Genomic DNA, 72,089 nt, shown 5'->3' on the forward strand with positions numbered 1-72,089 from the left:
GTAACCGATAGGATTCCGAATATAGTATATTCGGCAGTTTGACTTATTTAATAACCTCCGATTATTGTATAATAATTTGTTGCTTTCATATGAAGGCCGGTGAAGAGTTCGTTGATGATTTCTATTTGAGGCCTGACACTTCCCTATACTATGCAAACGATTTGGTATACTCATTACTACTTTTCTTTTTCTTTTTTAAAAATTTATATGTTAAATGGTTATGCTTATTAGATTTGTTTTGTTTTATGCACGTTTAGACATTTGGAAGTAAGAAAGAGGCAAAGGAATGGCTTATGAACAAGGCAAAAGATAACATGTGCGTGGTAGTTCAAAATAATCATGTTAGTGACACTCGATTTGAAATGATTTGTGAGCGAGGTGGGACGCGAAAGAGTCACGAGGGAAAGAATAGTAAGTACGTACGGAAGACGAATAGAAAATACCGAAGCAATACCAAGAAGATAGGATGCCCATTTAAGATTGTCTTCTATAATCCCGATGGTATTAAAGGTAAAGAGTATAAAATGTATAAAGTTGATAACGGTTGTCACAACCATGATGATCCGTTGGATTTAATTGGACATGTAATGGTTGCCAAGTTAAAACCACATCAAATGCAGACGGTGAGGTCTATGCGGATCCAAAAAGCGAGTGCGATCTTAAGTAAAATAAAGGCGGACGACCCCGACAACTTGTCTTCTTTGTCTACAATTAAGTCGGCCCTAGCTACGATCAAAAGGACTGAATGGGATGGTAGAACGGTCATGCAACAATCGAAGTGGTTAGCGGAGTTACACGGCTACACCTTGAGAAGGGAAGAAAAGGATGGTATAGTGGTTCGTATTTTCTTGGCACATCCCGAAATGATCCAATTGGCTCAATGCTTTCATCAAATTTTGTTGATAGATGCTACTTATAAGACAAACAAGTATAACATGCCGTTGTTGAACATTGCTTGCCATACTTCAGACAAAAACACGTTTGCGATTTCACGGGGTTTAATGGATCATGAGAACAATGTGAGTTTCATTTGGATGTTGGAGACGTTGAGGTCCATTTATAACGGTGATAATTTTCCAAGGGTTACTGTAACGGATAACGATCAATCCTTAATACATGCAATAGCGGTAGTGTTTCCGGAAGCCCAAAACTTGCAATGTACGTGGCACATTCAATGCAATCTCAAAACCAATTGCCATCATCATTTCCAAGCTAAAAGACCAAGGAAGGGTACCAAGAGGTCAAAGGAAGAGGATGAGCGCATTAGTAAATTAACCATGGAAGAACATAAGGAAGAGGATAGGTTATTTGAAGAAAAGTGGAAGGAGGATGGAATTATTTGGAAAATGTTCATGAAAGCATGGGAAAAAATCGTTTGGTCGATGACCGAGGAAATTTACGAATGTAACTTGAAGAAATTTGAGGATGAATACGGCACGGACTACCCAAAACCGGTTGAGTATTGTAAAAAACAATGGTTAACGATTAAGGAGAGGTTTGTGTTTGCATGGACATATGAATATCGTAACTTCAAGAACGAGGCGACAAGCATTGTGGAGGGGTCTCATGGTCGACTAAAGAAAATACTAATTGGTAGTCAAAATGGAGTTGTGTCGATCCAAGAAGCAATCCATGAATTCACCAATCGTGATCTCGTAAAGATTAGGAAATGTATGCAATTTAGTGTACACCGATTCCCGGTGGAACATATTAAGGAAAAATTGCTTCTAAGGAGAGTTGTTCATAAATTTTCAAGATGGGCAATAAATCGCATGATGAAACAATTGAAGTTATATAAAACTTATGATGACGAGAATACGGTTTGTGTTTGCAAGGATATGATAGGTATTGGACTCCCGTGTCGTCATAAGTTGGGTAGGTATGTTTAAGTGATTGACATCAATGATATTCATCCATTTTGGAAGCAATTAAATTTCACTCCGAACACCCCGGTAGTTGATGGTCCGTCTTTCTTGGAGTCGGAATTGTGTGCATGAATAGCCGAGCGTTACGCTACATCAAACGACACCAAAAAGCAAATATTGATGCATAATTTGGAGGAAGCCCTTCACCCTTGTTTAAGGGAGGTTGATGAACCTATTAAGCAAAAGAACACCGGTAGGCCGAACACCAAAGTGTCGAGGACCATCCAAAGAAAAGAGTTGAAGGAGTATTTGTATAATAAAAGAATATTGTCTAGGCACGAGCGTTCGGAAGCCTAATTTGAAGATGAGCCGGAACCTAAGAAAAGAGGTCGTCCAAGAAATGATCAAAGTGGACCAACCACCCGACAAGTAAGGCCAAAGATCTCTACAGAGCCTTCTCAAGTAAGTCAACCCAATGTTGTCGAAGAAGTTGTTGAGCAAATGAACGCCTCGCAACAAACCCAACCAATGGAAATTCTTACTATAAAAGAGGACAAAGGTACTCTTCGTTGCCCTAGAGATCTTAATCGAAGACCAAATCGATCCACATATACAATATACAAAGATTATTTCGAACAACTCCCTCCACTTATCATTCCATTTGTTTTGTCGACCGACGAGGTTGATGGGGATGGAAATTTTGGGTTTCACGTTGCTACGGAACAAATGGGTTACTTTAGAGAGGTGGATATCGAAGATGTCACCCAATGCCAATATTTAAGAAATAAGATGGCGGTACAACTAGTGAAGGACAAGGGTTTTTATATGGAGATGATGAGGCGAGGAGATAGATACGACAAAGAACAAGAGTTCAAAGACTTAGTTGCGCGTGTGAAGTGCCGAAAGGGATTGAAGACAATCGGATCCAAGTATTGGATGACAATGCCTAAATTTGGATATCTCCTAGCGGACGTTTTGAATTGCGTGGTAGGCGTCGATCCGGTTGCCAGAAGTATTGGGGAATATGACACATCCCAATACACAAAGGAGATATGCGCTGGCAGCGTGGTTCACTTGCTCATCAGTTAACGTTCCATTCTTTTCCTTCTCCAAGGTGCCTCGGAACATATTCATCAAAGCTGTAATGTTGATCTGTCTTGTTCTGTAACTTGCATGCCTCCTAAACTCTTCTGTTGTTGTCTCTTCATCCCAACCTAAGCACTTTTTAGTTAGAGCATAAAGTTGTGCCCAACTTAACTGCTTTGTGTAGTTAAACTTCACAGTTGTCCCTTGGTCGGGAAGGTTAAGAATCTGCACAACATCATCCGGAGTAATCGTCATCTCCCCAAACGACATATGGAAAGTATCGGTCTCAGGATACATTCTCTCCATGAACGCCGATATGGCCACACGATCATGTTCCAACAATGAATTCTCGGCGGCATTAGCTAACCCCGAGTTGGCAACAATTGACTTGAACCTTTCACATTCACCGGATAAAGGCCACGCAAGCATTTTTGTTGGTGCGGCGGTAGGTTTGAGTAAACGGACTGCATCTTGATGATCCTATTAAAGTACATAAAAAAATCCTTAATACAAATATTACGATATAACACATAGAAAATACATTAATAAAAAATAGTAATTTTATTACCTCGGTTTCGTATATTTCTCTGGCCCATGAGTCTTTGTATCCAAATAGCAATTTCCTCCATCCGCCGGTAGCCCAAGGATTGTACCTGCTGGAATACCCTTCTTCTTCAAGTGCTGAGGGAAAAGATGTGATGCTTTCTTAGCAATATCCTTCTTTACACCATCTTTTCCTTTTTTGGCTTTTTGGGTACCACTTGGTTGTCCTTCTTCTTCTACTCTTGGCACTGGATCAACTTGTTCAATTTCATGGTGGGGTGTAACTTGTGGATCAGTTGGTTCTGCACTTTGTTGAGCGGCTTGTTCAACACTTGGTTGCACCCCTTGTTCACTGCCTTGTTGTTCTACACTTTGTTCAGCACTTGGTTGCACTCCTTGTTGACTGCTTTGTTCTTGTAAGCTTTGTTGAGCACTTGAATTATCTTTGGCACTCCTTTCCCTCCTAGCAATAGATGTCACTTTCTTCCTCCTTTCTCGACTTTGTCTAAACAACAAAGAAAGGAACAATATTTACAAACTATATAATCGGAAGACAAAGTATGGAAATATAACCCGAATGTACACATTCGGACGTAAAAAGACACATACTGTTCCCGAATACAAAACAATCGAAAGCTAACTAAACATATTTACAACCGAATATGCATCAATTGGAGTTCAGAAGCTCTAAATTTTTCATCCTATACAATCGGAAGAAAAAGTACAAAACTATAACCCGAATAAAAAAATTCGGAAGTAAGAAGACACATATTTTTTCCGAATAAAAAACAATCAGAATATAACTAAACATGTTTACAACCGAATATTCATCAACTGGAGTTCAGAAACTCTAAAATTTTATCCTACACAATCGGAGGTATAAAACATTATATTGTCTTCCGAATAAATACTGGCCCCAAAATGGGATTTTTCCTATATCAGAAATTTTGAGATTTTTTCAATATATATATATATATATATATATATATATATATTCGGTAGTGAGTGTACTTCCGAATACTGTGTGTATCCAGGAAGATATGGCCAACAATATTCGGCCGATAACCATCAAATATTTCTCCCGAATACTGTCGATGTTCTTGAGAAATGAAGAACACGACTACATTCGGAAGTAAATAAGCATGAATATCGCCCGAATCTGGATAAATAACCGAAAACCCTTGAATTTTTTTTTTCTCGATTCGTCGAATTAAAGCGAAATAAACTCCAAAAATGATAGATTCTTACCTAATTGGGGCCATTTGAAGTTGACGAAGTGTTTGACTATCGGAATTGCAACCACCGACTACATCGACGGGTACTTCTTCTTCGCGTTCTTCGCGTTCTTCTTCATTTGCAGCAACAATTTCTTTATTTCTTGCTAAAATCCCAATCTTTGGATCGATACCCCGAGCAACGTTTTTGGTTCTAGGTCTGTGAGTTTCATTTCCCTTATCCATTGTTTTATAAACGAATCGACGATGTTTTGATTTTACGATTCGCGGCGATGTTTCGGTTGAACACAAGAACGAGGGAAATTTTTTTTTTCTTCCACAATCGGAAGATAATATGAAACTGGAAGAATAAGAGTTGAAATGAGTAAAATTTTTTTTGATTTGGTTTTTATACAGTTTTACCAGAAGGGCATTTATGTAACTTCAATATCATAAAGGGTACCCCTTAACTAGAGTCTTTGGCTGGGTATAAATTGATGGCCCCTAAATCCTTTCGGGTGGCCCCTAAAAACGCGAGGTAATTTTAGAATGTCTCCTGAAAGCGCAAAAGTATAACATTTTTATAAAGCAAGGTTACAAGGATTTGGGTGGATCAAAGTCACCTTGAACTGGTGGGTGGAAAGGGAATAGGGAATCGGATTCATTTCTCTGCCCAACACAAGAGGAGTCACTTACTCCATCAGATGAGAGACAAAAAGAGGGGCAAATTAAGAGAGATATGACGAAGGACGATATGATTCGAGCTACCGTCGAAGCAATACACGCGAGTCCCACTCAAGCTGTTCTCTATATCTCTGGCGGAGCTTCTCAGGTTACTTCTTCTTCTTCTTCTCTCTGCAGTTGGACCCTTTTTTCAGATTAAACTCAATTGGAAATTGATGACACAAACAGGCCCTTGGATGGTTGATTTCTGTTCCTGGTGCTTCAAACACAGTGCTTGAGGCTGTGGTTCCTTATTCAAAAATTTCCATGGCTCAATTACTCAACAAGGTCCCTTTTATTCTCTCCAAATTTCATTTCTATACATGTGAAATGCTGATCCACTGTGCTGAATTACTTATATTTATTTATTTGTGTAGTCTATTCATGTCTTCTTGCATTTGAAAGCTCGTTTCTTATCAAATATCCTCAAAACTACTGAAATGATTATGAATTTCAGTAAGGCAAATACCTTTGATCTGTTAATTACAAATTTCAGTAAGGCATTCAATAAGGAATTCGTTTGATCTGTTATGCAGATGCCCACATCTTTTGCTAGTCAGCAAACTGCTGAGGATATGGCATTGTCTGCTTATAATCGTGCCCTAAAACTCTCCAGACCAGGTTCTTTGCTCTCTTTATTTTTTTGGTGTGTGTGCTTCAGTTTAGAATATACTGCATTACGTGGTAGGTTGGTTAAACCCATTCCGTTAAGCTGCCTTGTGAATCTTCCATTATAAAAATGAAAATTAAAACAGCTTGTTTTCTTTAGTGTGATCTAAGATAGTAATTCATATTTTATAAGTCATCGTACTGTGGGTTGCCGTTAGTTGGAGTTCGGCTAATGATACTACAACTTATTTCCTTCAGTCCATTTGCCAATTTTTTTCTTATATATATATATATATATATATATATATATTTACATGTTTAGTTATTCCTCCTTGTTGCACGTAATGTATAAGCTTAAGGTCCCCAAAATTCTATCTTGCCCTGTCTGAATGTCTCAAGACAATTGAATATGGGATGTGATAAAAAAAAGGTTAAGTCTGTCTATCTAGAGAGCAAAATTTTGTTGTCACGGCATGGCCTTTATCTGACTAGATCAACCATCTGATAGTATAACGAATAAGGGTTACTCATTATGCCTTCTTCTGTATAACTTAATTAATGTTTCAGGATAGAATGGACATCATCACGATAAAGTGTTATTTTTCACAAATAATTGATTTGCCATACTGAATCATATATTTTGAGCATGCGCAGAGCACAATCATATAGCATTTGAATAGCTTAGAAAAATATTACATTCACCGTCTGTTTTATTTAATAGGTTTCCCAGTTGTTGGTGTGGGATTCACTGGATCTTTGGCTAGTTCACGTCCAAAACATGGGGATCACAGGTATTCGTTCTTTATGGAAGATTTCGTGTTTTTTTTGCCAAGCAGTTATTTGATGAGGTTTTTCAGCCATTTCACATGTTGTTTTTAAGATAACCGACTTCTAGTGGATAGTTGTGTTTTCATTTCTCGACTTAACTCTCTACTCCGGAAAAAAATTAATAGGGTTTTCCTGTCAACACGAACATCTGATCGACTCTGGGTATCTAAAGTGACCTTGTCAAAGGTATTGCATTTTGCTCAGTTTCTGACTTCAGATTCCCTGTTCAGAAAATTGAGATATTTAATTCTTCTTGCCAGGGACTCCGAACTCGTCAGCTAGAAGACAAGGTTTCTAGTCAGCTTTTACTCAAGGTGCGTGGTGAAAATGGAGATAAATAAACTTCCATTTGATTCTTTTAAAATTGTTAAACTATTTGAAGCAAGAGTTATACTGATTTAGTTTCAGACTTTTTGTTGTTTTACTAGCTAAATGTTTTGCACATAAAATCAAAGTCATAGCAAATAGGATTTGTTCGAGTTTAATGTTTGATACGATATGAACTCTGTAAGAAAGTGTTTGCTGCGGGATTGCTGCTGTACTTATGCCTGTAACCTCAAACACGCTAGGATTCATATTGTTAGGAAGGTGAGTGATGTTGTACAATAATGTTATATTTTGGATTCCTCCCGAGTTAGGATAATACGGTACTTTTCTTTTCCTTTCTTTTGTAATTATTTTTCATTGCGAAAAAAAAGGAGGTAGCGCATGTAAATAAGACAAAATTGTCATCTATGAGATTCACCACCCGAAATAAGAGCACTAGGTTGGAGAATCCATGCAAGTAAAGGAGGATTTACTTGCACGGCTTCCAAAGATCCATAATATCTATTTAGTATTTATTCACCTCTTCAGTTATTTAGCTTGTGGTTTATCATTTAGAATAAATTTGAATGATAAATGTCACAAACCAAAGACTTGGAAATATTATAGGACTCTGAGAGAGAATGAAAATACAAACAAGCAACTACACTAACACTGCACAGTGATGGAAAATGGTGCTCTGAGTTTTTTCAGCGCAAACATATCAACCAGTGCGTAAGCAGTGTCTCATAATCAATGATTCTAATTATACCCAGTGCTTCTTCAATAGAAGAACCTGTAGTCTTCCTTGGATTTTAGATCTTTTGGAAGATGGATCTGTCTCACCAGCGAAAGCTGAAAAGTCTCCAGTTGGATTCTCTGGCAGCCAATTCATTTGTAGGAACAAGATATTATGCTAGGCAGATGTTTAGTGCCCCACTTTTCTTTGACCTTTACCTGCCACTGTGAGTTTGGATCAGTATTTTGTTTTATTACAAATTGAATTTGGATAATCTAAACATAGAACCAAAGGTCAGCACTGGAATGGAAGTTTAATCTATTGGTAACATGCTTCATTTCAGAATGTGTCTTACCTTTTCTGCAACCTGAGGTCGTTAGCAGACTGATATTGAAGAAAAGATATGTAAATCTCATTGGGCTTAGTTGTTTAACAACCCCGTCAGGGATAAGTTGTTTAACAACCCCGTCAGGGATTAGTTGTTTAACAACCCCGTCACACGTTAGACCAGCCAGTGAGTTCATGTCTGCAATTGACAACTTGTAGTTCTGCGTCACTTTGTCTGACTTGCCTATTAAAAAGTTTTTTCTATGTGGGTGTGTCTGTGTTCTAAATCAAGGGATCCCATATTACCACTTTGTTTCTCTTGGAGATCTCATCCAGTGAGACACAACCCAGTTTATGTAATACACATGAAGCTAAACTTATCCACATATTTGCCATCATAGTAAGCATGTTTTTGTGTATTTTTCTCCAAACTTCATATGAAGTGGGCATGCGGTCACTACTCAAATACTCGATGAATGTGCATTAAAAGCTTTCACTAGTGTGTATGTTTCATGGCATTATGTTTGTTTCTATGCTTTTCAACAAATTCCTGTCCTAAAAACTAGGGAGCTACAATGTTTGCTGGTTGAGGCTAGGTTTCCTTCATTTAAAGTGCTGTATGACAGTTTTCATTAGCAGTCCTATATGCCAAATTTGATAAAATTGGTCTTCGTTTTGGTTAGTTTTATGGGATTCTCATATTTTGATCACTCAGGATTGCCCTTTGTTAGGCCCTTGCAGATGCATGCAGAGTTTCATCATTATTTGTTTCAGAACTGAGCGACTCTGAACTACCTGATGATTATGAAAAGCTTTTCGTTGAGGACCAAGAGTTGCAGCAACTTATAGATGGGGAAATATGCATGAAAATCTATCCATTTTCAAGTGGTATGATGCAGCCCTTGGCTTGTTGTTAAAGATACAATACTATTTTTAAGTTGAAGTTGTCTATGCTTATAGTTGTGAACTTAAATTGCAGAAAAATATACTCCCAATTCAGAGAGAAAGATAATATTACCTGGATCCTTCAATCCTTTGCACGATGGACACCTCAAACTCTTGGAAGTTGCTAGAAGGTAGCAAAACATTTTAAGTTATCAACTTTGTCTTAAAAAATTCTGTGTTACATATTCTAAACAAATGCTTTGGACTGAAATTTCCTACAAGAATAAGGCTCCTATAAGCTCTTAGGAACTCCACTCCCCTTCCATAGTTGCTCCTTGAATCATGTACATACTTCCTTTGCAAAATAAGCATATCCTCATATCTTTAGATCCATCTAAAATACCTTTGTGGGAAACTGTTTTTTCAAATTGGAAAAAGGAAAAAGATAAAGTGGTCTCCTATTGCCTCAGTCCTACTCAACTTGGATACAGATATAATTTATAGTGTTAGAACCTTACTATTGGAAGTTTGTATAGCTTTGATTCAAAGAAAGAAAACTTCTTTCCACATGTAAACACTCGTTAACTTTCAATTTTTGAGTGGAATGTCGTTTAGTATTTTGTGTTGTAGGCATAGCATTGACATGTCATTTTTGTCATATACTCATATCTCCACTAGGGGGTGTACTAAATAACCAATAACATCTTTTGCGTATTTTTGTAGCATTTGCGGTGATGGGTTTCCATGCTTTGAGATCTCTGCAATCAATGCAGACAAGCCTCCATTGACAGTCTCTCAAATCAAAGACCGAGTCAAGCAATTTGAAAAAGTTGGTGAGTACATTGACTTTTGCATGTGCAACTTTTAACTGAGCAGTGGTGGAAATAATCCAAAATTCTTGGCTAAGTCCCTCCGTCCTTCAAGTGGTTATGCCTACACTTTTATTTTGTTATCCCCAAAAAGGAAATACTTCGCAAAAATAAGGAGTATTTTTCTAAATTCCTTTCATTTTCTTAGTTTTTCTTTAGTATCACTCGTTAAAGGAGGAGAAATTACTAGTATATTTTATTTTCATTGATGCTTGCTGGTGTCATAATGTTATCCTGTGATTGTTAGTTCGTGAAGGACTAATAGTCCTCCATGGGCTATCAGCCAAACAAGCAAATTTCATTGTTAGTTCGTGACAGATGAATCTGTGCATAGATTAGTGTACTCGCGGAAACAACTAATGGCTGAATTGCTGGTGCATCTTATAATTACCTCTTGTTTCCTACAGTGTTTGGTTAAATTGACTGAACTGCATGCTCTCTTGAGAGTGGAGTCTCACTCTACATTTATAGCATTTTTAGGTTTTCAAAAGAGTACAGATGTACCACTTTCCAAATTTTATGGTACATATTGCAAGGATCCCTTACGCTAATGTAGAACATATTGAAACTGCAAGATAGAAATTTCTTGTGGAATTCTTTGGGAACATGTTCTCTCTCCTGTTGTTAATCATGTGCTAAACCTTACGACAGTACAGTTTCAGTTGGATCCTCTAAACGTTCAGATGAATGCCCTAACTTCCCTTGGTTTATTAAGTTACAGTATGAAAGGATGTTTCTAATATTTCTTTATCAACACAGAGCAAGCTAGTACTCACCATGGTAGTTTTTCAGATTAGCGATTTGTAGATGAAGTTTCCAGTTATTGTCCTTTGCAATTCTACACATGTTTTATTCTGTACACCTTATGCATTCTACCATGAGGAATCAATGAAATTCTTTTTAAATTGTTTTCCTATGAAGTTGTTGGTCCACGCGCATATTATGGAGAGGATTCATTTTTTTCCCTATGCAAACTTTTTTCTTCGATATGCCTTGCTCTTTATGTAATCACCAAGAAGTCAGTTATTTTGTTCTGCAGCACTATTCATATTTAATGCTATTTACTTTTTGATGCCAGGAGAGACAGTAATTATTTCTAATCAGCCTTTCTTTTACAAGAAAGCCCAACTTTTTCCTGGCAGTGCTTTCGTAATTGGTGCAGACACTGTAGAAAGGCTTGTAAATGTATGAATTCTCTGTCTTCTTGAAAATAAATTACTATAGATATACAAAGTCTTGAACAAATTGAAATATCTGAGAGAATTACCAAAGCGAAACATGGAATAATATTATGTTGATCTTACACCAAAAGAAGTTCTTTTTAACGCCTTCATATATCAGGTGAAGTATTATGGAGGAGACTATGATAAGATGTTGGAGGTGTTGTTAGGATGTAAAATAACTGGATGCACCTTTCTGGTAGGTGGTCGAAATGTTGGCGGTGTTTTCAAGGTGAATACATTTCTTAGTTTGTATCTTGTTACTTTTGATTCCCTCCAAGAAATAATCATTAGTTTTCGACACTTTCCAGGTTCTCGAAGATTTTGATATTCCAAATGAGTTAAAGGATATGTTTGTCTCGATACCGGAAGAAAAGTTCCGTATGGACAATTCATCAACCGAGATTAGAAGAAGAAGTGGAATTTAATTATTCAATGCAAAAAATAAAAATCATGTTTCCTTTTTTTTTTTAATAGAAAAAGCTTAGGCCTATAAGGCACTAAGAAGCAAACATGACAGTTGGGATGGCATTGGTAGCAGAAATGCTACTTAACCTGCCATCATAGTTTTACATAATAAAGCTAAATTGAAAGCATCGGTATTTTGTTGTCTGGTAATAATACCAAGGTTGAGCAAAACAAAAGATACACGGTGATGTCCCATATTTCTGCTACTTTCTACTTCTTCTAGTTGACAATTTCCTCTAGTTTGATAGCTAAGATGAAATCTTTCTGTGACTGCTTCATGATAGAGGAATTTGAACTGAACTAGTGTCTCCATTGCCTCAGCTGATATAGTGACATTGGTGTGCTACAGTTCTTTGGCCCACTTGAAAGCTAGTTCTGCTCCTGCTGTTGTTCCCTTTGCTCCATAGTATCCTGAATGTCCTCTGGTTCCAGTAATGTTTCCTGCAAAATCTGTCATTATTAGAGCAGTATAAAAGATAGAGGTTTCAGGATCTTGTAGAGTGCAAATTTTGATGTTATTCCCAAACTCAGCAGTGAAGGCCTGAGTGTAAGGAGTAATATCATGTTGTATCTATTTCCTCTGGCAAGAGAGTAAAATTGTTTAAAATGTGTCCTTGCATATGATGTATTCCATTGTGAGTACACAAATGATGTTTAATCCTGTGAGTGGTGGTTCCCACATTTGGCTGGATTTGTTTGAAAATGAGATCACATCTCGCTTTCCACATATACCAGCAGGTTGTGGCATAGATGTTGCAGTTGGTGCTATTGGGTTAACCATTCAATAAAGATGGTGTTACTATCAAAATGTGAGTTAATGGAGCCCAAAACCTCATGCCAAACCAGAATAGCAGCTGGACAATTTAAGAACATGTGAGACATGGTTTCTGCTTCACCACTGTTGCAGACAGTGCAGGAAGGGTTGATGTAGTGGAGAATGCTAGCTGTTTTAGCATTTGTGGGAAGTATTCCATGAGCGCATTTCCAGATGAAGATTCTAATGACTGGTGCCACTTCCATGTTCCAGATGGCTGCCCAGTTCCCTGTGGGGATGTTATTACTGTAGAGGTCTTCAATCTTAGCCTTGTAAATCTCTTTGACAGAGAATACACCTTTATCATTTAGGTCCCAAATTATTCTATCTTCTTCATTAGGATGTGTCTGCAGATTGACAATAACTGCTGCCTTGTCATTGCTAAAGAGAGTTATAATTTGAGTTGCATCCCAGCTGCTATCTGGAAGAAGAACTGACTCTAACTTTTCCACATTGAGGGGGCAGTTCTGTGGTTTTTGCAATTTCTGAGTAGTGTTTGGGATCCAGATATCTTCCCAAATCTTTATCTTTTTCCCATTACCAATTCGCCAGTAACAATGGTGTTGTATGTTGTTGATACCTTCTAGAATTCCCTTCCAAACCCATGAATCTTCATCTTTAGCTTTTGTATCCATGTTGAGAACATTCCTTCCTAGTAGGTACTTGGCATCCATAAGCTTGTACCACAGGGATTTTTGGTCTTGCTCAAGCCTCCACCCAATTTTTGTAATCAAAGAACTGTTGAAGAGTTCCATATTCATAAAACCTAGACCCCCCAGCTCTTTGGGTTTGCACACTGATGTCCAAGCTTTAGGATAGTATCCAATGGAATTTTCAATATTTTTTCCCCAGAAAAAGTCTCTTGGAAGGTTGTTGATGTCTTTGCAAATTTTCTTTGGTACCTTGAAGCAGATCATCTGATATATGCATGCAGAAGAAGTGACAGACTTTATGAGAATTTCCTTTCCAGCAGGGTTTAGTGGGGTGTTCTTCCAACTTGTGAGTCTCACCTTCAACTTTTCCACTCCAGGCTTGAAAGAATTTATTTTGCTTCTATGTGTGAAGAGATGTGACCTTAGATATTTATCATCCAGTTGCAATATTTGAACTCCCATGGAACTGCTAATTTGGGGGATGAGGTCTGGATTTGTGTTTTTGTTGATGAAAACTCATGACTTGTTGAAGTCGATTAACTGCCCAGAGGTGCTTCCAAAGATTTGTAGAATCTTCATAATGTTTTGTGCTTCAGTAAGGTTGGCTTGGCAGAATATCACGCAGTCATCAGCAAATAGGAGGTGAATGATAGGGAGTGCAGCGTTGCATATCTTCAGCCCAGTAATGATGCCCAGTTCCTTAGCATGGAGGAGAGTTCTTGACAGTGCTTCCATGCAAAAAAGAAACAGATAGGGAGAAAGGGGTCTCCTTGGCTTAGCCCTCTGGAGGGTTTAAAGAACTTATCAGGAGACCCATTAATGGGACATAGGTATCTTAATCAGGAAACTAGATGAGGGTATGCAGTACATGTTCATTTTCTTGGCTTGTTGCAGATTCCTTTTACTTGTGATAGCTCTATTTGGTTTCGATTACCCACAATTATTTAGGCTATTGCTATATGATTCGAGGTGATTAAACCTTTCTTAGTCTGGCTGAAGACTATAAACTTAGCACTTCTTGGGAGGTAACCCAATCTCATGCAACCCGGTAATATCCTTCCTTCACTCTTTTGCTTCAAATAGTAACTGTCTCTCCTTGTTCATGCTTTTAATTTCATCTTTAGAACATTGAGGACAATGTTAATTTTAAGTTTGGGGGTATGGGAGAAACTTTTTAGTTGCAATAAATAAACTCCAGAGCCTAGAAATTGACGCCTATTAAGGATAGCACTAACCAATCTAAGTGGATGAAAACATTTTTGTTTTAGGAGTTGAGGAACCAATCTGACTAGATGGAAACATCTATAGAGTCTATTCATAAAAGCACAGAGCTCAGGTGTTAGAATTAACATGATAGTTTCGCCATATCTCGTCGAGTCCTTTTCACTTTCTATTTTTAGTTTTCTTTTATTTCAAGTGATTTGGTGGGGAACACGATTCAAGTTGTTACCTTTGCTAGGGTGAAATAGAGTGACTGAGTTACCTTTTCAAAAAAAAAAAAAAAAAATTTAGACCAGACCAGTAAACCAATCGGAACAAATACTAACACTTGGATAGCAATATGTGTGTGTTCTCCCTGTATCCGTCGCCTAAACAAGTGTGGAATGCAGGATCCACGGGAATCACCATGTAATCTGCTGACAAGAAACATGCGCTTCGGTCCACAAGCTCCAATCATGTTGTTAGTTCTTAAATAATTGTGTGTTTAATAAATTCGACATTGGTACCCTTGTATACGCCAGTTGTATTAACCTAGAGTTAGGATTATTAACCACTGGTTCCCTTGTATATGCCAGTGTGTTAATATTATTCAGACCGGTATCTCAGTCATTTAGGTTAGGTTCATCTTGGCAGAGGCCTTCAGACAGATATGGGAAACACCGTTCGCTTTTCAACCATCTACATTTTTCTTTTTCCATCTTCTTAATCTTTTCATGTGATTAGTCTGACTCCGAGTATGATGTCCATCGTGAAACTATCTTAGTAGAGTTCTGTCACTTATATGAATTTTAGTATGCTTGAGTGCAAACTCGTGTACAACAATTGGAATTTCGCATCAGGGTTCTTCCTCTTAGAGTCAATAATTGTATGCCAACCAAGGAGGTTCTTTAGTGCTTTCCAAGGTTTTGCGTAGATAGCTAGGGTATGGAGTAAAGGTTTTGTGGGTACACCTCTGGTAAACCCTCCGGAGACAACACTCCGCCACTAGGGCCACCTAGGGGTTCAAATGATTTTCCTTTCTACAATAAATTTGCTCGAGGACTAGCAAATAATAAGTTTGGGGGTGTTGATAGACGCATTTATGTGTCTAATATGTCTCTATTGTATGTATTGTTAGTGCTCGATTTTGTATTTATTGTGTTCTTTTATGTCTTTGTAGGAATTTTTAGAGAAATAAGCCCTTGCGGCGAAATGGGCTCAAAAAGCAGTGTTTTACACCCCGTAGAAATGTATCGTAGGCACCCCAGAAATGCACCGGAAGCATCCCAGAAATGTCCCGGAGGAACCCATAAAAATTACTATTTCCACCCAATTGCTATTCGCACCTAAGCTCTGGTTAAGGGGCATCCATCTTCTCTTTAAATTCAAAAACAGCTTTTTGGCGGGAAAAATATATTCAAAACTGGCAAATTTGTGAACGAGAAAATGAAGGTGTTTTAGTGCGATTCAATCGCTGAAATTTGGTGCGAAGTTGTTATATGGGATAGGGAACACATTGTGGGCATCGGATTCGATCGGAATTGGCTGGAAATCCTGGTTTGAGTCACGAGCTCAAAACAGAGCAACGTGTCCTGTAACACGAGTTCGATTGTGTGTTTTCCATGCATGGAGTGTTTTGGAGGAGTTCGATGACTTCGGAGGCGTGGGGAAGGTTAAATAGAGCGTGCAGGATCAAAGTTTACGTGTGTAGAAGCCAAAAATGGAAATTATTGTTAAATATGGGCAGCGAGCAATGACGGGATTAATGGGAGATTATACGGTGTTATGGTCGGATATTTTTGTTCTAAAACACTATAAATACAAGGCTAAAGATTTTAGAAGAGTTGGAAAGTCTTTGGGAGAGTTTAGGAGCCGAGAAGAATCGAAAGAAAGTCACGCAGGAGAAAAGCTTGTTGCTGGTGCAAGAAAGAACACGAAGAACATAATACCCTCAGGGACAGTCGTTGATTAGTGTTGCTTAATTGCGACAGTACTCAATTCCTTTCCCCGACTTCGGAACAACAGCACCTCTGTTGTATCGTTCTTTTTGAACGCTCTATATGTGTCGCAAACACTGTTGTAAACCGTTTTTCTCCATTTTCTCTTGATTGTAAACAACTTTTGAGTATCAATGAATCAATTTGAGAGGTTTTTCATCATGAGTAGCTAAACCCAATCCCAGGGGTGACGGAGGAAGCCATTCTTCCAAAAGTTATGTGGTAAAATTTATTTAAATTTATTTGTGCAACTCTTTTATGATTAATTGCACCGAATAAAAATGGAGTAAATGATTTTTATTAATCAATTGTGTTTTCTCTTGATGGAGTATGCTTAGTAAATTGCTTTTGATACTTCATGCTCGCGATTAACAGTGGATGTTTTCAAAATCTAATTTAGGCAATGATTAGAATCACAATTTCCTTTGATTGGAGTTATATTGTCTAGAATTGCATGATAAGAATTGTTATTGAATCACATAAATTTTGGTGAATGGTGGAATCCTGATCCCCGGTAAAAATTCTCTCCCATATTTTGTTAATATTATGCATATAAAATTATTTATTTATTTTTATTAAGTCTAAAAAAAATTATCCTTCACAAATCCGAGAGTTTGAACCTTCACTACTACAACCCCAGAAAAAACAATAATCATCCCACCAGCCGGCCGGTCGGTCGTGCCATAGCCATGGTCGGTCCATGCCTCTCCCATTATTTTCCTTATTTTTTGTTATTTCGTGAACTCACAAAAACTCTTTGGTTTTAGCAACTATCCTTGTTTTTGCAAAACTCGTGAATTCTCCATAACTTGGTGGATTCACGAAATAATATTATAAAATAAGGAGAGGTGTGCGGGACCGGGCAACCTAACCGGCCGGCCATGCCTAAGCCGTGTCCGGTCCCACACCTCACAATCCTTAGATTTTATAATTATTATTCCCTAATCTCACGAAACTCCTCCGTTTCAAAAAAAAACCCGTAAATTCTCCATAACTTCGTGGATTCACGAAATAATATTATAAAATAAGGAGAGGTGTGCGGGACTGGGCAACCTAGCCGGCCGACCATGCCTAAGTCGTGGCCGGTCCCACACCTCACAATCCTTAGATTTTTATAATTATTATTTCCTAATCTCACGAAACTCCTCCGTTTCAACAAAAAACTCAAGGATTCTCCATAACTTCAAGGATTCATGAAAAATAATAAAATAGGGAAAGGTGTGCGGGACCGGGAAACCTAGCCGGCCGGCCATGCCCTAGCCATGGTCGGTCCCACACCTTGCAATCCCTAATCTTACATAATTATTATTTTCCTCAATTCATGAAACTCCTGGGTTTGAGCAAAATTCATGATTTCTCCATATTTTTTCAAATATTGCTCAAATCACGAAAAACCAAAAGCCAACATAGTCACACGACCGGCTAGCCTCTCACCGCAAATTTAAATATTAAAACACTTTTATTTTAATATTTTCAAAATATTGATGAATTGAGCATACATGCTCATTCCAACAAAAATCGAGAATTCTCAGTCAAGATGAAACTCTTCTGAAAATTCACGATATTGCTCGAACGTGCATCAGAAAATACTGAAACCCTCAGTATGGAAACACGGATACCACGGAAACACGTGCACGCCTTCATGACCGACCAAGGTCATTCCTAGGGCTTGCACAAGGCCGGTCCCACGCGTTTTCATAATTCTGACCTAATTTGCTCAATTTCTCATACTGGGCCCGAACTCTCTCCAACCAACTGGGGGATTCTCCAAATGACCAACAACTGGTCCCTGGCCACCAAGAGCCGGTCCCATGCTCTCTTGGTCAGTCCTCATGTCTCATACCTAAGTTTTTTCACCTAATGCTGAATCCATCAATATTTCAATAAATGATGAAACCTGCATTTAATCATCTTTCTTTCACCAACTCTCAAACTGAGAACCCTGGTGCGTGCTTACTTGAGCACTGGGCATCACATGGACGCTCATCATCCCATGTGGTCAGTCCCTCTTCACTCATGACCAATTTTTAGCAATTCACCAATTGTTGAAGGAATGATTAAAAATTAGGGTTTCGAACAAACGCTCCACGAATCACCATTCTAAGCAAGTTCAAACACAAAATTATGTTGATTCAGCAATCAACATCCAAATTAATAATATTCGGTAATTCACCAATATTTTTGATTAATATTTTATTGGGTCACCACACCAGTAAATATTTTCTTTGAATTGAGCAATACTTGCTCAGTTGCTCGAATATTGATCCAACCATCAATATTCAGTAATTCATCTGTAGTTTGTCGAATTGAGCAACACTTGCTCAATTGCACGTCAAATTACCAATATTCAGTATTTTGTTGAATTGAGCAACACTTGCTCAGTTGCATACCAAAATTATTAAATTCGTCGAATTGAGCAATACTTGGTCAGTTGCTCGACAAACTCTCGATATTCGGCAATTCGTCGAATTGAGCAATACTTTCTCAGTTGCTCGACAAACTCTCAATATCCGGAAATTTGTCGAGTTGACCAATACTTGCTCAGTCGCTCTAGTCAGTAATTCATTGACATCTCAGAGAACTACATGTTCAATCCATGAATCGTTGAGCATTCACCACTTATGCTCGATTCAACAAAACTAGACTCACAGTCTAAATCAGTCAATAACAGACCAACTAATACACGTATGACTTGCAGACTCCATGATTCGTGAAATATCAATCATGTCAAAAATGGGGGATATCACTTAGGGTTTTGGTTTGGCGGTCCACGACACATGGATTCATCCACAACGAGAAATGTGCGTAAATCATGTAAACGGTTGAAGGAGTTAGAAAAGTAGTGGGTGCACGATCAGTCAAGTCTCCACACGACGTGGAACTGACTTTACCACGATCTCCCACTTTCCCACTCTTTCACTCAAGAAACCGTCACACTTACAGGGATCAATGGTGCATCATTCTTGCAATATAAATAAGTCTAAATCGAGGACAATATAAGGATAAAATATCATCAATCATCGATTATCATCATTATCTGTCAACAACTCGATATAAACTTATTCACAGAACTCAACTTCAGCAGTTCAACAATATTGCAGAAACCTTCAACACACCCACAATCCTTGATCATCACCGATCCCACACAACTCCCAGGTTCCCTCCTACAGATAAACCCATCTCTCTTTTTGCGACCGAATTGACTCTGGAACGTCCATTGTCTTGGTTTAGGCCGGAGTCATACAGATTGATTTCCCGAATCTAAGCGCCCCCTTTGCAGCGGTGCATCTGTGTGAGGATTAACATTTTTCCCGGCTGAGGAGCCTCGACAGAACGCTCGACTCTTCACTTTCCAAAAAAAACGGCGGCTCATTTTTTCCCATCTACAGATTGGCGACCACAGTGGGAGATTAATCTCTCGGTTGCAATCTCACATTTTCGCAAAATGGTTGATTTTAGGTCAGGTTCAGTTACAAATCCTAACGCAAACATCGCTAGCACTAGCAACAACGGTGGTATTCCAGAAACCATTCCTGCTTCCAACAATGGTGGTGACACTACTCCTCCTCGAACCAATGTGGAAAACCATCCTCTCTTCGTCCGGTCTCCCGAGGAAATCAAAGAAAATCCGCTTACCATAGGTGATCTTATGAAGGTGCAGGAGACTCTTGCCAAAAATCAGATTGACATGGCTGCAACACAGAAAGAGCTATGCAATTATCTCAAAACGGTTACTGACAAGATGTCATAAAAAACTCAAGAGAAAGGAAAAGACAAGGAAACATCCCCAACCGCTGATCCCGAAGTTATTCCAGTCCCTGACGATGATGAAACCCGCAAAGCTGCAGAACCTGATCCTGCCAGTTTCATCACCTGTGAAGACCTGGAACGTTTTATGGAGAATTGGGGAAAAGTCCATGCACCGTCACCAATCTCCATATCCCGCTGCTACACAAAATATTTCTCTCCCAAAAGGTTACACTTCTCCAACGTTCACACTTTACAACGGAACGGGGAATGCACGAGAACACGTCTCTCGATTCTTGGAAGCATTAGGAGAGCATGAACACAACCATGTTGTCCGCTTGAAAGAGTTTTCAAAATACCTGACGGGTCGAGCGTATACTTGGTACAACAACATTGCACTAGGGAGCATAGATAATTGGGGAGAAATGATCAATGCTTTCTACCGGAAGTACTTCTTTGTCTCTGAGCAAATTACTTTTTCTGACTTGGGAAGGATGGCTCAGAAGGCTGCCGAAAATCCGAATGATTATGTGAAGAGGTTCAGGATTCAAGCTTTGGACTGTCATGATCCAAACGTGAACAACAACTGGTGGACTTTTGCATCAATGGAATGATCCCAGTTTACAGGGCTTTGCTGGAGAATCTTCGCTTTCAGACCTTTTCAGAACTTCATGAAGCAGCCAAGCGATCAGCGACTACTGCTCCCGCATTGCTAGAAAGAACGAAAATTGTCAAAGTAGAGGAATCGAAAGATAATCGAAACAGCAATGCCCGACGTCTGATCAACAACAGTACAATGTTGAAGCCTCCATAAATGTTGCTGAAGGGATCAAGAGAAAATCCGAGGCACGACAACATAAGAATGCTTCTTCAACGTCTCACCCTCCGAAAGCTCCAAGGAAGGACAACCAGACTAGAAACGCACAACCACTGAATCAACAGGATGATCAGGAAGTACCTGACTCCCTTTTCCCATTGAAGAGGTGATCGAACTACTAGAAGTCTGGGTCCAAGATGGTGCAATCAAACTACCTCCTGTCAAGAAGGAACCAACTGCATAACAAATGGAAAACGCACATTACTGCCATTTCCATTGGTACGTCAGTCATCCAACAAGTGATTGTAGAAATTTGAAACGCATATTCAAAGAGAAAGTCGACTCAGGAGAACTGAGGACTGAACGAGTGTACAGAAATCCTCTCCCAATCAGAACATTCGCACCCTCTGAGAAGCCGGTCAAGGAAGCGGTTCAATATTTAATTGAGCACGTATGCGAGTTGTTGTAACTGTCAAATGCCCAGAGAGATGATATGTTTGATGCGCTGAACCATATTGTGTCTGGAAAGCGGCTAGCAATCCAGCAGACGCTCTCTGAACCTCCAGTAACAGACAACGAGATGTACGACTGGGGACTTCTTACTATGGTGCATCTCAAGGAAAATGAATTCAAACGAGCATTAGTTGACGTTGGCACTGCTGTTAACATCATCCCTTTGAAAACCCTCAGAGATGATGGAATCACTCGACAAGAAGTGACTCATGCTCCTATTTCAGTCAGAGACCACGAAGAAATCTCCATGGAGGCTTACGGTTACATCATTCTCAACATAAGAAACGATTCAACCTGGACAGAAACTAAATTCTTCATAATTAAGGAGGATCCGGGATATGACATGATTCTTGGGAGAGCATGGATTCATGATGGAAGAATTGCTACGGTATCTTCATCCTCAGTTGCACAATTCTCCGTCGAAGAAAGTTCTGACTCGGAATATGATCAACATTTCGAGCATTTGGAGAAGGTCCAAACCTTAACAGGACTCACACAAAAGCCCGAGGAAAGCGCACATGAATTTATCAGGAGATTCCGCATGCAGGCAAGTTTTATTCCCCCTCATAATTCCATATTAGCAACTTTCAAATATGCTACCTTTATCCGGGGACTCAATCATACTCATGACCAACCTATCATCAAATGCTATGAGTGGGTAGTCTCGCCTCAGCAGTACTACACTAAATGGTTGGAATCTCTCCGAACTGAGGACCCCATTATAAGGTTCATCGCTGAAGATCTGGCTCGGTTCCACAAGCATTATCCAACATACTCTCTTCTACGTGAATGTCCACATGTGCCGTAAAATTGGAAAGCTCCACCAACATGGAATCCACGAGGAATTCCAAACCAGCAGAAGATATTCAAAGCACGTACAACCAAGACTAACAAATTTCATGAAGGAGATTTGGTTCTTAAGGCAACCATACGCAATTTGCACTCCACAAAGAGTTCTAACTGGGAAGGACCTTTTATGATTGGTAAGTCAGTTGCTGGAGGATACTACAAATTGGCTGACATCAAAGGCAAGACAAGTGTACTAGTGATTCATGAGAATTGGTTCAAGACTTTAGACACATGAAGCATTCAACATTGGATGTCTTATATCCAAAGAAAATGCTCAAAGCATCTGGTGTTCACACCTTAGGATTTTACTTTACTTGTATTTTTCAATTCCTCCAAAATGTGTGCATACTTGCACTCAGTATTTGAAAATTCAGCAATTTATCAAAGTTCCTTATTTAAGAAAAATCTCTATCAAATCCAAAATCCAAAAGAAAATCCTCAGTCACTCAAAACCTGTCGAAAAATCAAAACCCAAATAAAACCTCACATATCTCGGAAGTTCAATGTTCATGAGATTATGGAAAGGAAATTAAAGGAAGCCATCGAAGTATGATTTCTGCTTCTCAGCATTCTCCAAGACTTGCAAAGCTGCTCTCTCCAACTCCATCTTTTTGGTCAGCTCAGCAATCTTGGTCATTTTATCCATCACATCATTACTAGTAAAAGGGATGTTCTTCACTACTGCATCCTTGATAATATTGATCTTCTGAGGAAGCCACTTCAAGTTAAAGCCAAGTCTCTCATAATTCTCCAAGTTGTACTCTCAATCAAAGAGTACATCTCGAGTAACAGTACTTCTGGACCTGGTTCGTATGTCATCTATAACATGCAATATGTTTCCCAATTGCATTGCCAAGAAGTATCTACGATCAGGATCCCTGGCAACAACAATATGACCACACATTTTCCACAGCTTCTCATACATGTTGGCATACCCAGTAGGAACGCTGAATCCACCAACATACACATGATACAGGGGTTGAGCACCAAATGGAGGCTCACAAACAATCCCTGCATTGGGATATTCGTGTATTACTACACGATTCTCAATTACTGGAGCATCCTCCATTGTTATTACAACATCTTCTTCTGGGACAATCTCTTCTGTTCTTTGCTCGGTTTCAATAGCAACTGGAGTCTCAGTTTCCTCTACGGCTTCAACAATGATATTCTCATAACCTGGAAGTGGAGAGTAGGTGATGTTACTGCTTTGATTCACCACATTGCTCGAATCTTCAACATTGGTTCCGTTATTCTCAACTTCGGTATTTGGTACCTAATACGAAGATTACATGAGATTAGAGCAGGAAAATCAAAGGAGACCATAAAATTCAGAATATAAGTGAACTAACATCATCTAAGTTCCTTATTTAGCACCCAAAACATAAGCAAATGGTGTAGAATCCATGAAACGCGTTTTCAAACAAGCTCATCTGAAGAGATTCTACACTTCCATGTATTAAACGACGAACTGGGATCAATTGGTAAAGAATTTTAGGTTGGGTCATATACCATTCTCTTTGTATGGAAGTAATCTACAACATGTCAAAATTTCATAACGATCGGATTAAAGAGCAAGGAAATGTGGCCAAAACATTGGACGACATGCAATCTGGAAAAGTTCCTAAAGTCTCCTGGAAGTTTACAGTTTCGCCTTTTTAAGGCCCTAAACATGCTCAAAAATCAAAAAGCTTCTTAAATAAAGCTTGGAAATTTCCTGGGCTTGAAGATACATATGTGTACATCGAAAATCCGACTCCAAACGAGGATTCTACGGTGTTTTTACTAAAAGCTAAAGTCTGAAATTTCCTGGTGGCGTATTTCGGAAAAATTACTCGTATACTCGCATGGACTTTCACTCATTCATTCATAAATCAGCAATATCATACATATATGAAGAGGTCACAGGAGGTATACTTACTAGGGGAGTCTCTAAACCATTTGAAGGCTCGGTGGTGTTGGAATCTCCTTTGGCAACTCCGTTATCTTCATTCGGTTCGAGATTTCGGGAACTCTCCATATCTCCATGACTCAAATAAGATTGTGCTTCATCAACATGCTGCTCATCTACAATGATTTCCTCCTGGATACATCAGCAACGATCATCATTAATTCATTCAGAGGCGTGTTACACTGATTACCTTGAGGAGGGAATACTTACGTCAACTTCCTCGTCAGTGTAGTATCCCTGAATTATTCTACCAGGAGCAAAACGAAGACCATCGATAACAGATAGAGCAAAATTCTGAAACGAATTAACAATATTCTTTTAAGATCCTGATCACAGGGAGGAGAAAGTCGCAACAATGAGGAAAAGTATTGACAACTCACCAAAGAAGCGGCAGGAGACTGTATATCGTTCGGGATCATTCTATGAGATGTCTTGCTCCTGCCTTCTCCTCCTTGAGGACTTTCTTGAAGGTTTGGAGAGTTTACATCAACTCGAAATCTCACAGCACGGCTGTCCTACCATGGAGTCCACAATACAATTAAGAAGCGTGATTGGCGTACTTTGGGTAAAATCATGAAAAAGGTACTCACCTGTGTCGCATTTGGAGACGTCTTCCTTTTTTCTCCACTGGAAAGATATCTCAGCCTGGGTCGATCAGATATCATGTCAGAGGAAGGGAACTCTCGAACTGGGGACCTAACATCCATTGCAAAATCATACACACACTCAAGTTGCTGACGCCAGAAGTCTATGTAACCCGGAGTCACGAAATTAGCACGATCAGAGTATGAGAATAAATACTCACTTCCCTCCACATGAGTGCAGTCCAGATTAGTCTTCAAATACTTAATTGATGGTTTGTTCATTCGGTGACCCGGAATACACTGATCAGCACCCATCTGTCGAGCCGCTCTATCAATATTGTATTCTTCTACCCGGAATTCTCCATTCATTACTGATATCAAGAAACCAGGAGTACAACAGACAAAAGATCTCTCTCCTTCACTCAGACCAGCACCAGTACTCAACGTGATATTCTCGTCAGTAGTATTGAAAGTGATCAACTGTGAGAAAAGAGAAGGAACCGACACCCAAGGGCGAAAATTGAACTTGGACTCAATGTCCAAAACGTCAGTAATGCATATCTTGTATTGTGGTTTCTTTATAGACCAGCGCATGATCCTGGCGTTATTCTTCTTAAGGAAGGAGTGACGAGTGTCGACCTTGGGGCCTTGCAAAATATTGCGGGGAATTTGGGCGTAACTCTCGAGATTCTCCCACATCAAGGCTTAGAGGAACATGGTATTGTCATATATCTCGGCTTTCATGAAGCCATCATAAATACTAGAGTCTATAACTAGAGAGTCTAAATTGGCGAACAACGAACCCAAGAATAGATTGCCAATGGGAATTTTCTCACCTTTTGCCATCTTTATGGCAAAGCGAATCACAAACGGCTTCAGCAAGTGTCCACAATCTTCAAAGATATCCCTGGAAAGCCACAGGCATAAGAAAGCAGCAATTGTTAAAGCGCCATCAACCGATTCTTCACGAATTATATCTCTCGGCCACCAATGTGATAACCATTGAGCATAGCAGGATGCGGGTGACTCATTGAATTCGTGCATCTTGGCCTATAATATGTTAGACATCTCATTCTCCTCTGATGAAAGCTCTTCAGGGAAATTACAAGTAATTGGAAGGTGCAACAAAGCAACTACATCTTCTAGACTAATGGTGAATTCTCCCCATATGCATATAAACGTGTGAGTAGGAACACACCAACGGGAGAGCAAGGCTACCATACCTGGTATATCATGGTTGATGATTAAATCTCCAGCAGCTTGAATGGCTCGTGTTACCTGGGAACTACCCAATATGGTCCTAACACGGCTATGACCCAGTATGTGTCTTTCCCATCCAGAGAAATGGATCAGGGGCTTTCGTGAAAGCTTGAACTCCACATGAGAAGCCGAAAAGTGTTTTCCTTGCAAACAAAACCGGATTACTACTTGAGGAGATACCAATTTATGCCGAGTATTGCTCCTGGGATTTATTAACAACTGAAACAATGAGCCTAAGGGACGCTTTTTAGGTCTATATAGATACGTAAAGCACTTATCCTCAGCAGTTGGAATGTTCTTAGTCTTGGGACTTCCCTCTTTCTCCATGTAAATCTCATAATCATCATTTCTGGAGGAACCATCACCTTTGGAAGAGGCGGCTGTGGAAACATCCTCTCTCGAAGAAGCATCATCTTCAACAACAACAACACTTCCTTGCAACTCACAACCAACTACAGAACCACCACCTACACCACTATCTCAGCACCAACAGTAATATTAATACCTTCAATAACTAAATACAATCTGATACTTCATTCTCACCCACAATCTGTATCATCTAATCATATACTAAAACTCTTGCAACTCAATCACGAGACTAAGCTACAATCATAACACCATCTGCATTTACTGACTTCAATTCAGACAATACCTTCATCATATAATACATTGCCTGCACTTTCATCTCTACCACCATTTCTGTTTCCATTTTCATCTCACTAACACCAGCATCCCAAGGCTCCAATAACTGCAACTCCAGCTATCCCTGCACTTGCGAATACAACACTAACAGTCTCATTTCTAAAGCCCTGTTACTCATAAACCACCATCACCAGCAAATCCAACCGTGCAAACACCACCACTATCCCTATATACCACTTCAACACCAAGCACATTCTTTTCTCAATCACCACCAGCAAATACAACTACACTTCATCTTAATCCAGTATTAAGACAACCACTACCACCAATGTACAATTCCATAATTTTCCAGACTAACATAACTATTTCTTACTGCTAATTACTTCAACAGTGGCTCAAGCCTCACTATAAACTTATCACAATTCAACTCAGTTCATCTATAACAAACATGCACATACATCTATCTCAGTTCTTAGTTCAATTAACAAACTCAAAAACTCAGTAATGAAAGTAGACAAACATTACTCAGTAAACTAAGAAGAAAAATTGACCTCCAATACATAACCGGAAGTCTTCTTCTTCCTTTAATTGCTCAACACCAATCTTTTCTTCACTGGGAATCGAGAATTGAATTCCAATTCTTCTTCTTATTAACTGGATCTGTAAATTAACATCATAATATTCCTCTTTACTTCATGTTTATCAAAACCCATCCATCAATTTCTCCTTAACCATCTCAAATCACATCTTCAATGAATTTCAGAAACCCATCTACTGACTTCTCTTTATTCACCTTTAATTGAATTCTAATTCGATTCTTTGAGAAACCCTAATTTCATTCCCAAACTTCTCTGCTACAGTTCGATCTCCAAACATCGATCTAAACCTTCAATTCATTCAACCCATTCATGAATTACTCGACTTCATCCTCAATTTACACAAACTTCAATCAAAACCAAATCTCAGAACCCTAACTCCAGATTCTAACCAATCTACCCTTTCTCCTGCTTTCCTTGCCAAACCAAAAGCAACACGAGCACCAACAACCAAACTTTAGTGTTTCTCTTAAGTTTTCCGATCTCAAAACTAAAATCTTATCACTGAAGAACGAGAGACGAAGAATAGGAGAAAGAGAAGAAGAAAGAAGAAGAATAAAGAAGAAGAAGAAGAAGAAGAAAAGATTAACGAATTTATCTGCTCGTTGAGATAAGGTCGGCCAAGATTGATAAAGGCACACGAACTGATAAGGGCAGCCAGGCGGTTAGGATTAAATGACGACTCTACCCTTCGTAATAATCTGATAATATCTTCTTCGTCCGGTGTCCGAATGACACGTTCGAGTAATCCATTATGCGTAACTTTTCGAGATCTATTCAACGGTACTAATTTCGCATCTAGATCGTTGTTAGATTAATTCTTATTAATTATCGTCCCTGTTAAACTAATCGAGTTATTAATGGCTAAATCGATACTTGACCGGTCTAATAGCGTTGACAAACTTGCGGGTCTTTACATTCTCCCCGCCTTATTCATTTTCGTCCTCGAAAATCAAACTATTCTTCCGGTCTTCAAAAACTCCCCACCTTATAGAATAACCGCATCTCTTATCTAAGCGCAAACAACTTAAACAAAGCACAAACCTATATGGCTCTATAACTAAAATCTAAAATTTGTAGCTCTAAGTTCAATTACACTGAGTTAAATTCTATCAAATACGGAAGTCTAAGTTTCTTACATTAATTTCTATCTTATAAAATACTTGTCTCTAATTACAAAGGAGATTCCTACGAATTTTTCTAAGTGACTTTACATCTATCGGTTTCTAAAGTAATCATAACATACTTCTATGATCAGCCATCTCTGAATGCAGTTGCCCTGTCAAGGTTGGCCAAGCCCAACAATGCCTTCCTACAAAAAGAGAAAACACAACCTTCATTGTTCCCCAGTGCTGGATTAACTAATTATTAATTTATTAAAATTAACTAGCCTCTAAACTTTTATTGTAAGTGTGATAAGTTTACTTCGTAAAATATAAATAGTTTACTTAGTCCTCTGATCTATTTATTTATTTCTTTTACCAATAATAGTAATCCCAATTCGATTTTGCGCCAATTTATAATATTTGATAAATTTAACCTTACTATATTACCATATATAAAATTTCCAAATATTATCTATTATAAATTCCATACTAATTTAATTACTCAAATACTTTTGTCAACTGTGTTATTATTCTCATTATTTTTAAGTTGGTAGCCCGGTTGGTACACTAAGCCTTAATTTTCTAAATATAATTTTACACTCACGTAAGCATTGATGTAACAAAACTTTATTTATTTATCTCGAATCCATATACTATATCTTGTTAAAGATTGGCGTTGGTAATTTAATATGATCTAAATTTGAGTCTGCATAAAATTATAATATATCCTAATAGTCTTTAGATTTTGCTATTACTGTAAAGTATCCTATTAATATATGAATTTATTTTCTTTTAATTCTACTATTACACTAAACATCGGAATACTATTATTACTACTTCATGTATATTTGTTTCATTATAAAGATTTACTGGATCATTTTGTTAGACTAAAGATAATTTCGATACAAGAATTCTAATAAGTGTCTTTTTATTTATACATTTTAAGTATTATCTTAACCGTCTAGTTCAACTACAAAACAACTATTCCTAATTTGTCATTAGTTTAATTTATAAAACTTGACCATATGTAAGTGTTAACAATTTTCCGTAGCGATTTAATCATAATCATTATTTTTCTTTATCGTTAAATACCCCCATTGACATTTTAGTTAAGTTAAGCTCAATATGATACTAATTGATAAATGCTAACTACTTTATCAAAATTATTATTACTTTGATTATCATATGTAATTACTATTATAATATTTTCTTATTAACATGGATGGTCGAACTATTATTCTAACTACACTTACAAATATTATTGAGTCCTAAAAATATTATTAACATTTATGTGATTAACTCTCAAATCCTCATCAGCTAAAGTTATAGGTGTACCCTACAACTTTTACTTCATTACATAAACAAACAACCAAACAAACAAATCAAATAATTCTTTTAATTATTGATAACTTTTAGTGGTTAAAATTTATCTCACAAACCTAACCCAGTTCTAAACTAATCAAGTTCACTAACTGGCACTGGCTATTCCTACTGTCACCCATATAAGATCTAATAGTGAGCTCTGATACCAACACTGTAGCGCCCCCTAAGCTAGCAGCTGACTAATCCAAGAGATTAACTAAATAAAAAGGCACTACGAATCTAATTCAAATACTTAAATATTCAATTAAGAAATCTACTACAAAACTTATCCCAAAACTAACCCCACTCAGAATATATATACATGAACTTCTCTCAAATGATACATATACAATAGTCAATTAGTTTACAGATACAATAAACAACATAATAAACATAGCAGAAGTTAACTAATTAACGGAGTCAACATTTGTGGATTTCGCTGCGCAACTCTGATCTGTCTCTGAAAACTGAAGTGGGAATAATTAACATTTAACTTCTAAGTAATCATAAACAAGATTAAGAAAAACAATAATGTTTTCTCAGACATTAAATAGTGACCAAGTCACTGAGATACACAAACAAGAATACAGACAAGCTCTTTCTTCAAACAATGTATACTATGGTTGTGCAATTCCAAACTCGCAAATCCACACCTAATCGTAAATATGGATGTCGACAATTCCGAACTCGCAAACTGTCGACCGATATAAGCATAAAAGCTGAATTCATGTAGGTATAAATACGAAAGAGGATATCCTCACAGAAGTAAACAAACATGTATATGGACAAACTCCTCCTTCAAACAATATATACTATGGTTGTACAATTCCGAACTCGCAAATCCACACTTAATCGTAAATATGGATGTCGACAATTCCGAACTCGCAAACTGTCGACCGATATAAACATAAAAGCTGAATTCATGTAGATATAAACGTGAAATAGCGTATCCTATATACCATAAGTGGAAATTCGTATTTCCCATAACAATTCAAATGACAAACAAACATTACAAGTCCTTTCCAAAGCATGGAAAGATTTACAAAATCAACATAAGTATAGTAATGCAATTTAAACAAAACATGGAATGCACACTAGACAATGCATGAGTTTTTCAAGCATAAACTTTTGTAAAAGAAACAATAATGGTTACAAAAGAGTCAAATGTATTCCCACCTCTTTTGATGACAAGCCACGCCTACCTCAAGATCCACGATCCACTGGTTCGTCCTTTGAATCGATCGTTGTTAATACAGACTAACTGTTAATCATATAAGAAGTCTAAGAAGCTAGCCAAAATGGCTCATACAAGAATCATACAAGTCTATCTAATTGCTCTAAGCCCATTTATGGTTCTACACTTCTTTATTATTCATCTCTTGCATATCTAAAGGTTTAACTAATCCAATTAGATTGATTTTATAGTCCATAGTTAAGTCTTATGAATATCTACAACTTTGTAGAATAAGCCAAAGGCTAATTCGAACCCAAAAGCTCCAATTCATCAACATAGGGTAACTAGTCCTAAGCCCAAGTCCACTAAACAAAACCGTTACTCTAAGGCCCAGTCCACCAGAGTCTAATTAACGGTCACTAACTGTCAATCTAACAGTCAACGTCCAGTCAAAGGTCAACGTCCAGTCAAAGGTCAAAGTCCAAGGTAAATGGTCAACAAGTCAAGATAAGTGACTTAGTGGGTCAAACCCGATTCAACCCGATTCGACTCAGTTAGATTAACTGAGTCAGCTAAGCAAGACGAGTCAGACTGAATAAATTCAGTCAGACAAACCAAAGGTTCTTACCCAACTACCTTTCTAACATCAGCTCAAATACAATTTCAATTTATATCTCTAAATTGATTTACAAAGACAATACAGCTTACCTACAAGAGCAGAAGCAAGCATTCATAGGGACTGCCATCAAGCCATGACTACAACAACAACAACACTTCCTTGCAACTCACAACCAACTACAGCCCCACCACCTACACCACAAACTCAGCACCAGTAATATTACTACCTTCAACAACTAAATACAATTTGATACTTCATTCTCACCCACAATCTGTATCATCTAATCATATACTAAAACTCTTGCAACTCAATCACGAGACTAAGATACAATCATAACACCATCTGCATTTACTGACTTCAATTCAGACAATACCTTCATCATTTCATACATTTCCTGCACTTTCATCTCTACCACCATTTATGTTTCCATTTCCATCTCACTAACACCAGCATCCCAAGGCTCCAATAACTGCAACTCCAGCTAGCCCTGCACTTGTGAATACAACACTAACAGTCTCATTTCTAAAGCCTTGTTACTCATAAACCACCATCACCAGCAAATCCAACTGTTCAAACACCAACACCATCCCTATATACCACTTCAACACCAAGCACATTCTTTTCTCAATCACCACCAGCAAATATAACTACACTTCATCTTAATCCAGTATTAAGACAACCACTACCACTACCACCAATATACAATTCCATAATTTTCCAGACCAACATAACTATTTCTTACTGCTAATTACTTCAACAGTGGCTCAAGCCTTACTGTAGACTTCTCACAATTCAACTCAGTTCATCTATAACAAACATGCACATACATCCATCTCAGTTTTAGTTCAATTAACAAACTCAAAAACTCAGTAATGAAGTAGACAAACATTACTCAGTAAACTAAGAAGAACAATTTACCTCCAATACTTAACCGGAAGTCTTCTTCTTCCTTTAATTGCTCAACACCAATCTTTTCTTCACTGGGAATCGAGAATTGAATTCCAATTCTTCTTCTTATTAACTGGATCTGTAAATTAACATCATAATCTTCGTCTTTACTTCATGTTCATCAAAACCCATCCATTAATTTCTCCTCAACCATCTCAAATCACATCTTCAATGAATTTCAGAAACTCATCTACTGACTTCTCCTTATTCACCTTTAATTGAATTCTAATTCGATTCTCTGAGAAACCCTAATTTCATTCCCAAACTTCTCTGCTACAGTTCGATCTCCAAACATCGATCTAAACCTTCAATTCATTCAACCCATTCATGAATTACTCGACTTCATCCTCAATTTACACAAACTTCAATCAAAACCAAATCTCAGAACCCTAACTCCAGATTCTAACCAATCTACCCTTTCTCCTGCTTTCCTTTCCAAACCAAAAACAACACGAGCACGAACAACCAAACTTTAGTGTTTCTCTTAAGTTTTTCCGATCTCAAAACTAAAATCTTATCACTGAAGAACGAGAGACGAAGAATAGGAGAAAGAGAAGAAGGAAGAAGAATAAAGAAGAAGAAAAGATTAACGAGTTTATCTCCTCATTGAGATAAGGTCGGCAAAGATTGATAAAGGCACCCGAACTGATAAGGGCATCTAGGCGGTTAGGATATAAATGATGACTCTACCCTTCGTAATAATCTGATGATATCTTCTTCGTCCGGTGTCCGAATGACACGTTCGAGTAATCCATTATGCGTAACTTTTCGAGATCTATTCAACGGTACTAATTTCGCATCCAGATCATTTTTAGATTAATTCTTATTAATTATCATTCGTGTTAAACTAATCGAGTTATTAATGGCTAAATCGATACTTGAGCGGTCTAATAGCGTTGACAAACTTGCGGGTCTTTACAGTCAAATCTGCGATTCCATGAGATGGTGATGAAATTATCATTTTATTATTCTGAATCCATGGTCCAGTCCGCTGCTGATTTTATGGATTGATAATAAAATAACTACTCATCTTATTACTCAGCTTCATGAATTATTCTCCACTGAATTTCATAAAATCAGTAATAAATACCTAACAACCAGGAATCTGTACCATCACTGTGTTAAGCCCCACAAAAATGGTGCGAGTGTACTCGACAAGGATGCACGACTGAGCACCCGGATGCACGAACGAGTGTCCAAAAATATGAAATAATGAGGAATCCTTTGCAAAACAGGAGAAAACAATAAATATTAATAAAATAATAAGAGACGCCCAGGGCCAGGCCCACCAGCCGGCCGGCCGGTCCTGCCCTAGCCATGGTCGGTCCGTGGCTCTCCCATTATTTTCCTTATTTTTTGTTATTTCGTGAACTCACGAAAACTCCTTGGTTTTAGCAACTTTCCTTGTTTTTGCAAAACTCGTGAATTCTCCATAACTTGGTGGATTCACGAAATAATATTATAAAATAAGGAGAGGTGTGCGGGATCAGGCAACCTAACCGTCCGGCCATGCCTAAGCCGTGGCCGGTCCCACACCTAAGCCGTGGCCGGTCCCACACCTCATAATCCTTAGCTTTTATAATTATTATTCCATAATCTCACGAAACTCCTCCGTTTCAACAAAAACCCGTGAATTCTCCATAACTTCGTGGATTCACGAAATAATATTATAAAATAAGGAGAGGTGGGCGGGACCGGGCAACCTAGCCGGACGGCCATGCCTAAGCCGTGGTCGGACCCACACCTCACAATCCTTAGATTTTTATAATTATTATTCCCTAATATCAAGAAAATCCTCCGTTTCAACAAAAAACTCGTGGATTCTCCATAACTTCAAGGATTCATGAAAAATAATAAAATAGGGAAAGTTGTGCGGGATCGGGCAACCTAGCCGGCCGGCCATGCGCTAGATATGGTCGGTCCCACACCTTGCAATCCCTAATCTGGCATAATTATTATTTTCCTCATTTCATGAAACTCCTAGGGTTGAGCAAAATTCATGATTTCTCCATATTTTCTCAAATATTGCTCAAATCACGAAAAACCAAAAGCCAACATAGTCACACGACCGACTAGCCTCTCAAGACAATTTTAATTATTAAAACACTTTTATTTTAATATTTTCAAAATATTAATGAATTAAGCATACATGTTTATTCCAACAAAAATCGAGAATTCTCAGTCAAGATGAAACTGTTCTGAAAATTCACGATATTGCTCGAACGTGCATCAGAAAATACTGAAACCCTTAGTATGGAAACACTGACACCACGGCAACACGTGCACGCCTTCATGACCGACCAGGGTCATTTATAGGGCTTGCACAATACCGGTCCCACATGTTTTCATAATTCTGACCTAATTTGTTCAATTGCTCATACTGGGCCCGAACTCTCTCCAACCAACGGGGGGATTCTCCAAATGACCAACAACTGGTCCCGTGACCACCAAGAGCCGGTCCCATACTCTCTTGGTTGGTCCTCATCTCTCATACCTAGGTTTTGTCACCTAATGCTGAATCCACATATTTCAATAAATGATGAAACCTGCATTTAATCATCTTTCTTTCACCAACTCTCAAACTGAGAACCCTGGTGCGTGCTCACTCGAGCATTGGGCATCACAAGGACGCTCATCATCCCATGTGTTCAGTCCCTCTTCACTCATGACCAATTTTCTGCAATTCACCAATTGTTGAAGGATTAATCAAAAATTAGGGTTTCGAACAAGCGCTCCACGAATCACCATTCTGAGCAAGTTCAAACACAAAATTATGTTGATTCGGTAATCAACATCCAAATTAATAATATTCGGTAATTCACCAATATTTTTGATTAATATTTTATTGGGTCACCACACCAGTAAATAATTCTTTGAATTGAGCAATACTTGCTCAGTTGCTCGAATATTGATCCAACCATCAATATTCGGTAATTCATCTGTAGTTTGTCGAATTGAGCAACACTTGCTCAATTGCATGTCAAATTACCAATATTAAGTATTTTGTTGAATTGAGCAACACTTGCTCAGTTGCACACCAAAATTATCAAATTCGTCGAATTGAGCAATACTTGCTCAGTTGATCGACAAACTCTCGATATTCGGCAATTCGTCGAATTGAGCAATACTTGCTCAGTTGCTCGACAAACTCTCAATATTCGGCAATTCGTCGAGTTGAGAAATACTTGCTTAGTCGCTCTAGTCAGTAATTCATTGACATCTCAGAGAACTACATGTTCAACCCATGAATCGCTGAGCATTCACCACTTATGCTCGATTCAAAAAAACTAGACTCACAGTCTAAATCATTCAACAACTGTACAACTAATACACGTCTGACTTGCAGACTCCACGATTCGTGGAATATCAATCACGTCAAAAATGGGGGATATCACTTAGGGTTTTGGTCTGGCGGTCTACGGCACGTGGATTCATCCACAATGAGAAATGTGTGTAAGTCGTGTAAACGGTTGAAGGAGTTAGTAAAGTAGTGAGTGCACGATCAGTCAAGTCTCCATACGACGTGGAACTGACTTTACCACGATCTCCCACTTTCCCACTCTTTCACTCAAGAAACCGTCACACTTACAGGGATCAGTGGTGCATCATTCTTGCAATATAAATAAGTCTAAATCGAGGACAACTCACGCATCTTCTGTAATGAAGGGATCTGTCCTTTTTAACCATGAATCTCACTCTCTAGCGATTTGTTCATCCGTTGTGTGTGTATGTTTTTGAGTTCATAGCCTCTAAAAACGTATCTTGTTACAGATCCACAAAAATTTCACAAAAAAGCATGCTCACAAAACGCCAAAATCTTTGTTTTATACTAAAACAACACTTTTTTAACAAAGCATATCTCAGATCTGAGAACCTTTGACTGACAGAGGAATCTTAGTGAGATTTTAAGGAAGAAAGATCTTCTAAAGCATTTAATAACCTTGTTTTTTCACGAGATCTGACACCCTTTTTTATTGGTTTTCAAGCTTAAGGTTGTCTTTTCCAAGGGTGTCATAAACATTTAATACCTGTCTTTCAGAGACATTATTTCAGTCCTTTTTCTGAAAAAGCTGCTTAGCCGTCTTCTGTGTCAGAGCATTAATTGCTACTTTTAACGAAGGTACCCAAGTAGCAGATTTCTTCGCTTTTTCTGTGACCGCGGGATAACAAAAGTCGAAGGCATGCAGAAACCAAATGACGTACCAACAATCTCACGACCAGCAATCATCAGAGAAAGATCCCAAAAGTCGTCTCAAGCAAATTAAAGGAATGAAGCAGAGGACAGACAAAGCGAAATATCAAGAAGAGCTATTGCTAACAAATCACCTATTCCTGCGGAAGAGATGAGGCAGACATCGGGAGTTCAACCAATCTACGACATGCAGTTACCGGAGCATGCTACCACTACAAAGCCACCTGCGGCCAACGCAGGGTTACCCAAAACCTTAGCTCATATGGGACGAGAAGGAGTGGAAAACTATGAAGATCCATCTGACAGCACCCCTCAAGGAGGTGGAACCCACAACGAAGATCAAATGGCGACACAGATAGCAGCTTTGTAACTCTGTAACAAGGAGAACGAGGATGCAATGCACGAAATGGTCCAAGAGAACCAGAACCTCAAAGGTATGCTATACATACAGATCGAAGGTTCCCAAACTCACCCTCCACCATAGAGGTGTGATAACGGAGCTATATTAGGAAGACGAAGGGTGGATCTCAACTCACCAAAGGTCAATCAAATTAAGGGAACCAGGAGAGTGCATCACGATCCAAACGAGATGGAATCGACATACAAGCCCTCTCAGTACTACTACGATAAATCATTTTCCAAAGATGCTCACAATGTGAACATGGTCATGGAGCAAACGGAGAAAATGAGAAAGGAGATACAAGGCCTAAAAAATGGCCACGCAGGCTCAAGACTAGAAGAAGTGCTCCAAGAAGCAACCACATCCCCACTATCTTTTCGCATTTTGATGGAACCCATCCCTTCGAAATGCACGGTACCTACGTTCCAAGCATAGAACGGTACCTCAGATCTCGCAGCCCACCTACGGTATTACACTCGTGTCCTTGCCCATTGGGAAAGAGATGAGGTAGTATTCTGTAGGTACTTCCCTGCAAGCTTAACGGGATCAGCACTAGCCTGGTATAACAACTTACCAGCAAAATCAATTGACTCCTTCGACCAATTGTCTACGGTGTTTTTGGAGACATACATGTAGAACAAATCAACAAAGGCAGGGTTAGATAGGCTATTTTCTTTAGCTATCGGACCCCGGGATACATTGATGCAGTACACAGACAGTTGGCAAAAGACATGCCAAGCAATCGGGAAAGTCAATCCAGAAATTAGCATTAACTGCTATAAGTACGGACTTGATAGAACCTCAGCCATCTTCGTGGAGCTTCACAACAGAGCCCTCAACTCCGAAGGCGAGCTCAGGGTTGTCCAAGACCGCTACATCAGACTCGAAGAAATCCAAAAGGACAACCCCAGGGTACAAGCAAAGACGACAACAGCTCCACAACGAACTAACTCTCTGGAACCAATTCCAGAGGTACCTAAGCGACAAAATGAAGCCGGAGGCAGAACTAGCTCTCGAGACAAACGATCCAAATGCGGAGACGAAAAAAGAGGCAAAGGAAGAGAAGAATTTATGGATAAAATCTACACTAAGCTAAATACAACTTTCTCTCACATCCTAAGCAAGGAGGGAGCAAATCCAGGATTTCCTTACCCTAATACTAGGGGAAAACAACCAGAAAAAATGAAGGAGGCCAAGGAGTATTGTGCATACCACCAATACTATGGGCATACAACTGATACGTGCTAACAATTCATAGAGTACGTACAGCTACAACCTGCGAAAACTGATGAGACCCCAAAGAAAAGGGTAGAACTACCTCAGGACGACAAATACATCAACATGATCACCTTCTCCAATGGAGGCCAAGAAGAAATGATCGAACATATCCTCGAGTTAGCTCGAAATAGAAAGAGGATATAATCCCATGAGGTGTTCAAGCTAAGTGGGCCACCTACTAGCACTTGGGAGGAATGGATGGCTATGCCATTAATTTTCTCAACAAAGGACGTCAACCAGGAGGTTGAAATGCACAATGATCCATTAGTAATCACTCTTCCAATACACGGATGGAATATTACGAAGATCCTCGTTGATGGGGGCAGTTCGTTAAATGCGTTATTTTACGAACCCTATCTACGCATGGGTTTGAGAGCGGAGCAAATGGATTCCTCCACTTACACAATATACGGTTTCAATGGAGCAGTCTTTAGACCAAAAGGAGAAATTATCTTTCAGGTACATGCAAGACCTTAAGTAACCAATACACGGTTCTGCATAGTGGAAGCACCTTCACCCTACAATGTCATCATGGGAAGGCTATGGGGCCATAGATTGTGAGGAACAGCTTCGACATATCACCAAATCATACGCTTTCCTACACCTATGGGTGAAATGAAAATCAAAGGCGACCAGCAAGACGCAAGGCTATGCAATCTAGTGAAAATCAGACTCAACAAAGAAAGAACTGCTGCTCAACAGCACGAAAGAAAGAGACGCAAGGAAAACACCAAGGAAGTACAGGACGAAGCCTCCTTAGTGCCCAAATCCGTCTCAGCACCGGCGACAAGTACCTCCGCCACTCCAAGCGCAGATGTCTCCGCCAAATGACAATTACAGAAAAGCACTCCTCAACGACCTCAGCAACAAATCTACTCACCGGTTGAACCAACAAAGAAAATCAACATCGGGACGGAGGCAGAACCAAAGATTCTCAACATCGGAACTTTGATTGAAGAGGAAGAGGAGGTGCAACTACAAAGTTTACTAAAAGAGTACGCAGACGTCTTTACGTGGTCAATGGAGGACATGTCAGGAATTAATCCAAATTTGGTTCCACACCACCTTCGGCTCAGACCGGAAGTACCACCGTTCAAGCAACGCATATGTCAAGTGGGAGACATCTACCACGAAGGGGTAGAAAAAGAGTTGAAAAAGCTACTTACAGCTGGATTCATACGAGAAGTCAAATATCCCACGTGGATATCCAACATGGTCATTGTTCCTAAGAAGAACGGAGGCGTGCGCATTTGCATCGACTTTAGCAATCTCAACAAAGCGTGCCCCAAAGGCAGCTACCCACTGCCAAATATTGACCAGCTGGTCAACACAACCGAAGGCCACCAAAGACTATCTTTCATGGATGGATACTCAGGCTACAACCAAATATCCCTCGCGGAAGAAGATCAGGAGCATACTGTATTCTTTACCCCCACGAGGCATGTATTGCTATACAAGGATGCCTTTTGGACTAAAGAACGCGGGGGCAACATACCAATGATTAGTAGACAAAATCTTCAAGCCATGGATAGGTAAAATACTGGAGGTCTACGTAGACGACATGCTCGTCAAGAGCAAAGAAGCAAAAAACCATCTCTCTGACCTAAGGGATATGTTTGAAGCCATGAGGAACTTCCACATGAAGGTGAACTCGGAGAAATGCACGTTCGGAGTTACCTCAGGGAAATTCCTGGGACATCTGGTGACTAAGCGAGGAATTGAAGTAGACCCCGAAAGGGTCAGAGCAATAATGGAGATGACATCTCCACAAACCCTAAAAGGAGTACAAACTAAATGGAATTTTAGCCTCCATGGGAAGATTCATAGCAAGATCCTCAGATAAATGCAAAGTATTTTTCGACACTCTAAGGAAAGGAAACAGGTTCATGTGGACCGCATAGTGCGAGCAAGCCTTTCACAAAATCAAAGAGTACTTAGCATCAGTACCCATTCTGCATAAGCCGAAGCCAAGTGAGATACTCACCCTATACCTAGCAGCAAAAAGATACGTTGTGAGCGCAGTGTTGGTACGAGACCAAGGGCAGGGAGAAAATCCCGTATACTACATCAGTAAGACACTTAGTTCGGCGGAGCAAAATTACACCAAGGTGGAGAAACTCATATATGCCTTAGTAGTGGCAACACAGAAACTAAGGATATTTTTCGATGCGCACACCAAAGCTCAAATAAGTCAAATCCTCGACAACACGGAGAAAATTGGAAGGGTGGAAAAATTGAATTCCATGATCAAACAGTTCACATAATCTTCGAAACCAGAAAATCGGATAAGTCACAAATCTTAGCAGACTTCTTAGCGGACCTACCTCTGAATGACGAAGCAGAGATAGACGACATCCCAGGAATGGAGGAAGAAAATCCGGAACCAGAAGACCTCTTAGAACCGCAAAATTCACGAAGGTGGGAAGTATTCGTAGATGGCTCCTCAAACGAAGAAGGAGCAGGCATAGGGATTGTGATAACAACCCCTACCGGAGACCGATTCATCTATGCATTCAGGTTAGAATTCGAACAATACACTAACAACATCACGGAGTATGAGGTGTTCATACATGGTCTACGCTTAGCACAGGAGCTGGGCTTATCGGATATTCGTTTAACTAGTGACTCACAATTGGTCATTAGACAAATCGAGCTCAAATATCAAACTCTGGATACAATACTATCTTCGTACCTAAATCTAGCATAGGAGCATGCATCAAAGATCAACAAGGTCACATTCAGGCATGTCTATCAGAAAGACAACATACACGCAGATGCCTTAGCATTTATATCATCAATGCTGAGGGACAGAAATACCACCTCTGTCTAAATTGGGAGAATCTATGAACCTTCGATAGAAGGACTAACCTCAGCAGTTGAGGAAACCCTGGCCGTCCAGACCAGGGCCATGAGAGAAGCATAAAAAGGGAAAGAAGATGAAGAAATGGAAGAACCAGATAACGAAGCCGACAAGGCTGACAAAGATGAATCCATGTCAGACGGAAGCAACGAAGATGAAGCGGAAGATGATTGGAGAATCCCAATTCACCAGTACCTTGACAAAGGTACCCTCCCCGCATATGCCAAAGAAGCTCGAAAACTCGAATCAAAGGCAGCAATGTACAACCTACGAGATGGAATATTGTATATAAGGTCATTTCTTGGACCTCTGATGTGGTGCCTCTCACAAACCGAATGTAGAAGAATATTACATGATATACACAGCGGAGAAGCTGGCAATCACAACGGTATAAGGTCTCTGGCAATCAAAGCCAAAATGCAAGGATACTATTGGCTAAGTATGAACGAAGATGCAAAAAACGTAGCAAAGCGTTGCGAAAGATGCCAACGCTTTGGCAGGAAGATTAAAGCACCAGCAACGGAGCTTAACTCGGTCATCAGTCCATGGCCATTCGCCAAATGGGGAGTTGACATTGTTGGACCCTTGATAGAGGGGACATCCAAAAGAAGATACCTTATAGTAGCTACGGATTATTTCACCAAATGGGTGGAAGCAAGGGCTTTGGAAAGAATTAAGGACACAAATGTCTTTAAATTCTTGTTTGAGCAAATCATCTGCAGGTTCGGGATACCAGCATCCATAGTCTCTGACAATGGCAAACAGTTGGAAGGAAAGAACATAGACATGTTATTTAACGCTTTCAACATTCAGAAAAACAAGTCTACTCCAATATATCCTAAGAGCAATGGACAAGCGGAGGCCACTAACAAGACGATAGCAATGAACTTAAAAACGAAGTTGGAGGCATACAAGAAAAGATGGTGCGAGCAACTGCACAATGTCTTATGGGCCTACTGTACTACGAGAAGGACGGTCACGTGAGAAACTCCGTTCTTGTTAACCTACGGAGCCGAAGCAGTCATCCCAACGGAGGTAATACTGCCAACAATGAAAACAGAGGCATGGGAAAAGAACCCGACAACGGATCTTATGCTAGAAAAGCTTGATGACCTTGAAGAAATGCGGGAAGTGGATTTGCAAAGGATGGTGAACTACCAACGAAGGATGGCTCGTGAATACAAACGGGTAGTTCCTAGAAACTTTGTGGTTGAAGAGTACGTACTTGATGAGTGCTAAAAAGTGCATATTTCTATATATTTTTCTTGGCATTTAACTCATCTTTTGTGCATTAATTCTCCATTTTATCCCATATTCTGTATTTTCATTGTTTTCAAGAATAAATACTTTTCTTAATTAATTTTGCATTTTTAGGTACTAAATAAAGCCTGGTTAACTTACAAAGTGAAAAGAGCAAAGAAACGGCAAAGACTCCCGCAGAAAGGCAGCGAAGAATGATGTTTGCAAGAGCCGTATCAACTAGAAGTGGGCTTGGAAGGAAGAATTTTTTCTTAAAGAAGAAGTGGGCTCAGAATTGTCTAAGCCCAAACTCTAACCTAAGTCCAAGACCAAGCCCAAAGCCTGCCTAAGCTCGTAGCCGTCAGATTGGATCCACAGATGCATCTTACGGTCGCTTCATCGTCGTGCATCGAAGTATGAAGCTCCTGTCAAACACTACAACACCTAACTCCATCTTGAGCCGTCAGTTTCGTTGTACTTCCGCATCCAACGGTCGCTCCTCGCTTCCTTCTGTCTCGCCGTTAGATCGATCCATCATCTTCGCATCCAACGTCTCGTCCCGCTGTTCATCAACAATTGCTAAACCCGCTCAATACCCGAGTACCAAATACCCTATACCCAAAACAAACGCACCCCAATCCATTTTCCGTCGACTTCTTCTCTTTCTCCCTCACCCTCTGCAACACCACCATACCCTGCCGCACCACCATCATCACCACCACCTTCCTCAACTGCCACAACCACCACCAAAAGCCATCATGGCTATTACCTAACGAAACCCCATCTATTTCCCCTTCTTTCTAGCCAGCTATCATACCAATTTCTCTCCTAGGGTTTCAGAGACAGGAAAGAATAGAAATTGATAAAATAGCTCGAGCTAGAGGAGCAGTTGGAACAGGATATGGAGAAGGAAGAGCAGAGGAAGGATGGGTCGAAGACATGGGAACGAATCATCCCATCAAATTAGGTAAATCAGTAACCCTAATTTCTGCTGTTTTTGGGGATTTGGGGAAAACTTGTGTAGAACCCTAATTGAAGCTTGTAACTATAAATATGATGTGTGGGTGTGTGTTAGAAGGCATGCCTGGATTATCCAGAGCACCACCAAGAGGCCTGGAATAGCCAGGACCTCAATTGTTAATGTTGTTTCAATTTCAGTTCAAGTTCAGTTCAATGTTTTAAACAATTTCAATTCCATTGTCATTTAATTTCATTATGTTCTAACTCCATTTGCTAGGGGTTAGATGATACTCTTGAATTGTAAGCTAGGATAGTCCTTGTTCATGTCACTGTTCTTGTAGTGTTGAAACTAAGTAGGATTGATAATTGGCTAGTTGAGTGAATGCACCTGTGATCAGCTGTGCTGTAAGAAGACAGCTGATTCTAGGGGTGTAAGAGCGAGAGTAGCTAAGGATTCAGTCCATTTGAAGGACTGTGCTTAATTGAAGTAGGGAAGTTAGTAAACTTAGTGATCAAATGCACCTGTGATTCAGTGTGTTGTAAGAAGACACTCAATGCTAGGGGTGAACTAGAGAACTTAGGGGATTAACCTTCCACTAATGCGGATTGCTAGATAACTGGTTGAGCAAACAAGCCTGTGATCAGCTGTACTGTGAGAAGACAGTTGATGTTAGGGGTAAGTTAGTAAGATTAGTTAAATCATCCATAATCTTCCCTGAGATGAAACAAGAACATGATTTGATTAGGATCTGCCTTAGTTTAGGATCAAGATGTGGATTCAAAAGCCCTACCATGTTCCTGTTTACTTGCTTTACATGGTACTGTTTTTCAGTTCTGTCACTGCCCTTGGCTCACAGCCTTGGTTTGTTTGTCTTTGTTTCACTGTTTCTTATTCACTACCACTGATTTTTCTTGTTAATTGTCACTTGCTTCATCACTTCAACTATACACCCTAGTCTCTGTGGTTCGACCCTGCCTTGCACACTCACTACAACAGACCCTGTGCACTTGCAGGTATCAGTTTGTGACTCTTTTAGAGAGCCACCAAGTTTTTGGCGCCGTTGCCGGGGACTTGGCTGCTGTTTTGTTGAAGTTTTTCTTGTATCTTAGTTTGCTGTTTTTGCATAACTTGCTGTGCATCTTACTGTTTTGCATTGCATCTTAGTGTAACTTGCATTAGCATCTTGCATATTGCATATTAGTTTGCATCTTAGTTTGCATATCACTGCTGTATTGATCCCCCATTGTTTCTTTTTCAAGAGAAGCTTACTTCTCTTTTTGAGCCAACAGGTGTTGTTGTTGCTGCTGCTTCCTGTTGCTCCTGCCAGCCTCTGCTGCTGTGCTGCTGCCAGCCTCTGCTGCTGGGCTTGCCACTTACTGCTGCTGGTGCTGAGCCTCTGGTGCTCTTGCTGTTGTTGCTGCAGTTGTGCTGCTACTTTCTTCTTCTCCCTGCGGCTGCTGAGTTCCTTCTGCTGCTGGTGCTTGGGCCATTGCTACAGCCAGCCTCTGGTGCTGTTGCTGTTTTCCTTCTGTTGTTGTTGAGTTGCTGGTCTGAGCTTGTTGATGAGAACCAAGCCCAACTGGGCTGTGCAACTAAGGAGCCCAACTGGGCTCCCCTTTTCAAAGTGTAAGCCTAAACTAAAAGTAGAAATTCTGAAAGTGTAATTATTCTAGGCTTGTAACAAATTCTGTTTCTGAAAATTTTGATAACCCATTTCTAAAACTCACTTCTGGGCCTGTTTCTACTCTGGGCTTGACCCAAACAAAAAATTGAAAAACATTTTCAAGCCCCGATGGGCCTAAGCTTTTGGCTAAACTGCTAGCCCAAAACCCAACTGAAAATGAACTTCTGGGCTTGTTTCTGAACACTGGGTTTGACCCAAATTTAAAATTTGAAAAACAAATTCCAAGCCCAAGTGGGCCTCGTACTTTTACTCTCTGAGAGCCCAACAGCCAAATACCCAACTGGGCTTCTGAACCCAGTTTGTGGGCTTGTTCTAATTGTTTTTGGGCTTGATTAATTTGTTTTTGAGTTTGTTTAAAACTGTTTTGGGCTTGTTTGAATTTACTGTGGGCCTGTAATTGTAACTCTGAAAACCAAAATCTAGGCCAACTTTTTAAACTGAATTTTGGGCCTTAAACAAACTGCAACCCCCCTTTTTCCCTAAAAAAACCAAAGTTTTCCAAAAGTTTCCCATAAAAACCAAATGTCTCCCGACAAAACCAAATTTTGCCAAAATGTCTCCCGACAAAACCAAATTTTTTTTGTATATAATCCAGTAAAAAAAAAAAAAAAAGTTGTTTCTTTTGTACATATTTTGCTAATCCAATATGATCTCGGCTGACATATGTTGGATTCTTTCCTTGAATAACGGAGTTCTAATCTTGCTTTCGCCGAAATCGGGTATTCTCTTTCCTTTTTCTCTACTCAGCATGATCCTCTTCACATGTTGTATTATAATTCTTTACATCTTTTGAAACATTGAGGACAATGTTTAGTTTAGGTTTGGGGGTATAGAGTAGATACCACGATAATATGCCATAATTGAAAACAAGAACTCCTTCTTTTTGAATTCTTTTTGAAAAAATTGAAAAATTGAAAGAAAAAAAAAATTTAAAAATTAAAAAATCATAAAAATGGAGCTCATTTACCTTGAAATGTTGACTCTTGTGCATGTATGTAAACATAAGGATTCTTAGTCTAGATATTTAGGCACCCTGATTCTAGCACAATTCACATGGTGATAAGAAACTTGCACGCGCACGATCTACCAATACATGTATAGCCTCGATCTTCAAGGTGTTTGATAGGAAGTTAGATTGCCAATCACTTTAGAATACTGAATGAGACTTGACTAGCTTGTTCTTTGGTTGGCTGGGATAGAAGTTGGAGGATACGTTAAGAAAAGCAACCATAAAATTTGACCGGATGCATTCGATAAGGGCCACCTCTTGCTAAGAGTCATGTAATTATGTTTTTCTTTTTGTTCATGTATCAAAAGTGTCACTATGTTGTAAAGATCAAAGTTATTAATTTAAAAAAAAAAAAAAAAAAAATCAGAAAATTCAAAAAAAAAAATATCAAGCATTTATTCCATGTTTTGTCATGTTAAAGACAATAGTTCTCTCTTGTTCCAAAAATAAAAGAGAGTAATCAATGTAAATAAGAGTCATGTAAAGAGTCATCTTTTTGTTGTAAAGTCTTGTAATAAGCAAGGAGGGTGCAGCCATCGATGTATAACGCGGGTAAACTGAAATATCACCAACTCATTGGGTGAACATTCACAATTCTCGTAAAGCCGGACAGCTAGCTTGGCTTAGAATTCGGTTCTTAGCCTAAAAACTATCTCTTGGTGATTAGTAGTCATAACTTCAGGTCATTCTAGAAACATGTGTAGATACACTTTACACTCTTATCACGTGTCTTTAGTTGTTATCAGTGCTAGGATTGTGCCTTTGATAGCTAGATTGACATCTCCATTTTGCTGTGAGCTTCTACTGTCTTGCACATGTCACATTTCATGGAATCTGAGCTTATATTTTGTCCTAGAACTTTGTAGGTACGTTCTAAGCAAACCTTCACGAGACTTCACTCGTCCACTAGGGACACTTAGTGGTTTAAAAGGCTTAGTGCATACGCTAAATGCATTCGAGAAACCAGCGATAGTGGTATAGGTAGGATTTCCTTAGTTTTGTTTTACTTGAGGACAAGTAAAATTCAGGTTTGGGGGTATTTGATGAGTTCTAAAAAGTGCATATTTCTATATATTTTTCTTGGCATTTAACTCATCTTTTGTGCATTAATTCTCCATTTTATCCCATATTCTGTATTTTCATTGTTTTCAAGAATAAATACTTTTCTTAATTAATTTTGCATTTTTAGGTACTAAATAAAGCCTGGTTAACTCACGAAGTGAAAAGAGCAAAGAAACGACAAAGACTCCCGCAGAAAGGCAGCGAAGAATGATGTTTGCAAGAGCCGTATCAACTAGAAGTGGGCTTGGAAGGAAGAATTTTTTCTTAAAGAAGAAGTGGGCTCAGAATTGTCTAAGCCCAAACTCTAACCTAAGTCCAAGACCAAGCCCAAAGCCTGCCTAAGCTCGTAGCCGTCAGATTGGATCCACAGATGCATCCTACGGTCGCTTCATCGTCGTGCATCGAAGTCTGAAGCTCCTGTCAAACACTACAACACCTAACTCCATCTTGAGCCGTCAGTTTCATTGTACTTCCGCATCCAACGGTCGCTCCTCGCTTCCTTCTGTCTCGCCATTAGATCGATCCATCATCTTCGCATCCAACGTCTCATCCTCGCTGTTCATCAACAATTGCTAAACCCGCTCAACACCCGAGTACCAAATACCCTATACCCAAAACAAACGCACCCCAATCCATTTTCCATCGACTTCTTCTCTTTCTCCCTCACCCTATGCAACACCACCATACCCTGCCGCACCACCATCATCACCACCATCTTCCTCAACTGCCACAACCACCACCAAAAGCCATCATGGTTATTACCTAACGAAACCCCATATATTTCCCCTTCTTTCTAGCCAGCTATCATACCAATTTCTCTCCTAGGGTTTCAGAGACATGAAAGAAGAGAAATTGATAAAATAGCTCGAGCTAGAGGAGTAGTTGGAACAGGAGATGGAGAAGGAAGAGCAGAGGAAGGATGGGTCGAAGACATGGGAACGAATCATCCCATCAAATTAGGTAAATCAGTAACCCTAATTTCTGCTGTTTTTGGGGATTTGGGGAAAACTTGTGTAGAACCCTAATTGAAGCTTGTAACTATAAATATGATGTGTGGGTGTGTGTTAGAAGGCATGCCTGGATTATCCAGAGCACCACCAAGAGGCCTGGAATAGCCAGGACCTCAATTGTTAATGTTGTTTCAATTTCAGTTCAAGTTCAGTTCAATGTTTTAAACAATTTCAATTCCATTGTCATTTAATTTCATTATGTTCTAACTCCATTTGCTAGGGGTTAGATGATACTCTTGAATTGTAAGCTAGGATAGTCCTTGTTCATGTCACTGTTCTTGTAGTGTTGAAACTAAGTAGGATTGATAATTGGCTAGTTGAGTGAATGCACCTGTGATCAGCTGTGCTGTAAGAAGACAGCTGATTCTAGGGGTGTAAGAGTGAGAGTAGCTAAGGATTCAGTCCATTTGAAGGACTGTGCTTAATTGAAGTAGGGAAGTTAGTAAACTTAGTGATCAAATGCACCTGTGATTCAGTGTGTTGTAAGAAGACACTCAATGCTAGGGGTGAACTAGAGAACTTAGGGGATTAACCTTCCACTAATGCGGATTGCTAGATAACTGGTTGAGCAAACAAGCCTGTGATCAGCTGTACTGTGAGAAGACAGTTGATGCTAGGGGTAAGTTAGTAAGATTAGTTAAATCATCCATAATCTTCCCTGAGATGAAACAAGAACATGATTTGATTAGGATCTGCCTTAGTTTAGGATCAAGATGTGGATTCAAAAGCCCTACCATGTTCCTGTTTACTTGCTTTACATGGTACTGTTTTTCAGTTCTGTCACTGCCCTTGGCTCACAGCCTTGGTTTGTTTGTCTTTGTTTCACTGTTTCTTATTCACTACCACTGATTTTTCTTGTTAACTGTCACTTGCTTCATCACTTCAACTATACACCCTAGTCTCTGTGGTTCGACCCTGCCTTGCACACTCACTACAACAGACCCTGTGCACTTGCAGGTATCAGTTTGTGACTCTTTTAGAGAGCCACCAAGTTTTTGGCGCCGTTGCCGGGGACTTGGCTGCTGTTTTGTTGAAGTTTTTCTTGTATCTTAGTTTGCTGTTTTTGCATAACTTGCTGTGCATCTTACTGTTTTGCATTGCATCTTAGGTTAACTGCATCTTAGTGTAACTTGCATTAGCATCTTGCATATTGCATATTAGTTTGCATCTTAGTTTGCATATCACTGCTGTATTGATCCCCCATTGTTTCTTTTTCAAGAGAAGCTTACTTCTCTTTTTGAGCCAACAGGTGTTGCTGCTGCTGCTGCTTCCTGTTGCTGATGCCAGCCTCTGCTGCTGTGCTGCTGCCAGCCTCTGCTGCTGGGCTTGCCACTTGTTGCTGCTGGTGCTGAGCCTCTGGTGCTCTTGCTGTTGTTGCTGCAGTTGTGCTGCTACTTTCTTCTTCTCCCTGCGGCTGCTGAGTTCCTGCTGCTGCTGGTGCTTGGGCCATTGCTACAGCCAGCCTCTGGTGCTGTTGTTGTTTTCCTTCTGCTGTTGTTGAGTTGCTGGTCTGAGCTTGTTGATGAGAACCAAGCCCAACTGGGCTGTGCAACTAAGGAGCCCAACTGGGCTCCCCTTTTCAAAGTGTAAGCCTAAACTAAAAGTAGAAATTCTGAAAGTGTAATTATTCTGGGCTTGTAACAAATTCTGTTTCTGAAAATTTTGATAACCCATTTCTAAAACTCACTTCTGGGCCTGTTTCTACTCTGGGCTTGACCCAAACAAAAAATTGAAAAACATTTTCAAGCCCCGATGGGCCTAAGCTTTTGGCTAAACTGCTAGCCCAAAACCCAACTGAAAATGAACTTCTGGGCTTGTTTCTGAACACTGGGTTTGACCCAAATTTAAAATTTGAAAAACAAATTCCAAGCCCAAGTGGGCCTCGTACTTTTACTCTCTGAGAGCCCAACAGCCAAATACCCAACTGGGCTTCTGAACCCAGTTTGTGGGCTTGTTCTAATTGTTTTTGGGCTTGATTAATTTGTTTTTGAGTTTGTTTAAAACTGTTTTGGGCTTGTTTGAATTTACTGTGGGCCTGTAATTGTAACTCTGAAAACCAAAATCTAGGCCAACTTTTTAAACTGAATTTTGGGCCTTAAACAAACTGCAACCCCCCTTTTTCCCTAAAAAAACCAAAGTTTTCCAAAAGTTTCCCATAAAAACCAAATGTCTCCCGACAAAACCAAATTTTGCCAAAATGTCTCCCGACAAAACCAAATTTTTTTTGTATATAATCCAGTAAAAAAAAAAAAAAAAGTTGTTTCTTTTGTACATATTTTGCTAATCCAATATGATCTCGGCTGACATATGTTGGATTCTTTCCTTGAATAACGGAGTTCTAATCTTGCTTTCGCCGAAATCGGGTATTCTCTTTCCTTTTTCTCTACTCAGCATGATCCTCTTCACATGTTGTATTATAATTCTTTACATCTTTTGAAACATTGAGGACAATGTTTAGTTTAGGTTTGGGGGTATAGAGTAGATACCACGATAATATGCCATAATTGAAAACAAGAACTCCTTCTTTTTGAAAAAATTGAAAAATTGAAAGAAAAAAAAATTAAAAATTAAAAAATCATAAAAATGGAGCTCATTTACCTTGAAATGTTGACTCTTGTGCATGTATGTAAACATAAGGATTCTTAGTCTAGATATTTAGGCACCCTGATTCTAGCACAATTCACATAGTGATAAGAAACTTGCACGCGCACGATCTACCAATACATGTATAGCCTCGATCTTCAAGGTGTTTGATAGGAAGTTAGATTGCCAATCACTTTAGAATACTGAATGAGACTTGACTAGCTTGTTCTTTGGTTGGCTGGGATAGAAGTTGGAGGATACGTTAAGAAAAGCAACCATAAAATTTGACCGGATGCATTCGATAAGGGCCACCTCTTGCTAAGAGTCATGTAATTATGTTTTTCTTTTTGTTCATGTATCAAAAGTGTCACTATGTTGTAAAGATCAAAGTTATTTCTTACAAAAAAAAAAAAAAAAAAAAAATCAAGTATTTATTCCATGTTTTGTCATGTTAAAGACAATAGTTCTCTCTTGTTCCAAAAATAAAAGAGAGTAATCAATGTAAATAAGAGTCATGTAAAGAGTCATCTTTTTGTTGTAAATAGTCTTGTAATAAGCAAGGAGGGTGCAGCCATCGATGTATAACGCGGGTAAACTGAAATATCACCAACTCATTGGGTGAACATTCACAATTCTCGTAAAGCCGGACAGCTAGCTTGGCTTAGAATTCGGTTCTTAGCCTAAAAACTATCTCTTGGTGATTAGTAGTCATAACTTCAGATCTTTCTTTACACATGTGTAGATACACTTTACACTCTTATCACATGTCTTTATTTGTTATCAGTGCTAGGATTGTGCCTTTGATAGCTAGATTGACATCTCCATTTTGCTGTGAGCTTAAACTGACTTGCACATGTCACATTTGATGGAATCTGAGATTATATTTTGACCTAGAACTTTGTAGGTACGTTCTAAGCAAACCTTCACGAGACTTCACTCGTCCACTAGGGACACTTAGTGGTTTAAAAGGCTTAGTGCATACGCTAAATGCATTCGAGAAACCAGCGATAGTGGTATAGGTAGGATTTCCTTAGTTTTGTTTTACTTGAGGACAAGTAAAATTCAGGTTTGGGGGTATTTGATGAGTTCTAAAAAGTGCATATTTCTATATATTTTTCTTGGCATTTAACTCATCTTTTGTGCATTAATTCTCCATTTTATCCCATATTCTGTATTTTCATTGTTTTCAAGAATAAATACTTTTCTTAATTAATTTTGCATTTTTAGGTACTAAATAAAGCCTGGTTAACTCACGAAGTGAAAAGAGCAAAGAAACGGCAAAGACTCCCGCAGAAAGGCAGCGAAGAATGATGTTTGCAAGAGCCGTATCAACTAGAAGTGGGCTTGGAAGGAAGAATTTTTTCTTAAAGAAGAAGTGGGCTCAGAATTGTCTAAGCCCAAACTCTAACCTAAGTCCAAGACCAAGCCCAAAGCCTGCCTAAGCTCGTAGCCGTCAGATTGGATCCACAGATGCATCCTACGGTCGCTTCATCGTCGTGCATCGAAGTCTGAAGCTCCTGTCAAACACTACAACACCTAACTCCATCTTGAGCCGTCAGTTTCATTGTACTTCCGCATCCAACGGTCGCTCCTCGCTTCCTTCTGTCTCGTCGTTAGATCGATCCATCATCTTCGCATCCAACGTCTCATCCTCGTTGTTCATCAACAATTGCTAAACCCGCTCAACACCCGAGTACCAAATACCCTATACCCAAAACAAACGCACCCCAATCCATTTTCCATCGACTTCTTCTCTTTCTCCCTCACCCTATGCAACACCACCATACCCTGCCGCACCACCATCATCACCACCATCTTCCTCAACTGCCACAACCACCACCAAAAGCCATCATGGTTATTACCTAACGAAACCCCATATATTTCCCCTTCTTTCTAGCCAGCTATCATACCAATTTCTCTCCTAGGGTTTCAGAGACATGAAAGAAGAGAAATTGATAAAATAGCTCGAGCTAGAGGAGCAGTTGGAACAGGAGATGGAGAAGGAAGAGCAGAGGAAGGATGGGTCGAAGACATGGGAACGAATCATCCCATCAAATTAGGTAAATCAGTAACCCTAATTTCTGCTGTTTTTGGGGATTTGGGGAAAACTTGTGTAGAACCCTAATTGAAGCTTGTAACTATAAATATGATGTGTGGGTGTGTGTTAGAAGGCATGCCTGGATTAGCCAGAGCACCACCAAGAGGCCTGGAATAGCCAGGACCTCAATTGTTAATGTTGTTTCAATTTCAGTTCAAGTTCAGTTTAATGTTTTAAACAATTTCAATTCCATTGTCATTTAATTTCATTATGTTCTAACTCCATTTGCTAGGGGTTAGATGATACTCTTGAATTGTAAGCTAGGATAGTCCTTGTTCATGTCACTGTTCTTGTAGTGTTGAAACTAAGTAGGATTGATAATTGGCTAGTTGAGTGAATGCACCTGTGATCAGCTGTGCTGTAAGAAGACAGCTGATTCTAGGGGTGTAAGAGTGAGAGTAGCTAAGGATTCAGTCCATTTGAAGGACTGTGCTTAATTGAAGTAGGTAACTTAGTAAACTTAGTGATCAAATGCACCTGTGATTGAGTGTGCTGTAAGAAGACACTCAATGCTAGGGGTGAACTAGAGAACTTAGGGGATTAACCTTCCACTAATGCGGATTGCTAGATAACTGGTTGAGCAAACAAGCCTGTGATCAGCTGTACTGTGAGAAGACAGTTGATGTTAGGGGTAAGTTAGTAAGATTAGTTAAATCATCCATAATCTTCCCTGAGATGAAACAAGAACATGATTTGATTAGGATCTGCCTTAGTTTAGGATCAAGATGTGGATTCAAAAGCTCTACCATGTTCCTGTTTACTTGCTTTACATGGTACTGTTTTTCAGTTCTGTCACTGCCCTTGGCTCACAGCCTTGGTTTGTTTGTCTTTGTTTCACTGTTTCTTATTCACTACCACTGATTTTCCTTGTTAACTGTCACTTGCTTCATCACTTCAACTATACACCCTAGTATCTGTGGTTCGACCCTGCCTTGCACACTCACTACAACAGACCCTGTGCACTTGCAGGTATCAGTTTGTGACTCTTTTAGAGAGCCACCAAGTTTTTGGCGCCGTTGCCGGGGACTTGGCTGCTGTTTTGTTGAAGTTTTTCTTGTATCTTAGTTTGCTGTTTTTGCATAACTTGTTGTGCATCTTACTGTTTTGCATTGCATCTTAGGTTAACTGCATCTTAGTGTAACTTGCATTAGCATCTTGCATATTGCATATTAGTTTGCATCTTAGTTTGCATATCACTGCTGTATTGATCCCCCATTGCTTCTTTTTCAAGAGAAACTTACTTCTCTTTTTGAGCCAACAGGTGTTGCTGCTGCTGCTGCTTCCTGTTGCTGCTGCCAGCCTCTGCTGCTGTGCTGCTGCCAGCCTCTGCTGCTGTGCTGCTGCTGCTGGGCTTGCCACTTGCTGCTGCTGGTGCTGAGTCTCTGGTGCTCTTGCTGTTGTTGCTGCAGTTGTGCTGCTACTTTCTTCTTCTCCCTGCGGCTGCTGAGTTCCTGCTGCTGCTGGTGCTTGGGCCATTGCTACAGCCAGCCTCTGGTGCTGTTGCTGTTTTCCTTATGCTGTTGTTGAGTTGCTGGTCTGAGCTTGTTGATGAGAACCAAGCCCAACTGGGCTGTGCAACTAAGGAGCCCAACTGGTCTCCCCTTTTCAAAGTGTAAGCCTAAACTAAAAGTAGAAATTCTGAAAGTGTAATTATTCTGGGCTTGTAACAAATTCTGTTTCTGAAAATTTTGATAACCCATTTCTAAAACTTACTTCTGGGCCTGTTTCTACTCTGGGTTTGACCCAAACAAAAAATTGAAAAACATTTTCAAGCCCCGATGGGCCTAAGCTTTTGGCTAAACTGCTAGCCCAAAACCCAACTGAAAATGAACTTCTGGGCTTGTTTCTGAACACTGGGTTTGACCCAAATTTAAAATTTGAAAAACAAATTCCAAGCCCAAGTGGGCCTCGTACTTTTACTCTCTGAGAGCCCAACAGCCAAATACCCAACTGGGCTTCTGAACCCAGTTTGTGGGCTTGTTCTAATTGTTTTTGGGCTTGATTAATTTGTTTTTGAGTTTGTTTAAAACTGTTTTGGGCTTGTTTGAATTTACTGTGGGCCTGTAATTGTAACTCTGAAAACCAAAATCTAGGCCAACTTTTTAAACTGAATTTTGGGCCTTAAACAAACTGCAACCCCCCTTTTTCCCTAAAAAAACCAAAGTTTTCCAAAAGTTTCCCATAAAAACCAAATGTCTCCCGACAAAACCAAATTTTTTTTGTATATAATCCAGTAAAAAAAAAAAAAAAAGTTGTTTCTTTTGTACATATTTTGCTAATCCAATATGATCTCGGCTGACATATGTTGGATTCTTGCCTTGAATAACGGAGTTCTAATCTTGCTTTCGCCGAAATCGGGTATTCTCTTTCCTTTTTCTCTACTCAGCATGATCCTCTTCACATGTTGTATTATAATTCTTTACATCTTTTGAAACATTGAGGACAATTTTTACTTTAGGTTTGGGGGTATAGAGTAGATACCACGATAATATGCCATAATTGAAAACAAGAACTCCTTCTTTTTGAATTCTTTTTGAAAAAATTGAAAAATTGAAAAAAAAAATTAAAAATTAAAAAATCATAAAAATGGAGCTCATTTACCTTGAAATGTTGACTTTTGTGCATGTATGTAAACATAAGGATTCTTAGTCTAGATATTTAGGCACCCTGATTCTAGCACAATTCACATAGTGATAAGAAACTTGCACGCGCACGATCTACCAATACATGTATAGCCTCGATCTTCAAGGTGTTTGATAGGAAGTTAGATTGCCAATCACTTTAGAATACTGAATGAGACTTGACTAGCTTGTTCTTTGGTTGGCTGGGATAGAAGTTGGAGGATACGTTAAGAAAAGCAACCATAAAATTTGACCGGATGCATTCGATAAGGGCCACCTCTTGCTAAGAGTCATGTAATTATGTTTTTCTTTTTGTTCATGTATCAAAAGTGTCACTATGTTGTAAAGATCAAAGTTATTAATTTAAAAAAAAAATCAGAAAAGTTCAGAAAAATCAAAAAAAAAAAAATATCAAGCATTTGTTCCATGTTTTGTCATGTTAAAGACAATAGTTCTCTCTTGTTCCAAAAATAAAAGAGAGTAATCAATGTAAATAAGAGTCATGTAAAGAGTCATCTTTTTGTTGTAAATAGTCTTGTAATAAGCAAGGAGGGTGCAGCCATCGATGTATAACGCGGGTAAACTGAAATATCACCAACTCATTGGGTGAACATTCACAATTCTCGTAAAGCCGGACAACTAGCTTGGCTTAGAATTCGGTTCTTAGCCTAAAAACTATCTCTTGGTGATTAGTAGTCATAACTTCAGGTCATTCTAGAAACATGTGTAGATACACTTTACACTCTTATCACGTGTCTTTAGTTGTTATCAGTGCTAGGATTGTGCCTTTGATAGCTAGATTGACATCTTCATTTTGCTGTGAGCTTCTACTGTCTTGCACATGTCACATTTCATGGAATCTGAGCTTATATTTTTTCCTAGAACTTTGTAGGTACGTTCTAAGCAAACCTTCACGAGACTTCACTCGTCCACTAGGGACACTTAGTGGTTTAAAAGGCTTAGTGCATACGCTAAATGCATTCGAGAAACCAGCGATAGTGGTATAGGTAGGATTTCCTTAGTTTTGTTTTACTTGAGGACAAGTAAAATTCAGGTTTGGGGGTATTTGATGAGTGCTAAAAAGTGCATATTTCTATATATTTTTCTTGGCATTTAACTCATCTTTTGTGCATTAATTCTCCATTTTATCCCATATTCTGTATTTTCATTGTTTTCAAGAATAAATACTTTTCTTAATTAATTTTGCATTTTTAGGTACTAAATAAAGCCTGGTTAACTCACGAAGTGAAAAGAGCAAAGAAACGGCAAAGACTCCCGCAGAAAGGCAGCGAAGAATGATGTTTGCAAGAGACGGATCAACTAGAAGTGGGCTTGGAAGGAAGAATTTGTTCTTAAAGAAGAAGTGGGCTCAGAATTGTCTAAGTCCAAACTCTAACCTAAGTCCAAGACCAAGTCCAAAGCCTGCCTAAGCTCGTAGCCGTCAGATTGGATCCACAGATGCATCCTACGGTTGCTTCATCGTCGTGCATCGAAGTCTGAAGCTCCTGTCAAACACTACAACACCTAACTCCATCTTGAGCCATCAGTTTCGTTGTACTTCCGCATCCAACGGTCGCTCCTCGCTTCCTTCTGTCTCGCCGTTAGATCGATCCATCATCTTCGCATCCAACGTCTCATCCTCGCTTTTCATCAACAATTGCTAAACCCGCTCAACACCCGAGTACCAAATACCCTATACCCAAAACAAACGCACCCCAATCCATTTTCCATCGACTTCTTCTCTTTCTCCCTCACCCTATGCAACACCACCATACCCTGCCGCACCACCATCATCACCACCATCTTCCTCAACTGCCACAACCACCACCAAAAGCCATCATGGTTATTACCTAACGAAACCCCATCTATTTCCCCTTCTTTCTAGCCAGCTATCATACCAATTTCTCTCCTAGGGTTTCAGAGACATGAAAGAAGAGAAATTGATAAAATAGCTCGAGCTAGAGGAGCAGTTGGAACAGGAGATGGAGAAGGAAGAGCAGAGGAAGGATGGGTCGAAGACATGGGAACGAATCATCCCATCAAATTAGGTAAATCAGTAACCCTAATTTCTGCTGTTTTGGGGATTTGGGGAAAACTTGTGTAGAACCCTAATTGAAGCTTGTAACTATAAATATGATGTGTGGGTGTGTGTTAGAAGGCATGCCTGGATTATCCAGAGCACCACCAAGAGGCCTGGAATAGCCAGGACCTCAATTGTTAATGTTGTTTCAATTTCAGTTCAAGTTCAGTTCAATGTTTTAAACAATTTCAATTCCATTGTCATTTAATTTCATTATGTTCTAACTCCATTTGCTAGGGGTTAGATGATACTCTTGAATTGTAAGCTAGGATAGTCCTTGTTCATGTCACTGTTCTTGTAGTGTTGAAACTAAGTAGGATTGATAATTGGCTAGTTGAGTGAATGCACCTGTGATCAGCTGTGCTGTAAGAAGACAGCTGATTCTAGGGGTGTAAGAGTGAGAGTAGCTAAGGATTCAGTCCATTTGAAGGACTGTGCTTAATTGAAGTAGGGAAGTTAGTAAACTTAGTGATCAAATGCACCTGTGATTCAGTGTGTTGTAAGAAGACACTCAATGCTAGGGGTGAACTAGAGAACTTAGGGGATTAACCTTCCACTAATGCGGATTGCTAGATAACTGGTTGAGCAAACAAGCCTGTGATCAGCTGTACTGTGAGAAGACAGTTGATGCTAGGGGTAAGTTAGTAAGATTAGTTAAATCATCCATAATCTTCCCTGAGATGAAACAAGAACATGATTTGATTAGGATCTGCCTTAGTTTAGGATCAAGATGTGGATTCAAAAGCCCTACCATGTTCCTGTTTACTTGCTTTACATGGTACTGTTTTTCAGTTCTGTCACTGCCCTTGGCTCACAGCCTTGGTTTGTTTGTCTTTGTTTCACTGTTTCTTATTCACTACCACTGATTTTTCTTGTTAACTGTCACTTGCTTCATCACTTCAACTATACACCCTAGTCTCTGTGGTTTAACCCTGCCTTGCACACTCACTACAACAGACCCTGTGCACTTGCAGGTATCAGTTTGTGACTCTTTTAGAGAGCCACCAGTACTACGTCAAATACCACCATATCAAAGGAAGAAAGAGTAGGGAAAATTAGCTCCGACATGGGACGGATTCTACATCATACACAATATTTCTGAGAAGGATTCATACTACCTAAGGAACCTCAAAGGAGAAATATTGCAACACCCTTGAAATACAATGTACCTAAAAAAAATATTACCCGTAAGTGAAGATAAACAAGACCAAATTCCTAACCGGACTTCTATAAAGTAAAGGGTAGAAAACCCCACAAATAGCATACCAATCATCATAATAATGGTCATGAACGTAAATGACGCCCTAACCTTGAACACCATAACCTTTACCTTCATATATTGTCGAGGGTCAAATTACGGATGAATGTAGTGATGGAAGGTACATTAAAGAAAGTGGATATCCACAGTAGAACAATGGACACAACACCAAAGCATAGGATATTTTCTGATATCTTGAATCCACTACTACATGCATCATCATCAGCAAGGGCTTTGCCTCCAAAGAGGCCAAATCCAATGAACCCAAAAGTGGTGCCAACAACGGCAAGTGAAGACTGGTGTAAATCCGAATAGTTTTTAGTCTATGGTTTACTTTATTTTGCGCTATAAACTTTTTTCTTTTTTTTTTTTTTGAGATGGAGGCTTCTTTTGCGACGCAAAAGTGAAAAAAAAATTGTACAAGGATATGTATGAAATGGGACATTTTAATCAGGGAGGTAGATTTATGCAAATTAATAACGTATTTGGATACCAGAAGCAAAAGTCTGAAATAAAAATGTTTTGCTTCACAAAATGTTTTTCAACTTCTAAAAATCATTTTCAACATCCAAACTGATTTCGTGGTTCTCAACATCAAAAAGCAATTTTTCATGTGCTATCCAAACATAGAACATAACTCCTAAGAAAATTCACGATGTTAAAAATCTTATCTTTATCATGTAACTTTGTAAAGATAGTATTTTTTAATAAAAATTTTGACTTATCATTGTTATCAAAAAAAAAAAAATAGTCCCGACGTTAAATATCTTGAAGTGTTTATTCAATTGGAGGAACGAAAACTTTTGTTTCTTCGAAAGTAATCGGTATATATTGATATTCGAGATACTCGAACCAAACGAACTTGCATACTTTCTTCTCCTGTAAGATGATGAGAGAAAGAGAGAATTCCATGTGAGAAATTTCAATTAAGAGAACTTCAAATTTCCAATGCATTTTATTGTCTTTTGCAATTGTCGTTACTGTGTGTACTCTTCATATCTTCAACAAAAAGGATCACTGCAGTATATAGATATATATACAGTTTCCATGTCTATCTTATTCTCTTGATTGATTGGTCTAGGCTTTTTATATGATGAAAGTATGATTAAGGCAACAGTCCATCTACAGAACAATCTGTTGACTCCGCAAGAAAAACACCCATCCAGAAGCTTAAAGTTGAATTCTTACAAGGTTCAAGTGCATGAAAGATTTCAAACAAGTCCATGCTTAAACACTTGATCTAGAACGGATTATGGCTATGCTTGTTCGATTTTTCGAAATATCAATCACCCAGGTGTATTTTGAATTCAATAATATGATAAGAGGATATGTGAAGGACAGTAATCCAATGGACGGTATTCTTTCGTATCAAGAAATGCATCATAAAGGAAAAAGAGAAAATAGCGTACCAGTTTTTTTTTTCCGCAAAACATGATGAAATTAGACCTTGTCCAAAGTTGAATACGCTTTTGAAATAACATATTTTTCATTGCAGAACTATTTGACTAACTAAAATTACAACATATGAACAATCTCTATTTTTTTTAATTCTTGGGTTAGAGTGTAAGAATATTTCTACATTAGAAATATCTTGTTGGGCCATGTGATATCTTTGGTTAATTTAGAATATGGCTAAACATGTTGGTTACAAATATCGGGGTCCTTTCATATTCCCTCTTCCTTGATGGACGGTCGAGATTAAATGAAAATTCTAAATCCTATGAACCTTGGTCCTCCTTCTACCTATAAAAGGAACTCTATAACCATCAGAATTGGGTTCAACAATTTTATTATTCATTACACAAAAGGTCAAGAAGGAGAAACTAAGAAATTCCACAAGATAAAACGGCTACAGATCGATGATCGGTGACGAACAACGGATTAACGCTATAAGGTATTTCTCTTAAACTAATCTTGCAAATTATTGTGTGATTATCTTGAAGTTCAACGATCCTAAATCAAATAACTATAAAATCAAATCTTATAGTTGGTATCAGAGCCAGGTTTAGAACTCATGGTCATCCGTTGTCGGTGTGCAATAACAGTGTTTCGTTTGTGTATGTATCTAAATATCACACTCCATGTTGTTGTCACGATAGATCGTCATAATCAATAGCATGAAATTCATCAAGGATTAACTTATTTCTGCCGCATTAGCTTTTTCTTAGGTTTGTCTCTTCTGTAAGTCTGGAAGACAAGAGAAACTAAAACGTTGTCGGCCTGCAGTTTTAGGTTATACAATTTTATTTGTTATGGGCCTGTGAGTGAACATTAAGAAGGGTCCACATAATTCTAAAAGTCTTTTAAGTGGCCGAAGGCTAGAGCCATAATAGTTAACGTCCGGGAAAGTTAAAACGTAAAGAAAGAATTCTAAAAGTCTTTTAACTGTTGTGCCATTTATTGACCTCAGTTTAATGACAAGCCGGCCAATTAACTCTTGAATGCATTTTTTCAACACCAAAATAAAATAAGAAACGTGTTCATTATGTTTTAATGTGAATGCAGTTCGGGTGTTTAACCTCACATAACCGTCTGACTCTGACTACTTATGCTGACCGTTGTGTTTGTTTGTTGGCTTTGATTTATACTGAATTGGCAGTAGAACCGATTGGGTTTAGATATTTCCTAATTCAAACTTAATATTATTAAAATTAATGTCAGTGACAGTCAAGAGATTTTAGAGTGGTTTTACCCAAGGTAACGTAAACTGACTAATGTGTTTCCGCTTTATCGAAACAATAAAATATTTTTTTATTTTTTTTATCGAGTTTCATTATAAATTTTATGATCAAAACCATTTTTTGACACCATTAAATTTGTGTGTGCATTATGATATGGTTTGTGTGCTTGTGCGTTATGGTATAGTTTCTCTTACATTATTGTTTTTCTTTAAATTTTATGGGATTATACTTAGAATTATTATTGGACTCTTTAGTTATCACCACAGTGATACTAGAGTGTTATATCTCAGTATAATCATAATGTCATTATAAGCATGAATTTGCAAACCGTAAAGGGTAGGTTTTACAGTTATCGACATCAGGTGATAATGACATTATTTTAGTTGATTGGCTATCACCACAGTGATGTCAAATCACTTTTAGTCATGATCACAATTTTGTCAAATGCTTGTAATCTTGTTTTTCTTACATATATCAGAACAAAATTTACCCACAGGAAATTGGAGTTCACATATTTAAGAAAACACTAACTGATATGTTTGTTGATCATACATTATGGATATGAATTGATTTAAATCTTGAGGGTGTCTAGTGTCATTATGTTTAATGTTTGTTTTGACCATTTTTGATAGACACATTCAAATAAAATCATGATTAAGTAAACGCAACATGATTTTTGGTACATACTTTCTTTAAAATGCTTATTTAAAGTTTTTAAAATGCTTATATAAAATTGAGTAACCCATAATGGATTTTCATATTTTAAATGCGCAATCAAATATGTTACTTTAAGTCTAAAGCTCAGTGCATTTTTTTTAAAGAAGAAATAAAGTATTACTGTTTTTCGGATTAATTTCTTATATTTGTGAAAATAATATCCATCACATCTTTTAAGCACCCTTCGTCATTATCCACACTATAACCTTTATTTAACATGATCCTTAAGCTTGTACCAAATTTAAATTACCAATGCATCAAAGAATTTTCTTCAACGAAATTTCATTAATGAAATATACTTATAGACTTGCTTAATGCTCGATTTTGGTTTATGAAATGTTCATCATGTTTGGATATTTTTTTAGTTAAATGGTGTTGGAAATTTTCATAAATTATATACAACATGCTTTTGAATAAATACTTATGATTAATATTTTAGGGTTACTCATAATTGTTTATAATCGACTAATTTTATGATCATATCAAGGATGTCCATATCATTGATTAGGACCATGCAATGTAGCAAGAAAAGCTAGTGTGATATTTGCAATTGTAAATATTTGCTGGATTGTTTAGTTATCACCACAGTGATACTAAATTCTTATCTTTTAAGTATTGTATATTTTGAGTCCTTTTAGTTTGACTTAACGATTAGAACAATGCTGCTCACAAGTAGTGTTGGTTCACACGTTTAACAAGCATTAAGTTTATCTAAATGTTTCATATACATGTAAAATAATAGCTACCCACAGGTGACTATTATTCCGATGTATTAGGTTGAACATTATAATTATTTGAGTTTGTTAATGCATGATATGACGAGATTCTCCCACAGGTGATGCATGGTATTAAACAAACATAATGTTGTGTGTATGAGAAGGTAAAATATGTACCGATGTTTTTCATGTCTCACATTGTTCCTTGATAAGGTTTTACCCACAGGAGAATCTTATTGAAGGTATGAAAGTATTGTAAGCTTAATTGTCATTTATCTCTATTATAAATTTCATCTTTTATTCTTATTAATTGTTGATTATGATTATTTTGTAGACTTTTAATGGTCCATTTTTGGAAGATAAAATTGTTTATCACCTGATGATTTTTCGCGTTACTGTGTATATCTATCAATTGCATTGTGAATCTCAATCCGTGGATGTTTTCTCGAACATTCATTATTGAAATTGAGAGGCAATTATAGAGAAAGTGAAAATCATAAAGTCTGATAAAGGTGGTGAATATTGTGAAAGGAATGACAAAACAGGATAATATCCTAAATCTTTTGCATAGTATCTTCAAAAGTTTGGAATTGTTGCTCAATACACAAGGCCAACTTATCTTTGGCATAATGGTGTATATCAAAGGGCTAAATCATACTTTTGTGAAAATGGTTAGAAGCATGATAATCCATGCATAATGGCTATACATTTGTAAATGTTTGTTTTTTGTACAACCGTGTAATTTAAATAGATTTCCAGTAAAACAGTTTCAAAGACACACTTTGGACTGTGAAAGGATGGAAACCTAGTTTAAACTGCCTGTAAGTTATGGTTGTTCAGTTGGAGTTGAGGGCTTACATTCTCAAGAATGGATTTGAAAACTATTACTAGTTCATTGGTTTTCCTAAATAATCCAAGGGTATATTTTAATGTTTTATCCATAGTACAATGAGATTTATTGAAACCGAAAATGTAAATTCATTAGTGATGGCATTAATATGTGGGAGAACATGGATATATCTGTTTGGAAAGTCACCATGATAATCCCTTTATCTAAGACTTTTACAGACGTTGTGAATCTTGTCATTGTCGAAATGTTAGATAATGAAAGACCAGAAATTACTGATCCAATACTCCATAATATAACTACTGATATTTTTTTATAACAACATGAACCGGCATTAAGAAGGTCTCGAAGGAGATCGAAAAGAAGTTATTCATGTTGTTTCAGTAATTTTCTTACAAGAATTATTTCATTTTGATATGGAATAGAAAAGATTCGGTTTCCGGTTCACAAATATTATGTGTAATAATTTTGATTAATGGATTGATGTTATGTGAGCGAAAACCAATGGTTGATAGTCAAGTCTCGGATATTGTTTAATTGCTCGAAGGACAAATCAGTTGTATGAAAGTGGGTCTTTCTGACCTAACACGACTGTAATAGCAATGTTAAAAGGTATAAAACAAGACTTATAGCCAAAGTTTTGCTCTGAAAAGATGCATTGATTATAAATATGTTTTTCTCTCATGTCAAAGAAAGACTTATTCAGAATTATCATAGTGTTATTTGTAGCTCGGTACCTAAGAAATGCATTAACTAAATGTGAAAATAGTCTTTATTAATGATAAATTTTAGTCTACAAATTTTAGAAATCAAAGTATGAAATTTAAGCAGCTTCCACTAATGGTATATGAAATTCAACAAAACTGTAAATGTTTCTAGTTTTGGATGAAATTATTATAGATTTATGCATATACCTCAAGATCAGTGGGAGAAATTCATACTCTTGGTCTTGTATGTTAAGACATACTACTTACGAGTAGTGATCTTGACTTCATGCATATCTCTAAAAAAAAATTGAAATAAAAGATATCAATGGAGCTTACCATGTGACAGTACATATCATATGGATTACTACAGCTCTCATATAAAGCACATATCGAATATTCAAATAATTTAGAGATAATAACATATTTAACAAATTTTGTTTCATGTTAGATACAAGATATAAATTTAATCTTTATTATATCTTATAATTCTGATATGGAACATATAAGAAGATGTTGATATGTTAACTAAATGCCAGAAATGAAGAATAAATTATGGGAAAGTTATCAAGAATCTTGAGATACTAATCTTGAATTATGTCTTACAATTTTTTAGCCTATCCAATTAGAGTTGATTGGATTTTCAAACCTCAATTTTGGTGGATTTACGGATTCTATAAAGAACGAATCCATTAATACTAGTCCCAAAATTAAGTTTGAATATTTATATATGTCTGCGAGGCTTGGGGCCATAAGGTTCGGCTCCACATTGCTGAAATTTACTGTCTTAGCTTCGCAGCATTAAAGCACGATATGATACAAAAGGAACAAAACACATGAACCTTGAGTATATATGCGTGAATCAAGAAATTCAGAAACAATAGTTGTTCATATATCACTTAAGCACAATTGCATCGGAGATGCACTTATTGAACACTTACCTTTTACGACCTCTTAAGAAAAGATTAAAATCTTGGGTATGTGGGAGTAATTGATTATTGAATTCAGCTAATTTATGTGCCTATTTATGAACACTTCTTAAGATCTTATTAATGTCGTTCTGAATTATTTCTGTATCCACTTTAGTATACTTTTATGTTATTGGATGAATGTTACAGAAATTGTTTTCTTTTGAAGACATTACCAGACCATTATGATATCCCTATTTAAGGCCTGATTAAGTAATTTGCTTGTGTTGTGGTACATGGAAGGGAACATGTTGATAACAAGACAATGTGCCACCTCCATGACTCGCATAAGTAATTTGCTTGGTTGAGGTATTACGTTTAACCATTATATTTGTTTAGCAATTATGCGCGCTTATGTTTTTCTACGATTAACCGTTAAATAGATTATCACATGGACCAGTGGGAGAATGTAAGAATATTTCTACATTAGAAATATCTTGTTGGGCCATGTGATATCTTTGGTTAATTTAGAATATGGCTAAACATGTTGGTTACAAATATCGGGGTCCTTTCATATTCCCTCTTCCTTGATGGACGGTCGAGATTAAATGAAAATTCTAAATCCTATGAACCTTGGTCCTCCTTCTACCTATAAAAGGAACTCTATAACCATAAGAATTGGGTTCAACAATTTTATTATTCATTACACAAAAGGTCAAGAAGGAGAAACTAAGAAATTCCACAAGATATAACGGCTACAGATCGATGATCGGTGACGAACAACGAATTAACGCTATAAGGTATTTCTCTTAAACTAATCTTGTAAATTATTGTGTGATTATATTGAAGTTCAACGATCCAAAATCAAATAACTATAAAATCAAATCTTATATAGAGTATTCAACTTACCCAGTCTACCAGAGCATTCACGATCTACATCTACCAAGAAACCTTGAGAATATTTTTTCACTTATTGCGTTAAGAGGAGATTTTTATACCATATCATATAACAATGAAGGATAAGATACAATACAGTGATTAATCAAATATGAACTGCAGAAATGCCCGATGAGATTCCTCTGATTCGTGTATCTTCATTTTCTATAGAAACGTCTCGGGGATCTTCTCTAACCAACATAGACATAACTCCGTGCGAACTCCAAATATTTTTTACCTTGTTGATGGACTTTCCTAAAGTGACGGCAAAAATTACGTGGAATCCACCTGCTCCAGGAACACCAACCATCCATGGCCCAAATGCAACCGAACCTAGTAATGTAGTTAGGATTGAAGTAGGAAAGAGCGAAAAAAAAGTTTCTATCGCGTTTAGACAAACATTGAAATAAAAGAAAAGAAAAAAGAAGCAAATATCCCCATTTGGTAGACCCATATTCCATCTATAACCACATCTTAATGTTGTTGATCATGGTCCAATTGTAAGTTGTATGACTAGAAAAACAAAGATTATTAATTATTTCAGATCTTGGGAGATCTGTTTTTCTGCTGATATTAATCTTCTTTTAGGTTTACAATAGAATAAGATATACATGATCTTTTCTTGGCATCCAAAACTAACGAAGGAATAAAGATAGTTAAAGTATACCTGCAAAGATACAGAAGTACGTGTTCGTAAAAATAAATTTTGTCATAGGCTCATGTGTTTTTTATACATCTTAAGATAGTTAATCTGATGTTATTATTTTATACTCGGAAATGAGGTAACTATGAACTGTCATTTCTTTCTAATTTGTCGCTTTTCAATGAGAAACTATTGATTAGTGTTTGTATTACTTGGATTGAGGTGTTTATTATGACTTATAGAGAATCTGTATTTATTTTGCAGGATATGTTCTGCTCAATATATGAATCAGGTGAATACCCATCGGCTGAGCTTGAAGAGATTTTGAAGAATAACATTCGCCGAGTTCTTAGTCTATGAATGAGGAAAAAATTGAAGGTTCGTAAAAGAGAGGTTAGACACTTATGCTTATAGATAGCATTTTTTTATTATGTTGGAAGATAATTCTAAATATTTTGTACAGGAAGATTATAGTGATAAATATAAATATGTGTATTCTTATTTGGGTCATTGAACTCTCAGCAAAAGAAAATGAGAGCAGTACCGGAATTAGTCGACAAAGTACTGTGAACATCGTGATTGGGTTACAAAACAGATACAAGGGAAGAACATCTAGAATTCAATGAACAACTTTCAAAACTATAATAAATAAATATAATGTTTGCCAAAGCTTCCACTTTCCAATTTGGATATGTTACAGATAATTCCACTTATAAAAGCTTCAAGTTACATCTATTGGAAGTCAATTGTAAAATTAAAGTTAGGCATAGCATGATTCATAAATTTCAAACATATCAGATAGTTGTTGGAGATGTCATTTGCATTGATATCCATAGATGTCATTTGCATTGATATCCATAACAAATGGCTGACAAGGATTGGTAGAAGCAATGTTTTCTCAAACGACTGACAATGAGAAGTGTGCATGCCTTCCCAAATGGGAGTTTCTTCAGAAAAAGAAGATCCAATTTTGTTTTTGCAATTTTTTAAACATCGTGTATGTTTTTCGTCAAAATTATCATTGATAGTTATGGTTATTTTTAGGACATGATTCTTTATGATCTATATGGGTCAATTTATGAAAAGCGAGGATATGGTATATGTATCATCGGAAAAAGAAAAAAAAAATTATCATAAGTTGATAAGAAAAGAATATATCATCGGAAAAAGAAATATCATCAGATGTCAAGTTCAAAATTTAACTAGTTTAAGCTGGTATGCAGGCTGTTAACAATTTAGTATAACAAAAAGTAGTAGAAACGCAACTGGGTTTTATTCATTGATGGGGTAACATTTATTGCTATTTATTTTTTTTATTTACTGGTTCATTTTTCTCTTCATGTAAGCTAGATTATTGCAATTATTTACAGGTGAACAGTTTGGATAAGGTTTCCTTTCAATTGATTAGAAAGGTCATAAGGGAGTCAAAGAGTGTGTTTCCAGTATTAATATTCTCTATAGAGAATGAGGATATAAGGGAATTTGGGTGTTATTTGTCCCTGGCATTTAGTGGTTGTTATTTATTACCAAAATTATGTTAAAGTTGTGGTATTAACTTTTAAATTGTTAAATGCAGTTTAACTAGCATGTCCGGGAATGTGTTGGAACATATAGTTATTGTAAAAATTCTATACAGGTTTATGATCTTATCTTGTTCCTTATGGTTATATAGTTGTGTCTTTAGCTGCATTGTGCATGTAACCTCTTGTAAACATTTTAGCCCTCTTATTTTATTTCTCTTTCTTAACGGGGTTGATAATAGGAACATGGTAGTAATTTTTTTATTACAATTGTAGAAACTAGAACCAAAGACTCTATGTTATATTCTTGCATTAGAAAAGGAGGTTAAGTTTGTTGAAGGCTTTGAACTTGTAATGACATTTTTTTGGTGCTAGTGCAGTAGAAAGTATAGTCTTGTTGTTGCAAACTTGGACACCCCATAACACATTTTTGGTTTTCCGATTGGTGTGTTTATATGTTGTGATCCATCCTTGCTTCACTAAATATATGTGGTTTTCGATTTACAAAGTTCAACCAAGAAATCCAAAGACTCTAAGTCTACTAAGGAGATATGGGTAAACAGATCAAAGGTAATGGAACTTAGATTGCAGGTTTTCTTGGGTTTTTCTGCGGGAACTTTCGGTGTTGGTTGGGTCATAGCATCTCTCGTATCATATATTTTGAAGAAAAAAAATCATAATCCAGCTCTGATGTTAGTTTCATTTTTGGTTATACTTGGTGGTAGTTATGTATGGTTTGTTAAAAAAAATATTGAATGAACTAACAACTATGTGGTGTTGTGAAGAACTAAAAACACTTTGAGAACTTGAAGGAGGGAGTCTATATTTTCAACAACATTAGATAATGCCAAAGGTTTCATAAAGGTCGCGTGCAGTTATGAGGACATGGCAGGTGAATTGTGTTTTTCAGAGCATGAGTATACCTGGCTTGGTTCATGTTGAGGAGGAAGTGATGCTAAATTCTGAGGGATCTAAGAAAGATGAGTCTGGACTATGGTGGTTTTGGTGATCTTCACAGGGATCACAAGGGAGATATTTTATCAGTTGCTACTTTTTAAAATCTCTGTGTAATTTGATTAAAATATTATTATTATGTTTTCTTTTGCTTTTTTGTGTAATTTGATTTTGTTGATGTAACTCTTCATATGTGTTAGATGCACTTTTGGAAATCAGGGTACAAAATTTGATTGAATCAAGATATGAATTCCCAACAAGTGTAAAGTTCATTTAAACTAAACACCAATGGATATCCATAGGGCTGTCAATGGACGAATATTAACCGGATATTTAGGAATACGTATCCGATAGGTTAAGCTTTATCGGATATTCGATATCTGATAATATCTTATAGGATATGAAAAATCATATATCGATTTCGATAGGCTAAGCTATCGAATATTAATCCGATAATGTCCAGTTTTGACAAAAAAATAAAAAAATAAAAAAGGTTAAAAAACCATGTAAAACATATGCATAATTATAATTTAAGTTCAATTTCTCATACATATCATCCAAATTATATTCAAACACATAAATAGTTGTGAAAACATTACTCTTAAAACGACCCATGTCTGTCTTAGAAACATGGTTATCATGAAATGCTATTTTTCTTTCCTTTCATAATATAAATGATGGAAAAAATGAGAATTGTATTAAAACGACCCAAATAGGAATCAGCCATGAAAGCTCCCAATAATGGCAGAAAGACTACACCAAACCAAATATTTACATTCTTTGCGGTTGTTGATGTAGATTCCCCTATTACCTTAGTGAGATATGTGGAAGTGCCGTAATATGCGAATCTCTCTGCTACTTCAACCCCTAGTATAACATTAAAAAATAAGACAAAACTAAATACACTGCTAGCTTAATATAGAACTTGAATGTATAATTAGAATAAAGAAAACAATTAATACCTACAAGTTGAGTGCACGTGTGTTGCACGTCGAATGCTCGCCTTCATTCTGGTGACCATTTGTTTAGCGTGTCATGCAAGCACATGCCAATTCTGGATTAGTTTCTAGCTTAATTTTTAATTCTCTGCATAGCACAGCATCGGCGCTATTTCCATGCTGCTTGAATCTAAGGATTTGAAGAACAGAAGCACCTGCCTAACATTTTTTTGGATGATCCATCTTAAAATGCCTTGAAGGGTACTTTTGAATAAAGATGTTTTATTCATTAATACCACTGATCTCTTTACAGTAACCAAACTAATAAAAAGTTTATCTGCCATCACACTCTTATCAATCAATATTTTACATATAGATATAAGACTCGAGCTCGTTCCCTTTGGCTTATTAGTACTCACCACCAAACATGAAGAACAGCGTCAACTTCCTGCTACTTTAAAATCCAGTCATTTTCCTTAGCACAACTAACACGTTGGAACTGTATTTCCCAACTAACAAACACACAAAGAGTTATGGCTTATATCTACAGCCTTGCGCTTTCATGTTAGCCTCAGGTTGCAATCTATCATACCTGTCGAAGATCCATACAAATAACTCATACAAAGATACTGAAAATGAGATTACATAAACAGCAGAGAAACATATAAGTAATACACACTTAAAGAAGGAGATAGATGGAATTCAATGTCAGATTCCGTAAGTAGAAATGTTCGATAGATTTTCCATTCTACGACCTTTAAGAGGGAGATAATTGAAGATGGTCAGTACACCAAAATAGAGCAACATTTCAGGGAAATGAAACTAACTTTGTAAACAAACACTTGATAGCAGTATGACAGATAACACTCCTTCCATTATAGACGTTGCGACGCCACTTTTTTCCTCCATGAAAAAAACATACAAATTCACAAACTAATCTTGTTAAGGGGTATGACACATTTAACCTTACAAACGAAAGGTTGCCGTTGATTTCTCTGTATTGAACCCATAAAGACCAATCACAAAACCAATACATCAAAAACAAAAACCATCATTATCTTGTGATCTACTATTACTGAAAAAAAAATATAACCCACAACTTCAGAAAAAAAATAAATGAAAATGTAAACTAAAAAGAAGAAAAACTAAATTGAATTACCTTGGGAAGCTTACTAATTGTTGTTAGGAATACCTTTTCAAAGTATCAAATCTGACCTAATCACTTTCTTTAATCCGGCCGGCTGATCGATTTTCTCTGATAGTGAAAAAATTTCAGATTTTCGCGATTCAATGATAAAAATATAAATTTTAGAACCAAAGATTGTATTCTAAAAGAAACTACCAATCAATGTCAAACCTACAGTTGCAAAATTAAACACCGAATTCAAGGTTTTCCATTTAGTAAGCACAATCCAAGTAGAACAGTACAAATCCAAAACCTCCACACACAAACTCAATTCCTGGAAAACAAACATATGCTTTGACTGGGAGTCTGGGACAATATTTTGATAACGAAAAATAATGGTCACCTGGGATTATATTCGCAAAATCCCTAACAATTACAAACCCTTGAATTCCAAATTATAACACAACATGATTTCAGAATTCTTCTATGACAACACAAATCACGCAAAACCCCTAAAATTTACAAACCCTAGAATTCCAAATTACACTACTGA

General features: G+C 37.9%; 2 protein-coding genes and 2 long non-coding RNA genes across 5 annotated transcripts in view; 1 reads left to right on the plus strand and 3 right to left on the minus strand.

Annotated features, from left to right (window-relative positions):
- Nucleotides 1-5,353: 5,353 nt before the first annotated feature.
- Nucleotides 5,354-12,036, plus strand: LOC113303337. Its single transcript, XM_026552365.1, has 12 exons — nucleotides 5,354-5,540; nucleotides 5,621-5,719; nucleotides 5,968-6,052; nucleotides 6,762-6,831; nucleotides 6,994-7,054; nucleotides 7,129-7,182; nucleotides 8,969-9,125; nucleotides 9,217-9,313; nucleotides 9,846-9,955; nucleotides 11,070-11,176; nucleotides 11,333-11,443; nucleotides 11,523-12,036. Exons 1-12 carry the CDS (start codon nucleotides 5,448-5,450, stop codon nucleotides 11,637-11,639), a joined length of 1,161 nt encoding a protein of 386 aa, XP_026408150.1. The 5' UTR covers nucleotides 5,354-5,447; the 3' UTR covers nucleotides 11,640-12,036.
- A 10,812-nt stretch (nucleotides 12,037-22,848) lies between these two features.
- Nucleotides 22,849-24,795, minus strand: LOC113306143. Its single transcript, XM_026555117.1, has 4 exons — nucleotides 24,781-24,795; nucleotides 24,431-24,514; nucleotides 24,191-24,352; nucleotides 22,849-23,545 (listed from the first exon to the last, which is right to left on the minus strand). Exons 1-4 carry the CDS (start codon nucleotides 24,793-24,795, stop codon nucleotides 23,033-23,035), a joined length of 774 nt encoding a protein of 257 aa, XP_026410902.1. The 3' UTR covers nucleotides 22,849-23,032.
- Nucleotides 24,796-31,585: 6,790 nt separating this feature from the next.
- On the minus strand, nucleotides 31,586-33,122 carry LOC113303338. Its single transcript, XR_003337413.1, has 2 exons — nucleotides 32,482-33,122; nucleotides 31,586-32,369 (listed from the first exon to the last, which is right to left on the minus strand). It is a non-coding gene; the product is annotated as an uncharacterized LOC113303338 (long non-coding RNA).
- Nucleotides 33,123-69,993: 36,871 nt separating this feature from the next.
- The window catches only part of LOC113303654, a 2,352-nt gene continuing 256 nt past the window's right edge, over nucleotides 69,994-72,089 (minus strand). Inside the window, exons 2-3 of one of the 2 annotated variants that reach the window (XR_003337647.1) lie at nucleotides 70,439-71,665; nucleotides 69,994-70,339 (exon numbers count right to left, since the gene is read on the minus strand). This is a non-coding gene — a long non-coding RNA (uncharacterized LOC113303654). Of the gene's footprint in view, nucleotides 70,340-70,434; nucleotides 71,666-72,089 lie in introns of both variants that reach the window. The other variant, XR_003337646.1, reaches the window with a different exon arrangement.

This window comes from Papaver somniferum, chromosome 8 (genome assembly GCF_003573695.1).
Source record: "Papaver somniferum cultivar HN1 chromosome 8, ASM357369v1, whole genome shotgun sequence".
NCBI classification, from domain to species: domain Eukaryota; kingdom Viridiplantae; phylum Streptophyta; class Magnoliopsida; order Ranunculales; family Papaveraceae; genus Papaver; species Papaver somniferum.

What these genes read in the sequence shown, in the direction of transcription:
- LOC113303337 (XM_026552365.1), top strand. Translation starts at nt 5,448, where the DNA reads ATGACGAAGGACGATATGATTCGAGCTACCGTCGAAGCAATACACGCG. An exon ending in CCTAAAACTCTCCAGACCAG is followed by an intron (nt 6,053 to 6,761) that starts GTTCTTTGCTCT and finishes TTTATTTAATAG; the next exon opens with GTTTCCCAGTTGTTGGTGTG. An exon ending in CTAAAGTGACCTTGTCAAAG is followed by an intron (nt 7,055 to 7,128) that starts GTATTGCATTTT and finishes TCTTCTTGCCAG; the next exon opens with GGACTCCGAACTCGTCAGCT.
- LOC113306143 (XM_026555117.1), bottom strand. An exon ending in ACACTGACGAGGAAGTTGAC is followed by an intron (nt 24,353 to 24,430) that starts GTAAGTATTCCC and finishes TGATGTATCCAG; the next exon opens with GAGGAAATCATTGTAGATGA. An exon ending in ATGGTTTAGAGACTCCCCTA is followed by an intron (nt 23,546 to 24,190) that starts GTAAGTATACCT and finishes TCTTCGTATTAG; the next exon opens with GTACCAAATACCGAAGTTGA.